Here is a 72,089-nt window from a genome sequence, read left to right as displayed (position 1 = left end):
TTAATTGACACGCATTTAGGAATTACTTAGCTAATTTCATGAATAATTTCAGCGAATGAATTATTGCCGGGGTGTTGTGCCAAAAAGTGTTTGCCTGCCAAAAACTGATTTCCAATGTTTCTGTGTGTATTTTTATGTGTGATATCTTTATCTATGTTGGTAAATAGACTTCAGTGAACAGGGTTTACAAAGGGGTTATATATATAATTTAAAAATGACCTGTTTTTAATTGCAGACTGGGATTTCTAATCAATTTAAAGGTTTTTAAGCATACCTGAGACCAGAAGTTTTGGTCTAGGCTGACTGATAAATCTGCTTCCCACTTTGCAATAAGAAGGGATATTGATTCATCTATTTTAGAAAGTGTTCTGTATATTTTAGACAATAATTTGGGGGATTTAAGAGTAAGAAAATGTACCGCACTTGGTGGTGTTTGTAATTCAACTTGACCGAGGTTAAATTTCTTTTTTACTATGGATTTAATTTGTTGATATTCTAAAAATCTTTTCTTGTTGATCCAAAATTGTATAACTAGTCTGTCAAACGGAATAAAGTCTTTTCCTTCTAATATTTAATTCCTTTATAACTCCAATCTGGAAAATTAATCATATTATTGTTTTGTAATATGTCAGGGTTATTCCAGATAGGTGTACGTTGGCATGGGATTAATGAAGACTCCGTTATTTTTTAGAAACTCCCACCATGCTGTCAGAGAAGAGCTGATGTTGATGCTTTTAAAGCATTCATGTCTTTTGATGTTTGAGCTGATAAATGGTAGGTCTGAAATCTCTAGATTATTGCATAGTGCCTGTTCAACATCTAGTCAGGGCTCATCTAAGAAGGTATGTTTTAACCATCCTGAGATGAACTGAAGCCTGTTGGCTAAGAAGTATTGTTGAACGTTAGGCAGATCTAGTCCTCCTTTATCCTTGGTTCTTTGTAGTGGTTTTAAGCTGATACGCGGGGGGTTTATCTTTCCAAAGGAATTTAGAAATATACAAATCAAGAGATCTGAACCAATCTTGTGATGGTTTGTTTGGGATCATTGAAAATAAATAATTTATTTTTGGCAAGATCATCATTTTTATAGTGGCGACCCTTCCCATGAGTGATATGGGTAGAGATTTCCATCTAGTCAGATCGCCTTGTACTTTCTTTAGAAGTGGGATGTGGTTTAATTTAGTTAAGTCTGAAAGCTTAGGAGAGAAATGAATACCTAAATATTTAATATTTCCAGATTGTAGTGGGGCAGAAGAAGAATTATGGAAGGAGCAGTTAATGGGAAGAACTCTAGATTTTGACCAATGAATTGAATAATCTGAAACTCTTGAAAACCTGTTTATTAGTGTAATTACCTCAGAAAGGTTGGTTTGTGAGTTTTGGAGAAAAAGCAATACATCATCCGCATAGAGACTGATTTTATGTTCTACGTTCTTACATTTTATGCCCTTAATTGTTGTAGCCTGTCTAAATGCTGCTGCTAGTGGTTTGATAAAAATTGCAAACAGTGAAGGGGAGAGTGGGCATCCCTGTCTGGTGCCCCTCAGGAGACAGAAGCTGGAGGATGTCTGGTCATTTTTTCTGACACAAGCTGTTGGGGAATTATAAAATATTCTTATCCAGTTTATGAAAGAGTTTCCAAAACCAAATTTGTGTAAAGTTGCAATTAAAAATTTCCAGTTAACTCTGTCAAATGCTTTTTCTGCATCTACAGATAATATTGTGGTTTTAGTGTTTTTACTGCATGAGTAGTCTATTAAATTAAGTAATCTACGTGTATTTGTTGATGAGTGCCTGCCTTTTATGAAACCAGTTTGGTCAGGATGAATTAAAAGGGGGGTTATCTTCTCTAATCTTTTTGAGAGAGCTTTGCAGATTATTTTGAGGTCTACATTTATAAGGGATATTGGACGATAGCTTGAGGGAAATAAAGTGTCATGATCCTGGGTCCTTTTGACCCAGCATTTTGTGTTTTCTCTTCGATTTTGGTTCTGTTCTTCCTTTGTTTAGTGTTTACTCTGTTCTGCCCGTGTGTTCCTGTTTTATTGTGAAGGTCTGCGTCTTATGTGAGTGTTTTCAGTTTGCCTCCCTAGTCTCGTTATGTTAATCACTCCCAGCTGTGTTTCCCACCTGTGTGTAATCTCCCTGTGTTCTCTGAGTGTATTTAAGTTGTATTTTCTGTCTTAGTAATTGCTGGTTCGTCTGTGTTGTTTCCCCTTGGTCTCCCTGCGTCTTCCCATATGTATTTCTCCGGACCTCCCTGCATCCTCGTTCTGGTTTGTCTTATTAGTTTACCCAGTTTAGGTTTCCAGTTTCATGTTTTGTCGCCACCGCTGTTTGTACTTACCCACCCCTGTTAATAAACACTCACCTGCACCAGAGCTGCTGCCTTTTGGGTCCTTCCTACATTCCACACGGCTTGCCCCGGCAATCCGTGACATAAAGGGTCTTTGTCTGGTTTTAGCAGGAGACTAATGTTGGCAGAATACATATTTGGTGGTAGTCTGCCATTTTTCTTGATTTCCTGCAACATTCTGTGGAATACTGGTGCCAAAATTGTCCAGAATTCTTTGTAGAATTCTGCAGGATAGCCATCTGGACCTGGAGCCTTATTATTGGGCATACTTAGCGCTTCCTGGAGTTCACCTGGTGTCAGTGGCGAATCCAGTGCCATTGCTTGACTGTCTAGTAATTTTGGAAGAGTAGACAAAGAGTAGACAGTAGCGAAATAAAAACAACAAAACAACTCTTTGTAATTGCACATTTATTAAAGTGTGTTCTTAAGAATTATCTTCTTGATAACACAAGTTATCCCATGTCTTCTGGCCTGCAAGGCGGTGACTTTCCCCTGCAGGCCCATCTTCTCCAGAATTGTCCTGATCACACACAACAAATAGGAGAAGAGAGGAAACCATGGCAACTATGTTAATCCCTAAATCCAAAAGTTTGCACAGGATAACATAAGACAAATACCGTCTGGACATCACAGGTTCTGTACAGCAAATAAAGTTGTACCCAGTAGCCACCTTACAATTTCTGGGCCGATACCAAGTCGTTTGGTATCGGGCCGTGAGAGTTGAGGCTCGGTTGTGAAATTGATGGTTTTCAGGGTTTTTATCGTTAATTCGGTTTCCCTGGGTCTTTTCCCGTGTTGTAGTTGTGTCTCTTATTTCGAAAGAAATATTTACATGTTACCATAGCGACCAGAGAGCGTTAAAGGGCAGAGAGGAAGATGTTACTCTCAATGTTGTTCGTGCATTTTCAGGAGGATGCTGCTAATAAAGTTGCGCAATTACACAGTGAATTCACATTTATTGTTATATTTACAAAATACCACAGTTTTTGTCTTGGTCCTATCATTTTATTTTGTTGTTTTTTTCCACGACACCTTAAAGGCCGCTCCGTGTCTGACATTAAACCGGTCCATGGCACAAAAATGGTTGGGGACCGCTGCTATATAGCATGAGGGTTAATAAAACTGTACTCATATGAATATGATGTGTAAATTGATTTATTCTTGTACCTCCATGCCACAGTGGCTGAATTCTTCACCCCAGTGAAGAGGTGATCATTTTCTCCTTGTTTTAATAAAATGAGCCCTTTGGTCTTTGTTCCCTACAACATATCACAAAAAGGTTAATTTGCAAAAATCAAAATTGGCTGTATGGAAGCGGTAATATAGGATAAACTGTGGGACCCACCTTACAAGCTAGTTTACGATTATTTTAATTTAAAAAAAAAAAAAAAAAACACGTCTATGCAGATGCCCACTGCTTAACAATACAACCACTATAACAATTTAACTTTTGTACCACCAGATGCTTCATTTTAAATCATGCTTTTTATTGGTTTTTGTTATTTATTGTCTCTGTAAAGCACTTTGAATCACCTTGTTGTTGAATTGTGCTATTTAAATAAACTTGCCTTGCCTTGAATTTGGACACAGCCTGTGGCTGTATCTCAATTCAGGGTCTGCAGCCTTAAAGTACGCAGCCTCAATGATCCTCAAGGGCCGCGTACGTCCTTAAAATTCAGGGAAATTAAGGACGCATTTGAGGGCCGCATTTCGAGCAGCCTTCAAATTGGGACAGCCTTCGTTGCGTCGCGGTGACATAATCGGCCTTAAAATGCAGCCTTTAAGGCTGCAGACCCTGAATTGGGATACAGCCAACGTCTCTAGCCTTGTCTCCCCTTAGTCTCGTCAAGTGTGATAAGTCCCAGCTGTGCTCTCCTCCTGTGTCTCATTCCCTTGTTATCCCTCAGTGTATTTTAGCCCTGTGTTTCTCTCTGTCAGTGTTGTGTCGCCCCCTCATGCTGTGTGTGTGTTTCCCTCTGTGCTCCTAGTCTCTTGTCTCCAGGTTTCTTAGAGTTTAGTTTTAGTTTCTAGTTTTAGCTTGTTTTTTGCAAGTTTATTGTTTTCGGAGTTTTGTCCTATAACTGCAATAAAGCAGCCTCTTAGAGTTTACTCCTCTGTCTGAGTGTCCTGCATTTTGGGTCTTACATCTTGCCTGCCCCAGCTGTTTCATGACAATTACCCTATGCTTGTAATTATCAGTAATAGCTGCTCTCCGGAACAGATGTGAATCATGTTTGGCTATGCTTATGTTATGTACGGCCCAAAATGGCTTAAGTACCAGAACGTGGTAAGCTCTAATATCGACCAGTAAGGGACCACCACACTCACACTGCAATGGGGTACACAAGATTTATTTTTTCCCTCAGAGTCAAACTACTGGCTGAAGACACAACTCTGGCCGCAACTGTTGCAACTCCGCAACACTTAAATCACAATCTGAGTCCCTGTATCTTTCTAACACAACTGATGAATCACTCAGATGATGAAAACCTATCCTAGCTTCATGTCGATATCTACTCAGATGACTACATGACAAACTATTCTGTATTTTTATTGTTAGTGTTTTCTTTAGGGAAAATACTGTACACCACAAATTTATGTTGAGTTTTTGAGTTTGTATCTATCATAGTTGGAGAGTTCACTTACATGTATCTATAAAGTGAAGTTTTAACTTTAATTAATATTTTACTTTTACTATTTCAACCAAAGAGTTTCAAGGTTATTTATCTACACTGTTTGCTCAGTTGTCCTTAGCAAAATTCACAGTAACTTTCCCTCCCTTCTTCTTGTGAAACATCACTCATCATGATGAGGCAAGACAGGATATATAAAGACTCATGGTCGACAATCATTGCACAGGACCTAATCACATGTTTAGGTCCTGTGCAAGTAGCTCATATAAAAATATAAGACATAGGAATGGGAATACTAACAATGAGGATAACTTCTACAGCTTTTGTACTTCTCATCCAAACATTTGTCTGTTTGGCTTCAAATGGTACTGTAATCCAACTATTAATTTTATTTTTTTTCCTAAGCCTTTTACAGAGTATCGTGCATAATTAATGTCCTGCCTATCTGTACTATATGTAAGATTGTTATGTCCTCTATTTCTCTATAATCCTGTATAACCTATTCTTTATTTTTTACATCTCCAACAGTACTGTTTTTCAATATTTTTTTCTCTACAGATTCCCAATTTCAACTAATTAACAGGGCCACTGGTTTTTGTTTGGTAAAATTAAATAACCACTGCAATGACATTCGCTGGACATCTGGGGATCGACTTTTGGTTCAGAATAAGAACAAGTGCCTGGGTGTTCAGGGAAAAACTGTGGGCAGTGAAGTAAACCTGTATGATTGTGATGAAACCAGTGAGCTCCAAAAGTGGGAATGCATGAATGAAACTGTGATCGCTCTCAAAGGCCAAGAACTTTACATTGACCTCACTGCCGATAACACAGCCGTGCTCTCAAATAAAGTTGTGCCCAATAGCCACCTTACAATTTCTGGGACTTCCAGCGGTGCTTGCACAAGAACATATACAGGTAAATGAAATAAATAAAAATACATTGTAAAGTAATTCATGATAACTTTTATGGAAATAATATTAGTGGCATAATAAATTTGTAGATTTTCATATTTAGTTCCAAAATAATTGTAATGCAAAGATAGTGTGTCAAATGATTACAAGATGTTGATAAATGATAAAAGTATCATTTTGCTTAAACTATTCAAGCTATTCTTTGTTCTTTTCTTATATGTTTTCCTTATTTTGGTCCTTCAGAACTTTACACCATTGAAGGAAATGCAGCTGGGAGGCCGTGCATGTTTCCTTTCTTTTACAAAAGCAATTGGTATTCGGAGTGCACTGCATTTGACTCTCCAGGGAACCGTAAATGGTGTGCGGTTGAAACAAAATATGATCATGAACTCTGGGGTTACTGCCCAACTAACTGTAAGTACACAACAAATTCTAATACAGGTTTTCAGAGTAATAAGCAGAACCTGGACATCCAAATTTAAATGTTGAGGAACGCCATCTTGAGGTACAAGTTCAGTGTAACACTATAATACCTTAACTGTGTTTGTGTCACAGCCAAAGAAACCTGGAACAAAGACCCTACAACAGGAGCATCTTATCAGCTGAACACACAGTCAGCGCTGACCTGGGATCAGGCTGATGCCAGCTGCAAACAGCAGAGTGCCTCCCTGCTCAGTATCAGCAATCCTCATGAGCAGGCTTATATTTCAGGTAAGGAGACAAGTCTCCACACTACACTGAATATATTGAAAACAAAACATTTCATTTAAGCTGAGGTTTGACAAATAGCTAAAACTTGAAACATTAAAGTTACTGTGTTAGGGCTATGCGATGTGACCAAAATTTTGTACTCCAATTTAAGACATTTATCATCACAACAACGAAATATATATATATCACAAAAATTTTAATTTTTATGTCAATTCTGTGAATCTTGGGACACTCAACTTGCTTGAAGTGTTTTCAGCTGGGCGTTGTGTACCTGGAGTCAAGTGTTAGGGTTTAGACATAAGTTGTAACGGCCACCATTTTCTTTGTGAGTATTTATTACACGGCGTGCTGCTGGGAAAAGCCTGTTCTAACGTTTGAGTCTAAGGTTTATTTTTTAGCACCTAAAAATACACATATTATGCATATTCTGGCACGCTGGGTTTACCGTCGTTGTTGCTAACCACAACGCGTAAAAACAGTTGCTTGTCCATCCATAGTGTAGTTATTTTAAATATAAGAGAAAGAGAGAACTTTAAGAAACTAATATAGCCACTACAGTGACCATCAAAAGGATTTAAAAAATATTGCCGTAAACAGTTTATTTTGCAAAACCATGAAACAAATGATAACGTAATATGTGGTCTGTAGACTGTAGACACTGCTCCAGCTGATGATTATGTTTTGAGTATTACACTTGGTAACTTTTGTTTTCTCTGTCTCTTTTGTCTGTTAAACTCTACTGACAGCACTATTAGGGGCAAATTGGGGACAGGAGTACAAGCTCTGGGTTGGACTGAGCTTCCAGGATTTAGATTATGTGTGGAAGTGGTCTAATGGGAATCCTTATGCATATCTGAATTGGGATTCAGGTAAGTTTACTTTCAAGTTTCAGGAGCTTGTGTTACCATTCTGATGATAATTTATCTTACTATTGTTAAATTATCTCATCAATTCATCTTGATCATGTTTGCCATCTGTTTTATTTATATAAGAAATCTTGTCTGTTAGCAATTAAATAATTTTTTCCCTATTTCTTATAAATTTCTTCCACATGGGTGTGCTAGCCACACTGTAACCTTTTACTGGTCAGCAATTTCAACCACTGCTAAATTATTGTGGTGGCGTTGTGTGTCACATAACCTTGTCACTCTTGGGTAGAAATCATAGGCCTTTACTTCTTTTCCACTAAAACTAAAATGCTCATACACAATACACACCATGCTTCTAAATATCTTGAGAATCCTGTGAATGGAAAGTTGCCGAGTCTCATCTCATAAGTGACAAGTTTCATTTACCATCACTGCTCCGTAGGACATCCAGTTTCTAATCCAGGATATAAGTGTGGAATTATTGATGGCGCTGTTCAGTTTTCTTGGCAAAGTTCAAAATGTAACAAGAAACTGGGATACATCTGCTACAGTGAAGGACCTTTGGATGCACCTACTGAAGGTATAGAAAAAAATCCCTTCTCTACCCTTCTCTTAAAAAACTTGATTGACTCTATTTCTTTGATCTTCTTCTTTTGTTCTTTTGGTTCATAGCTCCCGAGAGTGGATTTTGTACAGCACCCTGGATCCCCTACAATGGCCACTGCTTTTACCTTTATCGTAATGAAACAAAAAAATGGTCTGATGCTCAGAAAGCTTGCGGTAAAGAAGGAGGAGACCTAGTAAGCATTCGTAATGTGGAGGACCAAAGCTTCATCATCTCTCAACTTGGATATGGTATGGCAATAAAAACTTCTGAGCACCATTTGCATTCCTTCAACATAATCTTCACACAAGACTTCATATCCATCTTGTTGGTAATTTCCCCACACGTCTGCCCTTTTAAAATGAAATATTTTTGAGGCACGATCTAATATGATTATGTTGGTATGTTTCTGGATCAACCAAAGTAATGTTTGTCCAGGTTTAACGTTGCTTGTTATCAATCACATTGCAGTGATGTCATAGTGTTGCGATGTGGAAACACCATCACATCGCACACCAAACTCTAATCCTAACCCCATTACCCAAACCACGATCACATACTGATGCCCAACTCTAATCCTAACCACTCCCTTTTCTTTTCCAAGTTGAAAAGCTATGACATCATAACAATGTGATTGGTCAGTTGCAATTTCAGTCCTGGACCAATATTATTATGTTGATCCAGAAACAACACCAACATAAGTTATTGCTAAAGTTCCAGGAAGTTTTCAGCTTGTGTTTAAGTCATAAGAAGTTGCCTCTCCTTTATTTTCCAAATGTCTAAGTTGGGTTGAACATCACACTCAAAAGTTAAAGACACACCAAACCCAGATATTAATGAACATCTTATAGCTACACACTTCATAAGAATGTGAGCAATCTTTTCCTAGGAAAGAGGTCTACTGCTGTAGTTTCAATGTACAACTCTCCTCCAACTTAAGAAAATGCAGTTCTCTGACAACAGGTAATAGTCATTTCCAACTGTTTGCCAACAGGTAGACTTCCTCTTTATAATAATGACCATTTGTCAGTTGTTAGTTTTTGGAATCGACTAATAATTTGGCAGGTCTTTATGCCTATCTCTTCATAAGCATTTAATCACTTCCTGTTGTTTTCTGATCCCTGTATCACTGCACATCTCACATATGATAAAGTTTCCAGCAATTCTGGCAGACAACAATTAGCAACAGTCTAAAATTTAGATGTAAAAGTAACAACTAAAAAGTAGCAAATGAGCAGAATGTATCAAGAAAATTATACAACAATTAATGTTATTTTCTGTCTGCAGCATCCACTGATGAACTCTGGATTGGACTAAATGACAGGAAGAGAGAGAGGCTGTTTGTCTGGAGTGATCATTCTCCTGTGAGTTACACTAGCTGGGACTCTCAGGAACCAACTGTCACCTCTGAACAAGAAGACTGTGTTCTGATCAGAGGGGAGGTAAGGTGCACAGTGTGGGAGTGATTATTGATGATTATGACACACCAGTGTTTTTCTGTAAAACTATGCAGTTCTGTTAAAGAACACTCTCTCTAAACCTATGCAGCTATGTATCACACCTTACTTCACAACATACAGTATACACATATTGGCCAAAGTAAATTTCAAAACCTTTGCCACATGTTTAGTCTGGGACCTGTCTTTAAATCTCTTCTATGCACATATGTATATAAGCACATATTTCCACTATATTCTAACAGTGTGAGAAATGTATTGTTTCAACATCATAAACATAAAAAAGGAAATGTTATGCAGGAACTTCTTGTAGGATTGTTAGGAAGGCAATTTAAATCAGTTTCACAGCAAAAAGATGATTTAGCACTCTCTGGAAGCTGCCCTGCTACTGCTCAGCCTGCTAGTAGATGAACCTATGGTATGAATTTGAAAGTCCTATGTTACTTCCTCTTTGAGTTATCGCATTCACATGATTTTTGAAACAAACAAAAGAAATACAATAAAAAAATAAAAATAAAAACCCAGTCATATCAAAGAGTATGAGGCTTTTGTTTTATGATATGCACCGCAGCCTGTCTATCTCTTGTTAATTTCAGTTTCCACATATATTTTGTTCTTTTCATTCTTGCAGAATGGAAACTGGGCTGACCGTGTGTGTGATGAGAAACATGGCTTTATCTGCATGAAGACAAGTGACTCTGAACCCTCTGGAGATGAAGTGAAGCTGAACGCAGGCTGCAAAACTGTATGTGAACCTTTCATATATTTTCCAAAGAATGTCTGCATCTGGTTGGTCTGAATGCACACATTCTGTTATCTGTTTCTGTTTTGTAAAGGCTGTTGTATATTTCAAATGGCACAATGTCTAAAGCTACTTTTGTGCCTGTGGTCCAAGAAATAGCTGGGAAACCAGCATACACGTGGGATATGATACCTAATCAAATAAATTGTATTTGGATGTTGTTTATAGGAAAAACAATTAAGAAAAAAAAGCAGGCAGATTCTCTTGATTAAATTAGCACGTGGAGTGAGTGGAGTAAGCTATCTCAGGATAATACAAAGTATTATCAAACTTTAAATTGTACATTTAAAATTTTACCCTAGTCTTAAAGTGTATATTTATTTTTTACTCTTCTTATATTTATTTTTGTGTTTTGCACTGAATGTAACTGGAGTCGTCTCGTCTCGCTATATACTGTTCTGTATATAGCAGAGATGAAAATAAAGTTTACTTTGACTTTGAAGTAGTCACACTGATGCAGAGTGATTCTGCATGTGGGGTCTTTCTTCTTGCTATCACAAAAAGATATGTACACAAAGACAGCATTTAACGACAGGCTTGAATAGTTCCTCAACTGTTGTTTCTCTGCGATGCAGGGTTGGAAAAGACATGGATCCTACTGCTACTTTGTAGGGATTGAGACAAAGACGTTTCATGAAGCCAACGATGACTGCAAGAGCTCAAACTCTTATTTAGCTGATGTTTCAACTGGGTAAAAAAAAGTTTTTATGATTCCTAAAATTTTTACCATAAAAAAAGGTAATATACAGTGGTGTAAAAAGTGTTTTCCCCCTTCTGATTTCTCTTGTTAAATCACGAATTAACTGTGATTAACCACATTTTTTGTAAAGTTGTGTTCAGTTTCACTAAATACACTCATGCCTGATTACCGGCAGATCTGTTGAATCAAGAAATCACTTAAATAGAACCTGTCTGAGAAAGTGAAGCAGGCTAAAATATCTGAAAAAGCAACACACCATACCACAATCTAAAGAAACACCTGAGAAATAAGTTCACTAACATCTGTCAGTCTGGTAAAGGAAAAGGTTTCAAAGCCATTTCTAATCTAATCCATTTCTGATCTAAAACACACCAAAAGTCCACCTTTTAATGGTTTAAGAAAAACAAATTAAAACATTTGAGTCATGACCTAAATCCAATTCAGATGCTGTGGGATGATGTTAAAAAGATGGTTCATGCTTGAAAACCCTCCAATGTGGCTGAATTACACCAATTCTGCAAAGGCAAGTGGGTGAAAATTCCTCTACAGAACTGTGAAACACTCATTGCCAGTTATCGCAAAAGCTTGATTGCAGTTGTGTCACGGTCCTGGGTCGGTGACCCAGTGTTTTTGGTTTTGTACTTTTACTTTTGAATTTACGAAGTATGACTGTTTGTTTTGGTTTCTGTCCTAGTATTTCAGGTTTCTAGTTTGGTAGTACTTCCTGAGTTCTTGTTTTTAGGTTTTGTTATTTGGTTTCCCAGTGTTTATTCTGTGCTCCCTCTTCTCTGTGTTCCTTCTGTCTGTCCATGGTGTTATTTTGTCTGCTCATGAGTCTGCGTCTGTTAAATTCTGTGTCTCGTCTGGATCTCTCTGTCTGTCGTGTACTTCCTGTTTACTTTGTAGGTCTGTGCCTTATGTCTGTGGGTTCAGCTTTGTGCTCTCCCTGTCTCATCAGTGTAATCAGCGTCAGCTGTGTCTCCCAGCTGTTTCCTCTTAGCGCTGTTCACCTCTTGTATTTAGTGTCTGCGTCTTCCCTGCTAGTTGTCGTGTTCTACCCTCACTTTCACTCTGTGTTCTGTTTGCCAGCCTGCCCACCTGTTTAGTTTGTTCCGTATTCACAGTTTAGTTAGTTTTTTGTTCAGTTTCTTCCCAGCAATAAAGCTGAGTATTTTGAGTTACTTCTGTCTCTGTGAGTGCTGCATTTTGGGTCCTCTCTTCCTGCCTGCCTGCACAAAGCCATGACAAGTTGTTTCTGCTAAGGGTGGCCCAACTGCTTAATAGGGAGCAATCACTTTTTCACACAGTAGGTTTGGATTTTTTCTCCTTAATAATAAACGCCTTCATGTTAAACTGTATTTTATGTTCACTTGTGTTGTCTTTGCCAAATATTAAAATTTGTTTGATGATTTGAAACATTTAAGTGTGGGAAAAATATTAAGCAAATCATCAAGGGGATAATCACTTTTTCACACCAATGTATCAAGTTGCAGGCAGTCTGTAATCTAACGTGTGTAAATATTTCCAGGGTGGATAATACTTTCCTTGTAAGTTTGGTGGGGCTGAGGCCAGAGAAACACTTCTGGATAGGTCTCTCAAACCTGAAAAACAGAGAATATTTTATGTGGACCAACAATGCCTACGCGAGATATACTCACTGGAACACTCATATGCCAGGTAATGAAACAATCTCATGATCTATATGTAAACTATAGTTGGCAGGTGTCTTCACAAATGACAGCTAACATTTTCTTTTATAACACAAGGTCACGTGCAGGGTTGTGTTGCTATGGCAACTGGGCATTCTGCTGGCCTTTGGGATGTGTTGCCCTGTACCAATAAGGAAAAATACATCTGCAAACACCTGGCAGAGGGGGCAGCTTTAACCCCTGCTCCACCAACCACTGCCACACCTAACTGCACAGATGGATGGATTAAGATGCAATCCAGAGGCATCTGTTATAAGGTGCAGCATGTCTCTCTCTCTCTCTCCCTATGTGTGTGTATATAATTCTATTGAACTTATTCATAATAGGGATGACATAAAAACAGAGATGGCTGCCCAAGTTTAGTATATAGTTTTAAATGTACAAATATTACCAAAGCTTCAAATCACAATTCAGTTTCTTATATTTTGTTTAAGATCTTTCCAGAGGCTTCAGAAAAGAGAAAGACCTGGTACGAGGCTAGAGATTACTGCAGAGCCATTGGAGGAGACCTAGTCAGCATTCACAGCGGTGCTGATTTACTACGGACATACAATAACATCTACAATCATTGGTATAGTGTTTTCTGGTCTACAGTTAGAGCTACATAAGATGAAAATGTTTTGTATAGATTTTTATCATTACAAAAGATTAAAAATACAGTATTTTTTATATATACAATGTAATTAATTACTGATGTAGAAGCCACCCCCATTTTATCCTCAATGATTGTTCAATGATGGTCATATTTTTGCAGACTAGTGCACCATTCCTCCAGAGAGTGCTAAATCAAGTATTAAACTTTGGAACATACATTTGTCCATTATAGGCCTAATCAATACTGGATTGGACTTAGTGCTCCTGACCCAGACACAGGTTATGTATGGAGTGATAGATCCCCGGTGAGTTTACAGTTTTTAACTCTCTACAATGGTTTATGTAGCCTAAATGATGATAACGATCAAGATGATGATTATTAACATTAATAATGTTACAGCTACTATTACAACTGATACAAATACTACTACTATTAATAATTATCTTGTTTTTGTATAAAGGTAAACTTCCAAGACTGGAAAGATGGAGAACCAAACAATAAAAATAACGCTGAATTGTGTGTTGAAGTAGAACGCGTGTATTGGGATAACATTTTGCTTTGGAGTGATGTGCCCTGTGAGAAGTACAATAACTGGATTTGTCAGATCCACGCAGGTAAAGCATGGTCACAGTTCTAAAATTCCTTTGCAACATATTTTTGAACTAGACATTTATTGTTGTCGGCCTCATGTATTCTCACAATGTCAAGCTGGAGGTGGTCACTAGTAATTCAACACTATTTTGTTTTTATACCTTTACAGGAGTCACCCCAAAGCCGGCTCCAGACCCTGTCACCCCTGGTATGTTGAGGAATTTGACCACATTGGCGGTCAGCATCTTTACATGACTTTTGACTTTCTATTATGATTACCAGGCCATGAGGCATACTATGCTGACACGAAACTAATGGATGCTGATTTACTGCATGGCGAATATCTGTGGCCAAACAGTATTATTAATTTTGTTTTTCTTGTAGAATGCCATGTAGAATTATATATGATAACTCATATAATACATTGTTTAATGTAACCCAACAACAAATCCAAAATATAAATAGGAACCTAAAGTTGCTCTTCTGAAGTCTCGTAAGATAATGAGATATTGGTTAAAAAAACAAAAAAACAAAACATCTGTTTACCTGATTGATACAGTATGAGTATAAAACTTACAGTGAAGAAAGTGAACTATGTAGTGTGAGCATAAGATCAAAAACATGCAGATTTTTTTTACTTAAAAATTGTTCACTTTAAAATCTGCTCATCAGCTATATTTACAGTGGGTTTTTTTTTTCCTAACATAGTACTAGTTTCCTAAATTCAACCAGAGAACCACACACATGCACATTTCTTATCTATTCTCAGAGTATAACACGACCTCTGATGGGTGGCTAGAATGGAATGGGGCTCAGTATTACATTAATGAAAAGGCGATGGCCATGGAGGACGCTCGTACGTTCTGCAGACAGAGGCATGGTGACCTGGTATCTATCAACAGTGAAGCAGAAAGGATATTTTTATGGAAACAGGTAGGCAATGGCATTTGTAAAAGATTTACCAAGGCAATGGGTAAGGTGTAACTGAACAAACTGAAACTTCCACACAGACAGTTTTACTATGCATCCATGCTTTTGTGCAGATTTCAACAGGTTATGAGAATTCTTGGATTGGCCTATCTGTAGATCTTGATGGAACATTTCAGTGAGTATGAATTGATTTATAAAATTTAAATGCAACAAAATAAACTTAAATTTATGTGACACCATGTTAAAAATAGAGAGTACTTAGTGCAAGGCAGCATGCCAGATGTACGAGTATACCAGTTTTAATTTCATTTAATCATATCTTGATTGTTTGATATAAAATCTGATGGCTAGTATACAGAGACAAAATTACCTATTAACTACCTAAATACATATTAACTGTAAATTGTGGTTAATTTACATTTCTGTTTGTGATCTTTAACTTTTAATTAATATTTGTAAAATGAATCAGTTACTATTCCAGTTTGCTATCTTTCTTACTAACTTAATTCAGGTACTATAACTAAAACCAAAAAACTGTGACTAAAAGGAAGAAGGCAAAGAGTACTTTTACTTAAACCAGTATGTGACTGTGTTGGTAATATAAGTTTTTACAGACATATTTAAACCATGTGTCTTTTTACATTAAGGTGGATGGATGGTTCTCAAGTGGTGTTTCAAAGGTGGGATGAAAATCAACCTGAATTCAAGAACTTTGATGAAAACTGTGCTGTCATGACACATCATAATGGTGAGTGTACCGAAATAATAGGTATAGCCATAACAAGAAGAGCCCATAGAGAGTTTTTAGAGCACCTCTACAACCATGTATTCTGATCATGATTCTGCTTATTACATAAACTACAAGAACTGATAGCTGGCTTGTGTGATATCAAAACTGATTAAAGATAGAGTTGATTTGATTTTTTAAAATCTATCATTCGAGTTGATTATATGATTAATTTACTATACTCAAATGGCCTGCAGGATTCTGGCATGACTCCAACTGTGGGCTAGAGTATAAGTCCTTTTGTAAGCGCAGCAGCTCAACTCCCACAAACACCACTGCTGCAGTGCCTACAGTGTCCCCAAAAGGTGGATGTCCACCCCCTTGGAAAAAATTTAACTCTAAGGTCAGATATCTTTCATGTCTTTTAATTTTTCTGTTATTTACTGTTGAAGGGATATGTTCTCAGTGCTTGGAACACTATATTGATCTTTTTCATGTTTCAATTTTAGTGTTACAGCACAATTTTTAAGAATCAGAATTTAACGTGGCAAGATGCAAGGGAAAAATGCAAACAAAAAGGTGGACAATTGGCATCTATTACTTCAAGACAGGTGGAAGGTTTGTTTCATTTTCATTTTACTCAAATATGTATTTAGATCTTGTGAACTTCTCCTCTTATGTGGTCCATTTACTGTCATTGCAGATATCTGTTCTTAGTAGCTAAAATTACCACTGAATTTCTGTTGTAGTGCAGTTCTGGCATACCTACAAGTTAGAACTGATACCACGGTGCACTTTAGCAAGAAAATACAAACATGAATCAATTTTATTGAAAAGTTCCATTTTGGTCTCATCTGACCAGAGCACCTTCTTCCACATGTTTGCTGTGTCCCCCACATAGCTTGTGGCAAACTGCAAACGGGACTTCTTATGGTTTTCTTTAAATAATGGCTTTCTTCTTGCCACTCTTCCATAAAGGCCAACTTTGTGCAGTGCACGACTAATAGTTGTCCTATGGACAGATTCCCCCACCTGAGCTGTAGATCTCTGCGGCTCGTCCAGAGTCACCATGGGCCTCTTGGCTGCATTTCTGATCAGGGCTCGCCTTGTTCGGCCTGTGAGTTTAGGTGGACGGCCTTGTCTTGGTAGGTTTACAGTTGTGCCATACTCCTTCCATTTCTGAATGATCGCTTGAACAGGGCTCTGTGGGATGTTCAAGGCTTGGGAAATATTTTTGTAGCCTAAGCCTGCTTTAAATTTCTCAATAACTTTATCCCTGACCTGTCTGGTGTGTCCTTTGGATTTCATGGTGTTGTTGCTCCCAATATTCTCTTAGACAACCTCTGAGGCCGTCACAGAGCAGCTGTATTTGTACTGACATTAGATTACACACAGGTGCACTCTATTTAGTCATTAACACTCATCAGGCAATGTCTATGGGCAACTGACTGCACTCAGACCAAAGGGGGCTGAATAATTACACACACCCCACTTTGCAGTTATTTATTTGTAAAAAATGTTTGGAATCATGTATGATTTTCATTCCACTTCTCACGTGTACACCACTCTGTATTGGTCTTTCACATGGAATTCCCATAAAATTGATTCATGTTTGTGGCTGTAATGTGACAAAATGTGGAAAAGTTCAAGGGGGCCGAATACTTTTGCAAGCCACTGTATCTCAACCATAAATCTTTGTCTACATTTTCAGTGTTTCTACTGTCTCAAATGGTTGATGCACCTACTACAGACTTGTGGATTGGTTTATTTCGGTCACAGTGGAAAACTTACTGGACTGATGGACAACCAAAGTCATATACCAATTTGGGTAATAATGTACGTGGGATAATCTAAATATATACATTAACTAATGAATAATTAAATGAATGAATTATAATAATAAATTATTGTGTTTCTCTTTCTGAGAAAACATTATACTCATTAAAAGTGAACAACCATAACTATATGTGCAACCTCTGTAGGGTCCAGGTATGGCCTCATGCTACCAGTAGTGACACTAACTCTAGTCAATGACAAAACTAGTGAAAAAACAAAGAGAAAGATGAGCAGGGAAAAAAATGTGAGGGTAAACCATTCCCGTTTTGGAGGGTGTCTCACTGTTGCCTCACCAGTGCACCTGTTGATAATGTTATTAACAGCAAATCAGCTGAAACCAATTAACAGCCTTCTCTGCTTATTAAATGATCAGTATCCCAGAACTTACACTGACTCGATGCTATACTTTGTTTAAAAAGTGTTTCTTTAACTTTGAGCAGTGTACTTGCACCATGTAGATACAGAATATAATTACCTATTGTGAAGGGTCAGATACTTAGAAATAATCTATAACTGTATATTCTTGTATAAATATTTAAAATCTCTGTGTTTACATTGCAGTATTGGTATTGGTACGATCAAATGGTAAGTAGTTTTTAAAACTTATTTGTAAAGTACAGTGACACTTTATGGCATGACAGTTTACAGTTCTTGTTGTATTTTACAAGTTCTACAGTGACAGAACTACTATTTAATTATTTATCTGTTATTTATATAGCTATATATTATGCAAGGGCACTCAAATGTTTGCATGTTTAAATAAAATAAGAAAGAAAACTTTCCTAATATAATCTGCTCTGATGATTAGACAGTAACCAATAATACAGTATATTGTATGTAGAAGTATATGTAAATTCCCTTTGTCACCACATAGCATCATTCTGTTGACCCAACTCTGTTTCCACAGGAAAACTGTTTTGTGATCAATACCAAGCCTTTGGTTGGTATTGGGAAATGGATTCAAAAGTCATGCAATGACACCAATGGATTTATCTGTCATCGAAATCTTGGTGAGTCCATTTCTAACCCCAGGCCTGTTGCCACCCAACTTCAGCTGCAGCTTCATCAGACTCTCTAAAACAACTAAAAATATGTTTTGACTTTTTTAGTCCTATAATTAATATCTATATCTATAAGTGATATATAAAATCTATGATCAAGAGTATGATTCCACATTGACAAAAGCTGTAATAGTTTTAAGAGTACCGTAGAGAGGTTTGTTATGTAAAAAAAAGTCAATAAATAAAATTGTTTCTATTCTAATCCTCAACAGACACATCTCACCCAGATTCTCCAGAACCAACAATTTCTACTAACTACATCAAAATACTCAATGATTCCATTAAGGTTATTCCTCAACAAATGAATTGGGATAAAGCTGCAGAGTACTGTAAAAATGACGATGCCCTCCTAGCTAGCCTGAGGAATGAGTGGATGCAAGCTTATGTTGAGCTCATGGCGCTGAATCTCAAGGCTCCTCTTTGGTTTGGATTACACAAAGTGCAGGTAAACTTATAAAAACCTAGTACATAGCTCAATAATAGGTCAACCAGTTTGAAACTGACTCTGGTAAAAATTCTAAAACTTACCTATGGGTACAATAAATTGTTCCAACAAAGATTTTATCTAACTAAATAATCTGTGATTATGAGAATGAAATTGTCATTGATGGATAAATATACTGGTCCAGTTATTTATCCACTCATTCAGTTATTTATCCAGCACAATTTTTGCATGATAAATTTGAACTGAGATTGTGATCCATCCTCTTCTTATTATCCAATATAAGGATGTTGGAGGATGGAGCCAGCCTCAGCTGACATTTCTTATTAAAAGTCTAGAGCTAGCTGATGTTGTGATTCCGTTCTAGCTAGAAATGCACCACACCAATGGGATGGTTTTCAGTTTTTTGGCCGCAATAATAGTCCGTTAATGTAATAGTGACCAGTATTAACCTGTTACCTAATGTCAGCTAAATCTAGCCATCCCTTTTGACAATAAATCTTCCAGCATTAGGCAAACACATTTGAAGTTACTGTGTGTTTACATTCTGTACTCTCAATCATGGTTGGAAATGGCTGACTGTTATAAAGCACTGGCTAACTTGACTACATTTAAGGAAGGTACCAATAAATGTGATGTAAAGAAGCAGTTGCACGTAACACCAACAAACTCAAGAACACTCTTAAATTCGGCATTCATTAAATAAGCAGTGTGGCAGTGCAGCATCCCTGCTCCAGCAGGGAGATTCTCTGTGAGAGGAAGGCATGTTGAGCAACAGCACCTCTTAGAGTAACTGCATGTCTCTTTGGATTCTCCTCCGTGTTCTTGAGACTGAGCTGGGAGACACAGCAAACCTTCTGGAAATGGCACATATTGATGTGCCATCCTGAAGGAGCTGGACTACCTATGCAACCTCTGTAGGATTTTTTTAAGCAGTATAGATCACCATGCTAGTTTAATTCAACTGTTTTAACAGAAAGAAATCTCTTTTTATTGACTGTTTTACCCTCCATGCAGTTAAGCTTACTAAGGCAGATATTCCTGAAAACCAGAAAATATCGGTAACTGCTGTCTCATTAATCTTTGCTTTCAGATCAATGGTTCTTTCAGATATGTTGATGGATGGCATTTAATATTCAGTCGATGGGGTACAAATGAACCAAGAAAGGACAGAAGCTGTGTATACATGGATGTGGATGGAAAATGGAAAACCGCTCACTGTAATGAGACACTAATGAGTGTTTGCATGAAGTCTACAGGTACGACCAAACACACACACAGTTTGAAAGATACTGTTTTGACAACACAGTTTTAAAAGAATGTAATTAATTGATCCCATTGACATTACCTCATTCACAGATGTGCTGCCAACAGAGTCAACCATTTTTCCAGGAGTTTGCCCTCAAGACCCAGAGGCAACAATAGAAAACAAGAACTATATCTGGGTACCATTCAGGGGTTATTGTTATATTTTTATTACAGAGCAAACAGACTGGAGAGAAGCATCCACCACCTGTGTGGCACATGGTAGGCAACCTATGTGAAAGACACGTTTATGCAATAAATTGCTGTAGTTTTCATTAACAACTGATTTGTTTTGTTAAGGTGGAATGCTTGCCAGCATTGAAGATTCCTCTGAGCAAAAATTTCTAGAAATTAACCTGAGAACTTTTCAAGATGGCTTCACATCTTTCTGGATTGGCCTGTTTAAAAAACAATACAAAGGTGATTTATTATTTTTGCTATGTTCTTTAAAAATATTATTTTGGGAAAAAAAATTACATTTTTACATCTCTTTTTTTTGTCTATTTGCCTGCAGAGGAATGGCTCTGGGTGGACAGAACAGCCATGGGTTACACTAACTGGGCTGAAGGTCAACCTTTTAATATGAGCTTTGGATCGCGCACAGGAGAGATTAGTACATCAGATGGGACATGGAAGGATATCGAAATATGGGATTATAGACCTTACATCTGCAAGACACCAAAAGGTAAAGTAATCTTTATTTATTGCAGTGTTTTTCTTTTTTTCCTTTTTATAATGCTGATTCAAATCAGTTGTAAGACTTTGACTGCATACATAACACAGTCATATGAATCCAAAAGCTGAAAGAAATACCTCTTGTGGGTCAGAATCTTGAGTGCACAGTCAAAATTAGATCCATTTTTAAATGCCTGTTTACTCCACAAGAATCTTGAACAATTTATTTTTACTTTGAAATGAAGTAGAGCTACTTTTTTTTTTTATAAAGTATCTTATTTGTTCTTTTTCTTTTGCAGTATTACTACCAACGCCATCACCACCAGCCCGTAAGTAACACCTCTTTTATCTATTTATTTTATGTAAAATTGTTACAAATGTTTTTTTTAGCTGATTACCATCTACTTTTTCACTCTGTACAGAAACTGGATTACCTCATCATCAGCGTGTCTATATAACCACTGCAGTTGTGTTAGTCATTACTGGGATTGCAGTGGTGGCAATCACTGCTGTCTTCATCTTTAAGAAATTTGGTCATCAGTTACCCGCCCCTAACACCTTCGATAACCCGCTCTTCTTCAGTAGTAGGGTGTCACAGCCTGAGCAAGCTGACACCAGTATACTAGTAGAGAATGCAGCAGAAGAGAACACTGGAGATTTAATCAGTATGTAATTTAAATATTTTGGGCTCATTTGCATGGCCCATATGATTTCCTAGTATGTTATAAAAATTTGAGCTGAGGTGGCAGCAAGTAGCACATAATGGCTTACTGGAAAATAAAAGGTGAGAATCATCTCATATTATCATATTCTGTGAATGTAGGTTACATAAATGCTGGCTTTTGTTATTTCAGTTATGGTTAGGATAAAAGGTAGGGTAAATGGAGTTTAATGCATGTCCTAGTCAACAATCATATATGCATGCAGCAACCTGAAATATCAAGACAAATCAGGAAGGATCCATGGTTTCATGTTGCTGAAATTAGATTCTAACCATACCATCCAAATTTCACAACAAGAGCTCAGACTCACCAGACCAGGCAACATTTTTCTTCTATTGTGCAAGCTGACAGGCTGCTGTAGTCCATCTGCTTCAAGGCTTTACATGTTATACATTCAGAAATTATTTGAGTTACTCTTGCCTTCCTGTCAAGTTGTAGTAGCATCATCATTCTCCACTGACCTCTTACATCAATGAGGCATTATCATCCACAGAACTGCAGCTCACTGGATATTTTCTCTTTTTCAGACCATTCTCTATAAATCCTAGAGATGGTTGTGTGGAAAATTCCAGTAGATCACCAGTTCTTAAATATTCAGACTATATACACTACCGGCCAAAAGTTTTAGAATACCCCAATTTTTCAAGTTCTTTATTGCAATTAAATTTGTTCAAGTCCAATATATAGCTTGAAATGGTACAAAGGCAAGTAATGAACTGCCAGAGGTTAGAAAAAATGTAAGGTTAACCAAAACTGAAAAATAATAAACATTTCAGAATTATACAAACAGGCTTTTTTCAACGAAGACAAAATGAGTCAACAATTTAAAGCTGTTCTGCAGCAATGGAGGTTGACCCAGCCTTGAAAGCTACTACTAATTCCTACAGGTGTTCCAACTTTTCTGCATTACTTACAACCCTTTCTGTCTCAGTGTTGCAATACACTGTGGTACCTACCAACTGAGCATCGGTTGAACAGTATTGTACTGCAGAAAGTAGTGTGTTGCTAAAGAAAATGGCAAGAAAAAGGCAATTAACAATGGAAGAGAAACAGACCATCATAACACATAAAAATGTAAATTTTCCTACAGAAAATTGCAAAAAAAAAGTCAAAATGTCAGTTAGTGGCTATCCATTTAACCATTTGCACTTGCTTATCCAGTTTAGGGTTGGGGGTGGTCTAGAGGCAAGGTACAACCTGGGCAGATTAACAGTCTGTCCCACAGTAGTGGCTATAGCTGTCAAAAATGGTATTGAGCATTTTTCTGAGTTTCTGCATCAACTTGTAAATTCTAACATTGTAACATTTGGGATTTTTGTATGCTTTTGTAGCTTTGTTGTTTGCTGTGGACTTGCTCAACCTGCTGAATTAAAGTTTTGTTCTGTTTAACCTGTCTACCTTCTTTGTCTGTGATTCATGACAATAAGTTGACACAAGTTGTATTCATATCATCATGATTCATGCTTAATAAAACAAGCAAGTAAGACCTATTCAGTTTGAAAAAACAGGCAATAATATTCACATGACGGCACAATTAATGTTTTTATGCTGAAACCTGCAAATTTCTCTTACTGTCACTCTTACCCAGCTATTTTGTCTACTAAGCAGTTTATAATTTGACATCTCAGCTGCTAAATTTTTGGATTTCTTCCTCTTCGTTAGGGTTCATTTCTCAGAGTTCCACTACCCACTTCCTCTTAACTAGGGCCTCTAAACAGTGTTTCAATTTTTAATTAGCCACTATGCTGTAGAAGATAAATAACTGTAATTGGCTGTGTCTGTGAAGGTTCTCAGTCATCCAGGTCATCGTAGTCTAAGGAGCTTGGAAAGAAAAGCGTCTGGACTTCTTTGAGTTGCTTGAAGACGTTTCACCTCTCATCCAAGAAGCTTCTTCAGTTCTAAGGTCAAATGGTGGAGAGTCCCAGATTTAAACCCAGTGGGAGTTTCCCCCCCAAAGAGGGACAAAGGACCCCCTGATGATCCTCTACCTAATCACATGAGCCAAGGTGTGAAAGCAGGTGTGGGTCCCAATCAGCGAGGGTTTCGGGTGAGCTCATTGTGAAACCTGGCCCCACCCTATCATGTGATTTCCTGAGGTCAGATGGCCCAGGATTTGAGTGGGCGTTAAGGCGTCTGGGAAGGGATCTCAAAACTGGATTATAGATGGCAGACAGATGGTGTCGTAAACCACCGCCTCTGTTCAAAGATGGTTGCTCACAGTGGACGTGGGACTCTCCACCATTTGACCCTTAGAACTGAAGAAGCTTCTCGGATGAGAGGCGAAACGTCTTCAAGCAACTCAAAGAAGTCCAGACGCTTTTCTTTCCAAGCTCCTTAGACTGTAATTGGCTGTCATCAGATATGTGTGCTTAAATTACCATTTCAAAAGAAACAATAATCTATTACCTTAATAAAAACCACTCTCCAGCCATGCAGACAATTCCTCTACTCTCTTTGCAAGCCAAGGCTTACATTGTGTGTTTTCTCCTCAACGTAACACTGATTCATCAGCTATACTCAATGTTGAGTTTTAATTATAATAAAGCTTTAATTGTATTGCACGTATCAAAACTGTTAATGTAAAGTGTATAAGAAAAGCACATGTACATCCATCATATAGGTAGGGGGCAAAGACTAAACAGGATAAATGATAAAAACCGGTGCATCAGTTTAACAGAACCAGTGCATCCATGGAAAGTCCACTGAGTTCTTTCAAGCATTCACAGAAGGATATCATAACTTCCTCAGTGTGGTTGTTGCAACATAATTGTAACTGTAATTCTAGCACTTCCTGTTTCACACACTGATTTGTTTATTACTCAGTTTCAATCACGTAGTAATTTGTGTAATACTGGAAGTCGACAAGGCCCTCCTTGTTCCTCTGAGACAGAACAAATAATACTCTTAGGACTGGTGGTCAACAGTCATTCACACAAGCCTTAAACACTTTGCAAGAAATGCATGTATAAAGTTTTCTAATACAAATTGCAGGAATACTAACAATGAGGATAACTTGTAAAATCTTTGTGATCCTCATCCAAACATTTTATTGTTTGGCTTCAGATGGTACAGTAATCCAACTTTTAATTTTAATCTTTTGTCAGATTTTATTGATTTCCTCTGCTCTGTGTTTTTAAAACGAGCATGTTTATCCTGTAAATTTATGTCAGCATATCATTTGGCTCTTCTTGTCAGCAAGAAGAGTGAAATGATTCAGAGTCAATGAGGCACCAAAAGCAATCCCAGTCATGGAAATGAAGTGAATTTATATCAATTATTTTTCAACAGACTCACCATTTCAGCTAACTAACAGGGGCACTGGTTTTTGTTTGATAAAAACAAATAACCACTGCAATGACATTCGCTGGACAACTGGTGATCGACTACTGGTTCTGCAGAGGAACAAGTGCCTGGGTGTCCAGGGAAAAAGTGTGGGCAGTGAAGTAAACCTCTACGATTGCGATGAAGCCAGTGAGCTCCAAAAGTGGGAATGCAAGAACGAAACAGTGTTCGCTCTCAAAGGCCAGGAGCTTTACATTGAGCTCACTGCAGATAACACAGCCATTCTCTCCAGGACAACAGGACCAAATAACCACCTCACAATTTCTGGAACATCCAGTGGTGCCTGCACAAGAACTTATAGAGGTATTGTGCCATGTGAAAAAGAGTATAATGCAATTTTTCTTAGATAAGAGGGTTGTATTAAATGGATGCACAGGTTTCTACCTAGCTTCATGTCTTAAAGCTGTTTGTGATAAATGTGTTTTACAGTCTTTGTTTTGTTCGTTTGTTTATTTGACCTTTTAGAGCTTTTTACCATCGGTGGAAATGCAGCGGGAAGGCCGTGTATGTTTCCCTTTCTATACAAAACTCAGTGGTATTCAGACTGTACTAAATTTGACTCCTCGGAAAAGCGTCTTTGGTGTGCAGTTGAAACAAACTATCAAAGCGAACGCTGGGGGTACTGCCCAACCATGTGTGAGTAATGAAACCAATTGAAGGAAATAATTCAACCATTAGGACCTACAATTATTTTTCAGAGCTCTTACAAGGATTAACTGATTTATTATATACTTTTAACTTAAGTCAACTCCCATAGCTGAACAGAGGCAAAAAAAATCAACATTAAGTTAGAGAAGTAAAGTATTACCTTTACTATTGCACCAGTGTTGTTGAAGACCGGAGCCAGAATTGGCCTGGGAAAGACTCCAAAACAACCCACTGGAAGACTCTGGAAAATATGAAGAAGTGCATAGACTTTAAACTTTTAACTGTATTTTGATAAGTTCTGCTGCTTTTCTTATATTCCCAGTTTTCCTTGATCATGACTCAATCACTATTTCTATTCATACTACAACAAAGTCGTTAAATTACAGAAAAACAATTAAATGACAGAAAAGCTGCCCCCCCCCCCCCCCCCCCCCAGAAAAAAGATAATTTTTCTATAATATTTGAATTGCATTGAAGGAAAGTTGAGTTTCACTGGTTAGGCCCACTAAAGATTAAAGTTACCCATGATCTAAAATGAGTTTGACTTATAAACATATATGCATTTTGTATATACAGCCAAGGAAGACTGGAATATGCACCCAACAACGGGAGCGTATTACCAGCTTAACATACAGTCAGCTTTGACTTGGCACCAGGCACAAGTCAGCTGCAAACAGCAGGGAGCTTCCCTTCTCAGCATCGATGATCCTCACGAGCAGGCTTATATCACAGGTAATCTGCCTCGGACACACTGAAAAAGTGATCATGTATTTATGTGCATACTTTAACTCCTGTAAAGTATGTGTATCCAAACATAGTATTTTATTCTATTTTATATAGTATATTGTTCTTTTTATCTTATTCTATTCCATTGTTTTTCTTGACTGTTGCTCCCTGTAACTTTGCACTGTCCACTTTCTGTCGTGACTCAACAAATTTCACACGTGTGACTAATCAGAGTTTATCTTATCTTTTCTTATCTCTTATCTTTGTGTTATGAATTACATGATTTTCCCCCCATCATTTAAAAAAAAGAACATTAACACTAGTTTTGATTATTGTTAAGATAAGATAAGATAACCTTTATTAGTCCCACGCGTGGGAAATTTGTTTTGTTACAGCAGTGGACAGTGCAAAGTTGCATAGAAAAATTAGAAGAAAAAAACACTGGAATAATATATCCATAAGATAATGTACACAATATACACTATAATACAACGATGCCAGAAAGAGTATTGCACTTAGTGTTATTGCTATTGCACATGTGTGGATGTGTGTGTTTGATCAGTTGAAGTCTTTGTTGTGGAGTCTGACAGCAGTGTGGAGGAAAGACCTGCGAAATCTCCCCGTCCCACATCGTGGGTGCCGCAGACTGCCACTGAAGGAGCTGCTCAGTGCTGTCAGAGTCTCCTGCGTGGGGTGGGAGATGTTGTCCAACAGGGATGATAGAGGTTACAATTAGAGATTTATTTAACGCAAAGTGAAAGACATTTTTTCTTTTTCATTTCTGTACTCAATGGCTCCAACAGCACTGCTATGGAAAGGGGGCAATACACTTTGGATTGGACTCATCCTAGATCCAGAACATGGCTGGAAATGGATAAATGGCAGGCCTTACCGTTACATGAAATGGGACTCAGGTGATATAATATATTCTAGCAGATTACTGGTAAAACAGCTGTTTAAGTTAGCATAAAGACATGAAAGAGGCAGAACAGCCTGACTCTCTATGACGGCAACAATAAAACATATTAATAGAAAATATACAATTTGTTAACTGAAAAAAACTGAAATGCATCTGCAAAAAGAAAGATAGAAATTGGAGCCCGGGTATAAGACTGTTGTAGAGTTAACATGTAAAGTATATCTATCATCATGTTTAGGACATCCACTTCCTAATCCCGGATACAACTGTGCAGTTGTTGATCCTAGTGTACGGTACCTTTGGCAAAGTTTACCTTGTAGCAATAAACTGGGCTACATCTGCTACAGTAAAGAGGCTGAAGAAGCTCCTACACGAGGTAAATAAAAAAATTTTCTTCAGATTTTGGTTATAGCATAACTGAAATATTCCTCAACACTTATTTTATTACTTTGTTATTTATGATCAGCTGGGACAGGTTTTTGTTCAAACCCCTGGATACACTACAATGGCCACTGCTTCCACAGGAATCAGGCTCAGAAAACATGGTCTGAGGCTCAGGTAGCTTGCCACCAGGATGGAGGAGACTTAGTGAGCATCCACAGTGTGGAGGACCAAAGCTTCATCATCTCTCAGCTTGGATATAGTATGTATGGATATTTATTTTAAAAAGGATCATTGTTAAGGAACAAATAATTAAAACAAAAAATCCCTGTAAATCCTCAGGTGCTGGTCTCTATTCCTTGAATCAATATTTTGACATCAGAAAAATATAAAAACCATTGAGGTTATTCAAAAGATTTACAACCATGAATAAAAACAAGCAAACTGCATGGAACATGTTTTCTAACATGCATGTAATCCATTTGTAGATTTGGAAAAATACAAAAATGTCCTTTTGTTTTTAACCAACGTCTGCAGCATCCACTGATCAGCTTTGGATTGGAATGAATGACAGGAAGACAGAGGGGTTATTTGACTGGTCTGACCACTCGACTGTCACCTTCACCAGCTGGGAGTTTGGGAAACCAGCTGTGTCTTCTGAAATAAAAGACTGTGTTCTCATGCGTGGAGAGGTACGCAGCATCATCGAGTGCATACGGTGCACATATTACTTCAATCTACACTCACTGGCCACTTTATTAGGCAGTTTGGCAGCAACTCAGTGCATTTATAGGGAGCCGTTGAAGTTTAAACAGAGCATCAGAATGGAAAACAAAAATGATGATGAATGCTTTCAGCTTTGTCTACTTTGAGAAGACAACAGTAACTCAAATATTCAATAACCAATACAATACAACCTGAGGCTGTAGAGCATTTCCGAACACTAGGGATGGAAATAGATAATAATTTTGTGATTCAGATTCCATTATCAATATTACTCATTGATTCGATTACTTGTCGATTCTCTTATCAATTCTTTTCGGGTTCTCATTGGCTCTGCTTTGAGAGTCACCACCATTGCTGAGCAGTATATCAAAAACATTATAGTCATGCAAATTAAGTGCACACTGTGTGGTCAGATGTTTGTCCATGTTGGAGTTATTTCCCTTCTTTGTTCTGATCAGTGTAATCATCTTCTCATTACTTTTGTTACCTGTTGAAGCTCAGATTCTGCCTGCCGGATTGGGGTCAATCTGCTTTCTGTGCAGGTGTTTGCTAAGAGCGTGAGTTGTGTCAGGAGCGTTATACATTTTTTTCTGTCCCGGATGCAGTTTGCACTTTATCAGCGCGCTCTCTTTTGTGCAATAAATATAACAGTCCATAAGCACACTGTAGACTGTACCACTGTCTTTGTCTTCCAACATACTATACTGAACACACAATGCACAGCATATACAATAAATATTTACATTAACATATGACATTAAATTTGTAAAGTTTAAAAAATACCAATACCAGTACTTCCAGATCTACTTATGGTACTTTGTTACAGAATGGAAACTGGGCAGATCTTGTATGCGAGGAGCAACATGGCTTTATTTGTAAGAAGATGAGTGCCTTAAGACCATCTGGAGAGGAAGTGGAGCAAAACACAGGCTGCAAAAATGTGGGTATAATTATGAATTTGTTTAAAAAATAAACCATAAGAATTGTGAAGTTATTAGGTTGGGGTTGAGGTTGCATGAAATAATGATTATTTAATTAAATGAATATTGTTTTCTGCAAAATTTAAAGCTAAAGAATAATTTCGTACAATGAGACAATTAGGTGAAAGTTAGTGGACTGGGTTGCTTGAGCGTGTTGACAGTCATTTTTAACATGACCGATGTTTGACAAATACCGTTGAACCTGTTCACTCATTTCAAGCTCCATATTATTACTCGTGGGAGCCCCACACAGCTGCTGGGTCATAATAAGAACTGACCATAACTGAGCTTTAAAAAAAATCTCCTTTTCCTTGTCATTGTTAAAAATCTGAATCATTTACAGTGTTTCTTCATGATCTTCTTTTCCATCAAACCAGGGGTGGAGGAGACACGGCTCATACTGCTACTTTATAGGAATACAGACTAAAACATTTGATGAAGCTAAAGATGACTGTAAAGGTTCCCTTTCTTACTTAGCTGATGTTTCAAATGGGTAAGATTTGTTTTACATGTCTTTATTCCATATGTTTTGAGCGCACAAAACAAAATGTGAACGAAAAACAAACATAAATAATCACATCAACTTTTGAAGCTTTTTAAACGGCTGTACTCTTGAAATTATTTTCAGGGTGGATAATGCATTTCTTGTAAGCTTGGTGGGGATGCGACCAGAGAAACACTTTTGGCTGGGGCTTTCAAACCAGAAAAATACTGAAGAATTTGTATGGACCAACACAGACTCAGTGAGATTCACACACTGGAATGCTGAAATGCCAGGTATGGTGACACATTTAACTCCGTCAGTAAGACATTGCAGAACATAGCCTCACAACTAAATTTTTTATTATTTCTCTGACAATGAAAGGGAACAGACAGGGTTGTGTTGCGATGAAAACTGGGATTTTTGCTGGCCTCTGGGATGTGGTGCCCTGCACAAATAAGGAGAAATACATCTGTAAGCACCTAGCCGAGGGGGCAGTTTTAACCCCTCCACCACCCACTCTTTTCCCTCCTGAGTGTGCATCTGGCTGGACTCGCCTGGGGTTTAGTAACCGGTGTTTTAAGGTACAATCTCAAGGAAAAACTTAATTTGATCAGGTTGTCCTAACTCATACTAAAGACAAGATCATATACTTATATATGAAGGGTCATCAAAAAGTTCCCAGTATAGATCAATAAAAGTGATTTAAATGTGCTAAATCTCCCTTTTAAACCAGCTTCTATTTTCACATCACTTCATTGCAGTCCTGTGATCTTCCTTTGTGCTTGTAACTCTGCAGTGCATGCTGGGTCTCCTCCAGTTGTGATACTCAACTTAATTTTACATTTTGCGAAGTGGACAATGTTCCAGCGAGGTAAAATTGGGAATGTTTCAAGTTGGCAAGCAAAGATTATGCTGGTACGGCCAAAGTGCCGCTGTGTTTTTCAGGGCTCGCTATAGTAGTGTACGCTAGCATGCTAGCATACACCATGTTTCAGGCTACAGTTCAGGTAATTCTGGTCTCGCTCTTCACACGGCAGTCTGTCATTGTGGTTGGAAACTGTTCAGCTAAAACCTGCAGAAAACTGCTCAGTCATAGCAGCAGACCCAGCTCCCATCAGCTGTGTTGATCCTTTTTGTAAGACATTTGCACCAATTTAAAACAGAAGTTGTTTTTTGCTGTTTGTGCAAGTTTAAGGTCTAAGTTGAAACTGCAGAGAGCACAGTGTGTATGATCAGAACAGCACTTCCAGAAAACAATTTAAAAACAGCAGCCTGACAAAAATTTAATTGGGTAATATTTTTTAATGTTTAAGTCCAGTAACCTTTTGATCACCCCACGTGAATACAACATCTTAGCCTTTGCACAGTATATAAAAGTTGTGTGACCTTGACATTACCAAATCACACTGAGCATCTTTATGTCGGTTGGTGTTAAGTTGTTTGATAGGTATTCTATACAAAAGAAGACCTGGTTTGAAGCCAAAGATTACTGCAGGGCTATCGGAGGAGACCTGCTCAGCATCCACAGTTCTGTTGAGCTTCAGTCCGTACCTAGGTACAGTATAAAAGAAAATAGAACTAGTTGTTATAATAATAATAATAATAATAATAATAATAATAATAATAATAATAATAATAATAATAATAATAATAATAATTGCTAGCAAGTTCTTCCACAGATAACTAATGAGTTGGAAAATGTCTAACAATTATTTTTTAAGTTTATATCAATAATGTAAATTTCTATTACAGATTACAAGCAGCTTGGATTGGACTTAGTGCCCCAGATCCTGACACAGGTTATGTATGGAGCGACGGAACTCCAGTAAGTTGTTCATTTTTATGCATTATTCAGAAGATGCAATTAAATAACTTTTTTTCATTGTTTCCTTCTTTTTAAAGCTAAATTTCCAACAATGGAAGATTGGAGAGCCAAACAATAAAAATAATGTTGAGTCTTGTGTGGAAATGAAACCAGAGCGCATATTCAGAAGACAATCTTGGAGTGACATACACTGTGAGAAATACAGCGAATGGCTGTGCCAGATCCGTGCAGGTGAAATTGCTAACCAAACACATTTATGCATTTGTTGAAGGTGAACTCAGTGAGAGTAACTTTCACACAATGTCTTCCTAAGATTTATTGTCCTCAGATTTTGGAGTAAACATCAAACTATTGATAAAATCTTTATTTGGGAGCTGATTTTGTGTACAGATTGGTTTGTTCCTATATGCACAATTTCTTGGTTTAGTACCCATGTTCTTGAACACTAGGATGCACAGTCATATTTCTTAACATATTCTCTGCTTAGAGCTGTGTTGCAGAACCTCGAATTCTCTGTCCAGTGCACTGTTTTTAAATGATTTTATAACAATACAGGAATGACCCCAAATCCGCCTCCAGACCCCGTCACTCCAAGTAAGTCTGGCATTTTTTTCATCAAACCTGAAGAAAATCACCTTTATCTCCATTTTTTTTGTTCTTCTAAGCACAATAAAGCTTACAATTGTGGGTTAACTTTTTAAAACCTATAGCTGATCTGTTGTTCAGTCCACTAAATTTTCAACCACACAACCACTATGTCTTCCTAAAAAAACAACAAATCAAAAAAACAACAGTTATAGTGAATATAATCCATATTGCAAGTTTTGATCTATTTCCAGGCTATAATAAAACATCAGATGGGTGGTTTGAATGGAACAGGAATCAGTATTATATTAACAGAAATCAGATGGGCATGGAAGATGCTCGTCGGTACTGTCAGCAGAGGCATAGTGACTTGGTAACTATCAGCAGTGAAGCTGAAAGGGTCTTTCTATGGAAACTGGTGAGCAGCAACATACTGTACTACACTACTAGCATCCATTTCCACAGAATTTAAGTTCAGGTCATGCTACAAGTTAAATATTTCTGATTCAGCCTCCTTTCTACATATCTGGGCTAGATACAAGACACAGGTCATCACCCTTACTGGATTGGCCTCATTGTAGATCTTGATGGAACATTTGCGTGAGTATAAAACAAATAATGTTTCTAAGTAAATTCCAAAAAGTTGATTCTGTTCATCTGTACAGAGCGTTTTCAGTGGGAGAAATGTCCAAGTGGCTTCTTCAGTCTCAGCTGACTGCAGGTTTCACCAACCTCATAAACAGTACATTTGCATAATGACTGAAAGCAGCACTACTTAATGAACAATGGGCTAGCCCCACCCAATCATGTAGGGTGAGGCTAGGTTTCACAATGAACTCACCCGAAACCCTGGCTGATTGTGACCTACACCCGTTTTCACACCTCGGCTCATGTGATTAGAGGATCATCAGAGGATCCTTTTGTCCCTCTTTGGTGGGTTACTCCCACAGAGTTTAAATCTGGGACTCTCCACAAAAAGCTTCTCGGCTGAGAGGTGAAATGTCTTCAAGAAACTTAAAGAAGTCCAGACGCTTTTCTTTCCAAGCTCCTTAGACTGCCTTGAACATTAATATGCAAATTCTCATTCTAAGTAAATTACATAAAAATGTAAAAAGAGAAAGAAACTTAACAAAAATAGTTGACATATAGCCGATATTACCTGTTGAACACTGTGTTGTGTTATTTGCAATTTGAAAATTAGGCATCAGAATCTGTGAGATGTCGGTCAGGGTTTTGTCACTATCCAACCAAAATTTACTGAACCAGCAGCAAAAAAAGTTCGAAACTACGCTTCACATTTGATAAACATCATCGTTAATTCTCTCTTACTTTTGCTGTTTTTCTTTCCCCATGATAAAATCACACAACCACATCCCAAAGTGTTCTATTGGACTGAGAGCTGGTGACAGCGGAGGCCATTTGAGTACAGTGAACTCACTTTCAAGTTCGAGAAACCAGCTTGAGATGATTTGAGCTTTGTGACATGGCTCATTATCCTGATGGAGGCAGCCATTACATGATGGGAATACTGATTCATGATGTGGAAACTCTTTTTTACTTTTAGGAGTACACTTAAAACTAAACTAGAAGTTTCCTTTTTTGATAAATCCTATAGTTTAGACTGGTCATCCTAATGAGAAGTGATTTGGCACTATTTAAAGATTTTTGAATTGAATTGAATTGTTCCTAACACACAGTGAGTGTAGAAGGTATGCACATTTATGTTTTTGAAAATTTGTGTTTCAAAAAGCTGGATGGATGATTCTCCAGTCGTCTTTCAAGCGTGGAGTGAAAATCAACCCAACTTCCAGAACAATGACGAGAACTGTGTGGCTATTACTCCCTCTAGGGGTGAGTAAGCTGATACATTTTCACTAGCTTTCATCCAAATATTAACATGAGTATAAAACACCAATGAAGTCCATTATCTACATATTTATTCTTTCAATTACAAAAAAATATTTTATATTTGGAATCGGCTCACAGGGTTCTGGCATGATTATAACTGTGGATTTCAGCTTTCCTTCATTTGTAAACGCAATAGCTCAATGCCCGAGCACATTTCAGTGGTACCAACTGTTCTTCCAAAGGGTGGCTGCCCACAGGACTGGAAAAAATTTAATTCAAAGGTCAGAGTCGCTCCTAAATATTGTCTCCTAAAGAAATGTGATGTAACTCATGAGTGCGTTATAACACTGCATTTTAAAAACTACAGTTATGCATAAGAATGAGCAAATCTGAAGTATCACAAGCTGATCATTTTTCAACTACAGTGTTACAGCATCATTAGCAGGGAATTAGAGACGTGGGAAGGAGCAAGAACACAATGCAAAAACAAAGGAGGAAATCTGGCCTCTATTCTCTCAAAGCATGTACAAGGTTTGTCCTTTTTATATTATACATTCTCTTTTATAACAAAGGAGTCAAAAAGTCTGAACCCATTCATTATTTGTGTTTTTATGCTCTGTCATACTAATAGAAAGATGTATTTTATGTTACCAGGAAAAATATGTAGTGGACACATGAAAGTGTGTCCATAAAGTCTGGCATCTTTTCCTCTGATCCCCTCAGTTTTTTGGTTGCTTTTCTTTATCGCATACATTTTCCCTGCAGACATGCTGATGGGTTTCCCAATCATGCTTCATTAAGAAACATAGTTATGCTTTTGTGTGATGTGCATGTAGTAACCTGTGATGTAAACTGTCTAGATGTGTGTAGGACAAGAGACTATTTTATTGCATAAAATAGTGCTGATCACGTCAGCTTATTGCGCTGCTGGATACACTTGGCCAGACAAGGAAAAATAATTTACTGACTCCAGTTTGTTGGTCTGGTGAGCCACCTGTCACCTGACTCACAGAGACTTTCCTCCACCCTGTCCTCATTCACAAAGTGCTTTCTAAGCCTGAACATTACAGCTAACAGGTGGATTTTCCTGCTTCAGTCCAGCTAGCCAAACAGCATACAGCCTTTCACTGCTAACAAAATGGAGAGTAAAAGTGGACAGTATATCCTCAGTCTCTTAACATAAAACTCCTTGTTGCAGTTGCAGCCAGGGACAGCACAAAAGTGATCCCCTTAAACTGATTTTTAGTTTTATTTTCTCTTGAATTACTGGTTCTGTTACTAGTTAGCTAACATAAACTAATTTAAGTCTATTGACCACAACCAACCAACCAACCAAACTGGTCATGTAACATTCCATACTGTCAGAAGATGGCAGTAAACGTGTTTTTAAAGTTTAATTTTAAGCACTTATTTCTTAAATCCAGCTACACAGGCAGTGTTACATCTATGTAAGTTTTTGAGAGCAGGGCTCCATAATGTAAAACCATAAATGTAAATGATGACACACAGTGCTCAACAGTGCCCTGTCCTACCATTTTCTTAATTTAAACTGCTAACATGAAATTCAAAATAAGTATATATTTGTGACAAACACAAAACAATGTCTGTTTTTTATATTATTTCTAGTGTTTTTGACTTCTAAAATGTTGGACGCGCCTACAACAGACCTCTGGATCGGTTTACATTATTTGCTTGGTTATTCATTTTACTGGACCAATGGACAACCAGTGCGGTACACCAACTGGCGTTCTGTGAGTGGTCATCAGTGTACTTGAAGTTTAACCTTGTCAGTTTTGTTATTCCCCCTACTTTACCACAACAAAAAAATATTAGCATTATAGTCATTTGTATGCATCTGAATTGTATACACTGTATTTCTGTGCATTGTTAAGCATGTTTAACGTACCAGTCTTCAGTTGCAGATGACTGGGCACTGGATGTTTTTTACGGATGATGAGGATGAGGTACTTGATTATTTAACTGGAAGGTGCAATAACACTTAATTTGTTACAACTCACAGAAAGGTCTGGTGTAGTTAATGATTCTAGCACATGATACATTGAGCTTTTTATTTAATTGTCATTATATGTAATATACTTTCTCCTTATATTCAAATATCACTCTAGTTCATATCCTAATTTTCATTGCAGAGAGATCATCGTGGTTATTTCTCAAGAGATGCCAAGGTAACTACTCTCCTTATGCCACATTGAAAAAAAAAACAGTTAATATTATTTACCCTTGCATACTATTTGTATTCTATATCTTGATCCAGACCAAGAATTCCATCATAGTATTGATACAATAATAATTTTGAATAAAGCTCAATTTAGCACGATAAATAGTCTATCTGGAATGGATGAGCAATCCATTACATAACTGGAAGTCTGGGACTTCCAGATACAGACAGGCAAACTGGTGATGGCTAACCAACCAGCCATAGTATTGTGGACAAGCAGTGGAGGACACCCGTAGTGAAGGCAACAGTGGTCCTAGTGGTAACAAGGGCACCCGGGGCAGTGACCCCCAAACTTGGCGAGTATGTGCGTCAGATCCCAGGAACAACATACGAGATCTCAGGTTAGAACAACGCAGTCCTAGGAACAGCAGAGATACTGTGCAGCCTAATCCTTTATTGACCAGAAGGTCCCTTTCTCTCATGAGAAGGGGGTTTGAAAACGATGTGCCGGGAGTTCGCTGTTCTCGCCCTGGCTAGCTATCGAGCTGGTGGGTAACAGACGTCTCCAAAAAACGTCGGAGCACTTTTGCAAATATGTGATATCTTGATAAACCGAGCAGATATTTGAAGTTTACACAGCTACATTCAAGCCTGGAAATATGTAAAAAAAAAATATTTTGTGACCCAGAAAGAGTAAAAAGAGTAATATTAAAACTAGTAGCTGCCACCATTGTTGGAAACTGGAATTGGCTGGGCTGCGCTATGAATTCTGGGATATGGTAGGCCACGAAGGATACACCCAACCCATCCTTCAAATCTGGGGAAAAGGAGGACGCATTTGGCGGCTGCATTTGGAGGATTCTACGAATTTGGACAGCCTTTGTGACGTCGCTGTGATGTAATCGGCCTACAAATGCGGCCTCAGGAGGATGCAGCCTATGAATTTGACACCCCCATTGACCTGGAACAGCTTCAATGTTCAAAAATTCGTAGCACCTGTACAACATTCAAAACATAATAAATAACCACACCCCACCCCCCCCAAAAGGAAAAAAAATTAAAGTAGTATTATTTTTGTTTAGTCATCAAATGTCATAATAAAATAATGACATTTAGGACATTTCTCCGGTCAAATGTCAAAACACATCAAATTTGACCTGAAAAGTATATAAGGGTTAATAATGAATTAAAGAAATTGTTCACAGTAGTGTATTGGCAATAAACACAAACCATAAATATGGAAAGTAAGGCCAGCAAAACAGATCCAGATATAACCTTAGTTTCTTTATTTCTATTCTGTCTGTCTCACCAGAGAGGATGTGCTGTGATGACAACTGATCGTACCACTGGTATTGGGAAATGGGACCAAAGGTCCTGCAGTGACAAAAATGGATATATTTGTCTTCGTAATCTTGGTGAGCCAAGATTTTCAAATGCTTGTTATATATATTTATTTAATTGTATTTTTATACTGTAGTGCATCAGAAAAATGCTGTAGCTCTATGTATGTAGCTCCTCCTGTTCCATCATATCCCTAAGGTGCTCTATTGGGTTGAAATCTGGTGACTGTGGAGGCCAACTGAGTACAATGAGCTAATTACACATGTTCAAGAATGTGTTGTATTGCTGCCACATTAGAACACAGAAGTTAGTATATTGTTTGGAAAAAAATGTTTGACTAACTATCAGTGCATTTTGTGTCATGGTCCTGGGTCTTCAAATCAACGTTTTGAGTTTTTATTTTGAATTTAAGAGATGATTTAAGTTCATGCTCTGTATTATTTGTCTTGAATGTAGTATTTCATAGTGCTCCTCAGGTTTTGTTTTTTTGTTTTTTTTAATTTAGCGTTATTCCAACAGAATAGTGTCACAATTGGGCAAATAAGTAATTTCTTCTCGGAAGCAGAACAATATTCTAGCCTTCAGACATAGATGAAGCAAATTAAAATTGAAGTTTTTTAACCATTTTATTTATTTTTACTGTGCACAGATCCATCTCTCCCAGACTCCCCTGAACCAACAGCTAACAATGGCTATGTGAAAATACTTAATGATTCAATCAAAGTTGTTACTCAGAAAATGAACTGGGATTCAGCCAAAAAGTACTGTGAGCTTGATGGCGCTAACCTGGCTAGCTTGCGAAATGAGTGGTCACAGGTCTATGTTGAGCTGATGGCTTTGGAAATGGAAGGTCCTTTGTGGATTGGACTGAACAAAAAGCAGGTACAGCACACAAATGGTTTCACCTAATCTACTTGTAACTTTACTAATGTAAATGTTTGCGTAATTATTTAGTTTTGCTAATGTACCTGATTTTAATAAATCCCCTGTAGGGAATTTACACTCTGCATTTAACCCATTCACCCAGTGAAGCAGTGAAGCATGGAGCATGTTATATATCATCTTCATCTTTTTCCTTCAGACTGGATATTTCAGACCTATTGACGGCTGGGAAATGACCTTTTCCAACTGGGATCGATTTGAACCAGAAATGCAACAATCTTGTGTGTATGTGAATAATGAAAATGGAAAATGGAAGACTGCTGATTGTGCTCACAACATGGCCAGTGTTTGTATGAAGTCTACAGGTAGGGCTCATGTAAAATCTGATAAAGCGATCCTACATTTCTGGTGCTATGAACTTTTTTTTTTTATTTCCCTATTTTAGATCTGACATAGTTTGTTTATTGTATATCAGTACCAATTAAAGATGCTTGAATGCTCATTGGATTTAAACTATATATCTGGTTACTTTTTAATTCACAGATGTTCCACCAACAGAGTCAACAGAATCAGTCAGTTTTCCAGGAAATTGCCCTGAAGACCCAGCATCAAGAACTGGTTATACCTGGATACCCTTCAAGGGTTATTGTTACCTCTTTGTCAAAGGAAGTTTTGACTGGGGAGATGCATCTGCACTATGTATAAGATATGGTAAGGATATGGGAATGGTGTAATGCAAATTCCCAGTCCATCAGCTGTGTTTGGATTTAACAGTTTGTTTATCTTTTGTTGGTCAAGGTGGAACTCTAACCAGCATTGAAAATCCTGCTGAGCAAAGATTCATTTTTAACAACGTGCTAGTCTTTAAAGACAGCCAACCCCTTTTCTGGATTGGCATGTATCAGACTCACAAAGGTACAGTCATTTTTTCCACTCTTTCATAGAAAAATATTAATGTATACTTGAAGATAAATAAAAACAGAACACATAAACTGAAAATTGTAATTGTAACCGTGACATAAAATATCTGGTTAGTCTGTCTGGTGCTAGTGTATTTATTATCTCATTCTTATTGGCTGTTTATGCCCTGTCCTTATCTTCAATGTCATGCTGCTCTGTTGTATCTTAATTGCCCCTTGGCAATAAATAAAGTTTCTCTGATTCTGATTCGGTCCCATGCTGAAGATTCAAGCTGAGTGTTAATTAACACAATCTTAGTGTTTTAATATAACATGTGATTAGTGACAGGTTGCTGTGATTGAGAAAGTGATTTTCCTGGACTCTCTGCAGTGACTTGTTACTTACAAGGTAGACCAGCCTTTGGACAGATCCCCAGAGATCAAATTTCCCCAAATGATTAATGTTTCATGTTGCATTCAGAAAGACATGAAACAAACAATTGAGACAAACTCAGTGATTACTTCAGACTTCTAGACATCCACACTTCTTTTGGCTACCGATGACTCGTCACCTATTGACCATTAAGAAGGAGGGGAAAAAAGCAAACTGCCAAACACAACTATGAACATTTGGTAGTGGAGCATTAAGGTGCTAGTGTTGTGTTTTCAGTCACTTCTACTGCTCTGAAGTGGCGAATTAATGTAACTTTTCAAGTTATTCCCCTTCATACATATTTCCTATTGCAAGAGTAAAAATAAAGTACCAGTTTTCTTGCAACTGAACTAGAGCAAAAGAGAAATTCTGTTTGTTTCTAGGCTTGTGGAAATGGTTGGATAAAACAGCCATTGACTTCATTAACTGGGGTCCAAATGAGCCTGGCGGTTTTGGAACCTATGGAGCAATTGCATCTCTAGATGGGAGTTGGACAACAGGCAGGGTGTATAGTAGCAAGGGATTTATTTGTAAAGCACCTAAAGGTAAGTCCAGAAATTTAAAAAATGGTTTTGTAATAGCACAAATGTGCAACACATACACCTAACAACATGTTTCAATTAGTGCTGTCAGCGTTAATCTTGTTAAAATGATGTTAACACCATAACCGCATTAACGCGGCGGTTCTCCGTTAGCAAGTTAACGCGGATCGCCATGTGGGAGGAGCTGCATGGCGCTAATGCGTTAACAACCTAACCACGCTAACGCGTTGACACCGTGCAGCCCTCACACGGGGCAATCCGCGTTAACTCGCTAACGGAGATTTGCCGCGTTAATGCAGTTATGCAACATTTAACAACATTTTAACAAGATTAACACTGACAGCACTAGTTTCAATTGATTTAGCATTACAGTACCAGTCCCTGCAGTGACACAGAAATTTTTATCTTTTTTAAATCTTCTTTTTAGTATTACAAGCACCAACAACAATTGGTAAGTTGTGTCTTTTTTTATATTTGTCTTACATTTATAATTTAGTTGGACTAATCTATGTGCTCAATCTATACAGCAAGTTCTTCTATAGAGGATCCTAAAGCCAATGGCCACATGGTTTTGGAGGTTTTGCTTGGCATTACTGTGACTGCCATAGGGATAGTCATCATCATCTTCCTGTTGAAAAAGTCTGGTATCTGCCAGTCCATCTCTGAAAACTTAACTACCTTTGATAACCCGATGTTCTTTAACAATGAACAGGTCCAGGCTGGTGTGGTGGGTGAAAATTAATTGGTATCAAATGCATATGATGGGAACTCACAACTAACTGTTTAATGTGTATACCTGCATAATCTAATAGAGCTCTGATTTAGAAAATTTAGTTTTATTTAGTCAGTTAGCAGTAAGTGGCATATTTTTAGATAATCTTATTTGATATTTAATTTTGTGTTTTTTTTAAATAATAAAAACTCCCAATTAAAAGATAACTGATCAGTAATTTTAATCCATACATTTTTTAATTTTTAATTTTTATTTTTTACAAATATAAATGTTAGAATAGCTCTACATGGATAGATGTAGATTGATTTTTGTGTGTTAACCAAAGTTGGGATGTGTAGTTGATTGTAAATAATGCAAATACTGTCGCATGTCCTACTGATCCATTTTGTCTTTGAAATCTTGATCACAAGACCTCTATCACAGGAAATGAAACAATTTGATTAAAGTTTATTTACAAGAATAAAATATCGGTTTCACTTTTGCCAAAAGATTCATCGGATTTATTCTAGTACTTCCTTTGCTTAGTTTACAATGTCTGAGCATAATGTCTGGTTACACTAGTTAGTGCAGTGCAGCGAGGAATGCCCAGACCTCTACATTGGAGAGACCAAGCAGCCACTTCACAAACGTATGGCACAACACAGAAGAGCCACCTCCACAGGACAAGACTCAGCAGTCCATCTGCATCTAAAGGCTAAAGGACACTCTTTCGAGGATGCCAATGTTCACATTTTGGACAGAGATGGCTTGAAAGAGGAGTGAAAGAAGCCATCTATGTCCACTGTGAGTGACCATCTTTGAACAGAGGCGGTGGTTTACGACACCAACTGTCTGCCATCTATAATTCAGTTTTGAGTTCCCTCCCCAGACGCCTGAACGCCCACTCACATCCTGGGCCATCTGACCTCAGGAATTCACATGATAAGGTGGGGCCAGGTTTCACAATGAACTCACCCGAAACCCTGGCTGATTGGGACCCACACCCAGTTTCACACCTTTGCTCACACGATTAGAGGATCATCGGGGGGTCCTTTTGTCCCTCTGTGGGGGGTTTCTCCCACTAGGTTTAAATCTGAGACTCTCCACCATTTGACCTTAGAACTGAAGAAGCTTCTCGGATGAGAGGTGAAATGTCTTCAAGCAACTTAAAGAAGTCCAGACGCTTTTCTTTGCAAGCTCCTTTGACTACTTAACTAGCGAAAATGCTTTATTTTATACACCCATTACATTTATCTACTGGTTAGGTTAGTATTTCTTCATTGGATATAAATGGAAAATAACGTTCATGGAGGCATGTGACACACGACACAGGAGCTCTAGTTTTACACTCCAACTTTATTCACCTCCAAACATGAACTGAGCATATTGCGCCAAAACACAGCAGAATCTTTCCTCCCAGCTTGGGTGTGAGTGGAGCCCTCTAGTGGGTCACCACACATTTTATCTTGAATGTGTGATCATTCTTTTCCAAAAACAAAGCAATAACTTGTAAAAGTGGTTTGGTTTATTCACCGCTAACAGTAATTGAATTCTTTTGATGAAAGGTTTTGTTTCAGAGACCATGATGCTTTAAAATTATACGCTGTTGCATTCATAGGAGCGACCGAAAAACATGTTTTAGACCAAAACTAGCAATAATTTATTCAAGTGTTTCTGTTTCTGAAGCAGTGAAAATACTTAATAAAAAGAAAACTCACTTTCTCACAATGAGGAAAATGTACCGAACATGCATTGTAGGGCAATGTAACTGTTCTATTGTTTACTTTATATTAGGTGAACTTTAGCTTGAAACATTAAAGATACCCAAAAAAGAAACAAGACAAATAAAATCAATTGCACCGTAGATCAAGGAACTCTGAAACTATAGATGGGTACAAGAAATCTAATTCACAGAAGATTCACAGTTTGTCCTCTATGATTTTCTTCACATTTACTCTTATTACTTATGAAACATAATTCTATGCAGCTTTCAGTTCTCAGATCTGTCAACAAATCCAATAAAAAATTAGAAATTAGAGCTATGCATGTTGCTATGCTTTGTATTTGATTAAATATTTGATTTTAGGGCTTAGTGGTTTTGATTTTCTTCTTTGTTTATTAACAAACTAGACTGTACTGCATTGTTTTTGTGGTTTATGATTGTGTTCTGTTTACTTACCCCTCATGTGTGATAGTGGTCTGATCAGCCATTATATATACCCTTGTGTCATTTCCTGTTGAGGTCAGTTATGTTTGTTTGGGCAGTCATTTGGTTTGTTAAGTTTGCAGTTGTTTGCCTGAGTTTAGTTTTGTTTCTTTGACCTCTTTTATGAGCTCAACATTTATTACTTTTGCCTCTACTCCACTGTACTTTGGATGTAAGTATTATTCTTTGTACTTCATATTTATTTTAAAACTTTACTCATTATTTTGCAATTTTCAATATTATAGGTTATGCTACACAACAATAGTAAAACAAGCAACAGCTACATTGAACTCTCTTGCAGCACCACCGTTATCATATTAAATCTATAATGGAACACGTGAACCTGAAAATTGTGCCCACTGTTTTCTGTGTCATTTTCTACATTGACTTTGTTTCTCTTTAAATACTGTGCATTAAACCATTCGACTATCTTGAGAGAAAATTCTCCAAATACTGTAATGGAAAAATAATTTGCTGACAATATTGCTCAGGATTTTATCAGCAAAACACAAATTATAAGTCATGCTTTTCTCTTTCTTGGCACCTAGTCTAGTGGTTGTACCATAAGACCCAGGAAAAGTGTAGCGATAGGAATTTATGCTTTCTGTTGGTTTATTTGATGTTTTAAATGAAATGAAAAATATATATGAGCTTGCTTAAATGTTTGTCCATCTTGGTTCCCGTGACCTTAAGTGTTCGGGCAAGTTACCTTGTTTCTCTCTTGCAATACTGCTGGATGATCTTGAGTTCATCTTGAAAAAAACTTTCGCTGATAGATTCAGTGGACAGTAATTATTGAGTGTGGTGTCATTTAACACATTTTACAGTTTAATGATTTTCAATAATAGAATGCATATTTGTCGAAATTAACTTCTGAATGCTGTACAAAACCAACCAACAAACAAACAAAGATAGCCAAAAAAAAAGTCTTAAAAGGAACAGAGTCAATCCCGTCTTGTTAAAGTCTGTGGTTCTACCAAAGTCTTACCAAACAGTGCAAGAGGCTCTCTGGTTCTCCTTACATTTACTTAACAAGGCAATTATGAAGTATGTACAAATGCATAGAGATTGTATTCAAGCAATATATTTTATCACAAGAAGATGCATAGAGTATCCAGCATATAGCACAGGTCAGTGTCACCAAAAGATTATTCATGCTTCCAGACACAGCAAACACAAGTCAGTAAATATGCTTGTACACCAGTGTAAAAAGTAGGAAGTAAAGTAGTGACTTCACTCTCAAATCATGTAGAAAAATAGTTTGACTTTTCATAACAGTGTTTAAAATAACTTGTCTTTGGACACACCAATTTAAATGAAGATGTGACACCGAAATGCACAAGTCAGTTGTTCGCCACAGTTGTATGAACATTTGATCAGACAAAAAAATCTCACTGTGCAGATATGTAGAAGAAAATATCCTAAAATACAACATTCATTGTTGTAACTTTTCTTTCACATTTTGTGCATTTAATGAGTTAGTTAATTGTCTGATAAGGGAGATAAACATTAATGGGCTGCAACTAATGATTTCGTTTAATTGATTAACCTGCCACTTTATACATTAGTAAATTTACTCTTTAGTCAATAAAATGTTAAAGATTCAAATTGCAGTTCCCCATAGCTTAAAGTGACATTTCCAAACTGATTGTTTTGTTTGGTTCAAGAACCAAGTTGACACAAAATAATGTTTCACAATATCAAAACAAAGTCACAGTAAAACATTTTAGTCTGATGTCACAGCTAATGTATACTGAATCAAAACATAATACATGTTTTTTGTTGTTGCTGCTATTCTGAATTACTGTAAACTGAGCATCTTTTGATATTGGACTGATGGTCAGACAAATCTATTGGCTGCTGTGATCATGACAAATTAAAAAAGTAACCTTAGTGGATACTGAAATTATATATGAAATTATTATCGTGAACACTAGACTAGAGCGAGTCATGAGTGTTCTGATGCAGTTTAACCTTGACCACTGTTTGTGCCAAAACACGTATGGAGCCGTAAGACTTAGGATAAAACATTCAAAAAATTTTATCTTACAAGAGCTAAAATAAGAAAGAACCAGATGTTGCATGTGGGACAGGGTAAATCTTTAAAAAATGAAATATGAGGAGAAACATTGACTACAAAGAAGACATAACCTGCCCTGCCCATTAGTGCATTATAAGGTGAGAAGCATAATTCCATGCATCAACCTGGAGTAGAAACAACAGTCACTAGTGTATATAGGAATCTCTGTGCCACTGTCGAGCATCTCTGTCTCTATCTCTATCTCTACCTCGATCCCTATCCCTGTCCCTTTCCCTGTCCTTATGTCTTTCTCTATCCCTATCCCTGTCTCTATCTCTGTCTCTTTCTCTTTCCCTGTCTCTGTCCCTGTCTCTCTCCCGGTCTCTGCCTGGGTAGTGGTGGTAGCTGTGATGGTTGTGTGCAGTATAGTGATCCGTTGTGTGGTGTGTCCGTGGTGGAATATGCTGGTGATGTCTGTGCTGCCGGTTGCGCTCATTGTGCTCCTGTTCGTAGTCCTCCCCAACATATGGCTGGATGTTTCCACGATGATGTTGGTGGTGGTGGTGGTGATGGTGTTGGTGGTTACTGTTGTGATGATGGTGGTTATGAACCCGGAAGTTACAGTAAATCTCCTCCTCGTCCTCCTTTAGGACATCGTCCACCTCGCCATCCCTCTCCTCGGGCATGTACCTTCGAGGAGGCCTTGAGGCGTAATCCCTGCTCGACTGTATTTCCATGCCACCTGAAGTCTGGCTGTGCTGGACGTGGCTGTGGTGCTCCGTCCGCCGGTGGTGGTGGTGATGGTGATGGTGGTGGGTGTGCTGGGGTCTTTTTGGCTCAGTCTTCAGGAGCCGCTCTTCCTCCTCTCTCTGGCCCTCCTCAGCGGTCTGCTCCTGAGCCGGGACTGAAGGGGGCTCATGGTCTAGATGGTTCTCCCGTGAGCCTTTCCTCTTAGGGGCACCTGACTTCTTGCTTTTCTGCTCATCCTAGGAAAAAAAGAAAGAAAAAACATAGTGTTTTCTGACTAAATATAACCATTATATCACAGATTATACATCTTACAAATTTAGGCCAGGAAAAGCTTATGGACAGATCTTTATGAAAGTTCTTTTTGTATTATAAATTATAGAACTTGAAATGGTAATTGGGGCAAAAAAGTTAAAAATATGACTTTTAGACGAAATATTCTCATGAATTAAAAGATAATTGTGATTACATTAGTATAACTGGATCACTGGTTTAAAATGGTCATTCATGATGGAAACCATCATTTTATCTTAGAATAATATTTATCTTCTTATATCTAATGATCTGGTCAAAACTGTCGCTGTAATTGACAGATATCTTATTTTTGCATGTAGTGGAGGGTGGAGAGCTTAAATCCTCCATTACATTACAGGTCACGACTGTTTAATAAGTATTGCAAATATCTGTGAGACATTTATTTTGATGTTTGACTTTTATTTTCTTTGTCAGTATTTTGTCCTCAAAAAACTATTTTCAGTTTGGTGAATAAAGACAAAGTTTCCACATTTACTGTAAAAACTACAACTTAGTATATGCACAAAGGTAGAAATGGTGCTGTTTTATTTAAAGCTCAATCGTTGAAACTGTATAGATGTGCGCAAGCATGAGCCTGATTTCCATAGTCAACACTCCTTTTTTAAATCATTTACATATTAAACTGTTTGCACCACAAATATTTATTTTAATCAGTTAGGACAATGGTAAAAAAGAAATGCAACTTCACCAAATGTTAAGAGATTCATCAAAGAAGAGAAGAAAAGTACATGTGTTTTAATTGATAGCCTTAGCTTGGGATAATTAACTTAATTAAATAAAAGTAGGTCAGCCTATCAATCCAACTATTGCCTTTTGTTTGTATCTACTACAGTATTAGTCTATCTTCATATAGTCTGTGTTATTTCTGTTTTCTGTCATTTTCCCAGGAAGTTTCACAGCACTATTAAGTTGTTTTTACATAGATTACACTATAGTCATGATAAACATGGTACTAACTACTCATCTCCACTGCTACACGGGAGTGACAATAGAGTCTGAAAATATCTCACTCACCAGAGGTAAGCCTATCTCATTTCTTCAACTTTCCAGTGAAGTACGATGAGAGGAAATGAAATGAAAGTGTTAGATGAATTCTGATGAGATTATTCACAGTTCAAACATTTATTTTCCACACTCAGCTGTCTTTCTAATACATGAGATGAATGGGATGAGATTAGATGAAAGGAAGACTTTACATCTGTTTTTTCTTTGTAGTTTTTCTCTGTACTTGTTTGTGTTTTAAGTACCGGTATTACTGTAGGACTGACAGGCAGTGTATTCTCAGCCAGCTGGGCCACCACTGCGTTGGCAGGCTCCATCTCTGGCGGATGAGTGGCTCTCCAATAGGACTCCAGGTAATCAGCAATGTGCTCACAGGCATCCGATAGCTGGTTTTCATCTAAGATGACATCAAACATTTCCTACAGGAAATGGAAAAATTCAATTGAAAAGTGTGTAACAGTCAGGAGACAAGGGCAAATCTGTGGTTATTTTTGAGAATCACAAATAAGGTCTAAATGATGTTTCAACGGCACACCAAAATCGTCAGATATGTTGTTGTTGGGCCCTCAGCAGTGCCACTGGAAATAACACATGTAGTATATATTCATGCACTAAAGTAGTCACAATTCTGCCAACTTTTCTCATCTGCCACTAGATGGCACTCACTGGTGGACATTGAGCAAGCTTGTCTGCTGCCACAAGCTGAACATTGAGATGTTTGGTCTGAGACTTCCCCCTGGTCTTGATCAGTCTTGTCAACACCTGTTTGTCAGGAATCAAGAGAAGGAGGAGAATAAAAGAGGAAGTGAAAAAAGGGACTTGCATTTTAAAGTTTCTCTTTATTATTAGTTCAAAATATTAAACGAACTGAAATAGTCCAAAGTTCACGTTTAGAAAAATCATGTCTCATCGGATTCCACAGTCTTTTCCGGTGAAGCTTACTTTTGGTGAGGAGATCTTTACATAGACAAGAATTGGAGCTAGGGAGGTCTTGGACACCTGCATAGGGTGGTTGACGGTGTCTGCGTCTAAAATGACCAACTGCAGACTGCGGGCGAGCTCAAAGATACGCTCCACCTCCCCTTGGATCTGAGCTGCAACACCAGAAAGCAAAAGCAAGACTTTAACATCTAAAATCCAGGAAAGTTACTCTGTGCATGATTAAACATTTTAACATGTACAACAATAACGCATCTTAAATATAACTTGTTTTTAGGTTCCGGATGTGTATCAAGACATACCAGTGACTTATCAAGACTGTATCAAGACAATACTTTTATATATTTTATGGGGAGTCATTCAGGCTTGATAATGTACAAAAAATAAATGTCAATATTAGTTTTAAGCACATCTCACTGTCACGTGCAAAACCACAGACACTCTAGGATATGTGCTTATTTGTAATTATTGTCATCTTTTCTCTGCTATACCATTTCTAATATAGAAAACAAAAGGTACGCACACTCACTTCACAAAACACATCAGCAGATTAAAAACTGTGTTTATGAAAAACATGCCATGCTTAATAAAACTTCTTTTAAAGGTTATTTGTTTTCATTTCTGTGGCAGCACGGTGGTTAGCACTGTTGCCGCACAGCAAGAAGGTCCTGAGTTCAATTCCAACATCAGGCCGGGGTCTTTCTGTGTGGAGTTTGCATGTTCTCCCCGTGTTTGCGTGGGTTCCCTCCGGGTACTCCGGCTTCCTCCCACCGTCCAAAGACATGCAGCTTGTGGGGATAGGTTAATTGGAAAATCCAAATTGCCACTAGGCGTGAATGTGCGAGTGAATGTGAGTGTGAATGGTTGTCTGTCCCTGTGTGTTGGCCCTGCGACAGACTGGCGACCTGTCCAGGGTGTACCCTGCCTCTCGCCCTATGACAGCTGGGATAGGCTCCAGCGCCCCCCACGACCCTGAAAAGGATAAGCGGAAGCGAATGGATGGATGGATGGATGTTTTCATTTTCTTGGTGAGCTAATCCACGCGGTGAGTAAGACTTGTTACACTCATGGGAGTGTATTTAAAGACTGGCCACGAGAGGGAGCGTGAAGCAGGGCATACAGAAAATGTGGCTGCTTCTGTCCTTAATGAGTTATAGTGTTCACAAATAACAGTGAAGCACATGCATATCTCTCAACCCAGCAAACTGAGAAACTTAATAACAGTCGATTTCAATTTTAATGACAGTGAAGTCCACAAGTCAATGGCTGTATACATACAGAGTGTTAAAAAAGTGGCAGCTGAGACAGATGTGATGAGGTAATGATAGGAGAAGGAAAGTGGAGCATTCAAAAACACAAGGACTACCAGTGCTTTCAGTCAATACATACCGGCAGCATCTGGGATGAGACAGCAATGGGAAAGACAAGAGTAGAGAAAACCAAACAAATTTTTATCACGCTTCTGTCTGATACCAAATATTTACTCTTCTAGGAAAAGGCGAGATTTGCACTATCCTAGTGCACAGTGTCACTGGGACAAAGACATCAAATCCACAGTAAGTTTCCAGTCAATATATAACCATAACTGACAGACAACAGACTGCTTTACGCAGATCTGATGTCAGTGTTCTCATCTGAGTTTCTGTCATATTTAACTATTCATTTCAAACTCTTTGTCTTCATGGCAATGGATAAATTATTCTCTCACATTATGAATTTGGAATAATCTTTGGACCATATATAAAAGCAAACTCTGTGAGCATGAGCCACACTGTGTTAATGGGGTAAAGCAAGCATCATATCAAACCTGGGTCAGACAGTATTGGTTTCCTATTTTATCCTAATTAGGTTTCCAAAAGTTTTTTGCCACCAGAGACCAAAAAAGTGAGTCCCAGAACGCTTAAACAATTAAAGAAGTGTAGTCAGACCACTGTCGTTTGAAATGATTGATTCATTACAGCAGCAGACAGTTAAAGGTTGATGTCCATGCTCTGAGCTCATAGGGATGCTTCTTTATCACTATGTGTTTCACATTAGAGTGATAAGTTAACATGCCCTGGAGCCAGAAGGTGGATGCTGGGGTGGTGGAGGGGTTGAACTTGCGTGCAGGGAAGCCATAACACTGACATGTCAGAGGAAGAGATGCTAAATTGGGACATTGTGTTTTCATATATGATGCATTTTGAGTGGCTGTCATGATTTTCTCCATCTGTTTTTGTAATTGATTTATTTTCTTATTGCTACTACTGCTTCAGTTGTCTTTATGCTGTGAATGTCAACCAGGGAAGCTGTTCTGGAGATGACAGACGGCATACCTAAATTGGAGCGGGTGTTGGAGCGATCCATTAAGGCCTTTTTGCTAGGGTTGTTGAGGATGGATCGTTTTGCCAGTGAGATATCTGCTGTTACCCGCGTAATAGTAATTCTGGAGCAGAGACAAAATAACAATCATGATTACACAGTTATGATTTTTGTTGTTTTATTTTATTTTGGGGTTGTTGTTTTTTTTTCAAATAAATTATGTGATAGATTATGTGAAGAATTAAATCAGAACTTACCTGCCTTCAAATCGATGTTTTAAAAAGTCAAATAGTGCTTTTTGCATCATATCTGTTACCTACAAGAGGGAAACAAATAAAGTTACTCCAAATTCAACAAATAATACTAGAGTTTTATATTTCTTCAAAAGTCAAATTAAGCTCACCTCTAAGCCCTTCAGTGATGGTCCCATTAGAACCACAGGGCGCATTGTAGGCACTACATCATACATAGCCACCTGCTCCCCCTGTAGCAAAAAATAATAATTAACAAAAATCCCCCAAAGTTAGATTTTTGCTTATGAAACAAGAGCTACATGAGGAACCACTATACCCATCATCTAAAGGCTAAAATGATCTTATTTTTATGAACAACCTCAAAGTTTGATGATGCATGATGATCACAAGCTCAATTTTGGCTGTACTCAAATGCTTAAACATATAAAGAAGAATAACTTATTAACATGTTATTAATACCACTTTGAGCATTAGATTTTGTTCTCACTTTTTAGCTGGTCATATGAGATAGCAACTTAGAAATTCATGAACTATTTTTTTGGCCCGTAATATACCAAGGTGATCTAAATGCAAGTCAAAAGTTCAGTTGGCCAGTGTCACGGTCCTGGATCGGTGACCCAGTGTTTTGAGTTTTGTACTTTTACTTTTGATTTTATCATGGATAATGACTGTTTGTGTTTTGGTTTCTGTCCTAGTATTTCTAGCTCCCTGGTTCTGTAGTACTTCCTGAGTTCTAATTCTTAGTTTTTGTTGTTTGGTTTCCTGGTGTTAACTCTGTGCCCTTCTGTCCTACATTTCAGGTCTCGATGTTCTGCCTCCCCAGTCTCTGTTAAGTTTACGTGTCTAGAGTTCAGTTTTACTTTGAAGGTCTGTGTCTCATGTCAGTGTTTCTAGTTTTGCTTCCCTTTGGTCTCGTCATGTCTCATTTCTCCCAGCTGTGCTCTCCTCCTGTGTCTCATTCCCCTCATTATTCCCCAGTGTATTTAAGCCCTGTGTTTCTCTGTGTCAGTGTCGTGTTGTCCCTCATGCTGTGTGTTTCCTTGTGTGCCGCTTGATGAAGTTTATATTTTCCAGCTTAGTTTAGTCCTGTATTATTTCCGTGTGTCAGCAATAAAGCTGAATTTTGAGTTATTCCCACGTGTTGGGAGTTCTGCATTTTGGGTCCTCTTCCTGCCTGTACACAGCTGAATCATGACAGCCAGTTTTACTGACACTGTCAGTCCAATGGACAACACACATATCCTTGCTTTAGTCTGAAAGTTAGAGCAACATTTGTAAAATGGTACACAAGACAAAACCAAAGCTTCTGCATTCAAGAATTCACTGTATGCAGTGAAAATATGAATAAGATAAAATCAGTTGTTGTGTTTCTAGAAAGCAGTGTTCTTTATAATGAGGATCGATGGGCTGAAACAGATGTAAACAGAGTGTAAACACTTTCGTCACTTACCGGCTTCTTTTTCACCTGCTGATTGGCTGCTTGTGCAGAATGACAAAATCGCACACGTTCCACAGTTATTATGAATAAAAAAGCAAACATATTTATTGTTACTCCCTTGTATGCACATACTGACCTTGTGATGGAGGCGTATATTTCTTCGAGTTCATATCTTGAGCTACCTGAGATGCAGCTTTGCTAAAATGAGAGGAAATCTCTGATTTAGTTTAAGTCTGCAACAACCAAACGCTGATTTTACCACACTCTGAATTTCAGTGCTTTAGTAATGATAAAAATAGACCACCATGTTTCTACGCAATGAAGGATTTTGGTGCTTAGAGACTGTGTGTCTATTTATAGCATAAGACACAAATATATGAAGCTTAGAGGGCAAATCCCTCAGTGGTTCAGCGCAGTTTCCACCAAAGCAACATTTTTAAGATTCTTTAGATGTGTTACAGTCTAACTGTGTCAATCAATGAGCTTTTGCCTTCTGGTGAGGGGGGTGGGGGTGCAACCTTTTGAAGTAACAAAAGGAAAATATAGTCATCTCCGTTATAATTTACTACCACACATGATGACATGAAACAAACTTAAGTTAAACAACATAAAATACATAAAATAACTAATGTCATTCATACATGAACACACTAAATTACTAAAAAGTAAGCTGGGAAAGTGTATGATACAAGTTTTAAGTCAAAATGTTATTTGCATATCACTACAGCAAACTTGTTTACCAGTCTGGTTGATAATTTTTTTAAATTGAAAACTTATTATTCCACACCAGTAAAAAGACTTTAGAATTGTCTTTTTGTTTTTAAAAAAAGGTCCGCTACCGAGCCACCACCCGCAGACAGGCTGATATCACAACCTTTCCTGTTTTTTTTTCGTCTTTGTGCCAAAAGTATCAGTGTATACACATTCGAACCAACACTGTTTCCTCAAAGTCTCTCTGCTCCAGCAATTTTATTTATTTGTGGTCAATTTAAAACACAACTTTTGCATTGAAATTCCTGCATAAAAACCCTCATGAAGGAAATGAAAGAGCATCACGATGTACATACTTGGCTAATGCCTTGGCAGCTTTCCTCGCTTGGACTTCTCTTCGGATAAGAATGGTTTCCAGATTGACTGGACTGGGGACGAAGCCCACCACACCATCCTCCTTCACCGGCCGTCCGATCCACCAGTCATTGTTAAACTTCTGCTCATTCAGAAGAAAAAAAGAAGAGCGGACATTTAAAGATTGATGTTCTCATGTGACATTATTTTTATCTGATGATGTTAATGGTCCAATTTAGCAACTGTAGCTTTGCATTTTATGTTATCTGTCTCTAAAGATTAACCCAAATCTTAATTAACAGGTGTCAAGCTTTGGTAAATGGCCTGTATTTGTATAGCGCTTTTCTAGTCCCTAAGGACCCCAAAGCGCTTTACACAACCTGTCATCCACCCATTCACACACACTGGTGATGGCAAGCTACAATGTAGCCACAGCCACCCTGGGGCGCACTGACAGAGGCGAGGCTGCCGGACACTGGCGCCACCGGGCCCTCTGACCACCACCAGTAGGCAACGGGTGAAGTGTCTTGCCCAAGGACACAACGACCGAGACTGTCCAAGCCGGGGCTCGAACCGGCAACCTTCCGATTACAAGGCGAACTCCCAACTCTTGAGCCACGATCGCCCCATAGCTTTATCAGCTAAACCACAGCACATTTCAAAATGTGCGAAAAGAAGAAGAATGCACCAAAAGTACGCCACTATCTGGACAATTTGGGATGTTGTGTTGCTTCTCCTCTTTGGATTTCTTTTCCGTCTCTTGGGTTACATTCCATCAGTTTGCTGTCATTTTGCTTCTCATTTTAAAATCCGTCTGGTTCTGCCCTGTCAGTTAGGTCCTTTTAACAACCCCCATTTGTACTGTTTGTAATTTTGCATGATATGTGTATTTGTGTTTGTTTCAAACCTCTTTGATATGTAGGAAGTCCCTGGCCTCAAAAGTGACAGCCTGGCCTGGTACAGGGACGTTGTCATCGTCTGCTGGCGTGTAAGAGAAGTTGCATCGTACAGCAAATGCCACAGGCTTGTACTGGGAATACAAGGCAGGAGTTATGATTACTAATAAATCATATTATATACAATACAATCTACATCAGGGTAAGAGAGTAACCTTGTGTATTCCATTTTACAAAAGCTAAAAGCTAAACTTTTATAAATATGACATTTAATGAATTAGGTCAGTAATAATAGGTAAGTAAAAAAATAGTAGGTTAAAGTTAAAAATACAACCATTAGTCAAGAAAAGAGAGTTACTGTGATAATACCACAAGCTGTAACGTACGACCAAACAAGTCACTGATCTTTTATCCTTGTATTAATATTCAATCCTATTTTACTGTATGTGAAGTTGCACATAATTGTGATTCCTCAGTTCAGTAAGGAATAACTAACTATTAGAGAATTTCAGAATGTTGACTTCATTCCAGTGTTTTAACATCATTAGATCATAACATTTATCAATTTTTTCTCCCTTTTCTACATTTTTTTTAATTAAGGGGTGTGGCTAAACTGCATAACTGTGTCAAGTACAATTGGCTGTGTTGCCAGCATTTTGTGTACATACACAAATATGTGGCCTGATGCACATATAAATCAACCTTTTGACAGATGTTAGGAAAACAAGTATAAGTTTAATGTGAAGTGCTATATTTTAGAAATATAGCTTAGACACAAATTCTGGAAGATTCTGCATTTCAGCTGTATAAGACGAAGCTACTGATGATTAAATTCCTGTTGTCTGACTGTCATAGGACACGATAATGTTTTGTTTGATTTTTCTTCCACCAAAGGGATATGTTTAATTTATGCTTAGGAAAAATGACCTGTTGCTGTTTCTTCTTTGTTGCACTGTAACTACTGTATGGTTCCTCCTGACCGAAGGTTGGTGTTGTAATCCAATCAGAATCAAATGTCAGTGGCTTGTCATTCAAGCTGCTAATTACTCCACTTTGGAAAGATTAGAGACTGTGGGAGAGGCTGCAGGGTCAGCAGGTGACAGGTCGGGTGTCTTTGCCGCCTTAATTACAAAGCAACAGTGGGAGCACATTAAATCTGTGGGGGAGGATTTAATTTAATATACAACACATCAGCAGGGTCTGCTTAAAGGGCAAAAGAGAGGAAGTCTGCTATCAACTGGGGCTTTAAAAAAATCACATCTCTAATGACCTTAATTGTGATTATGCCCCAAAAGGAAAACCTCGCAGATTGTATGTATGTAAGCCAGACTTAAAAATGATAACCATATGATATTACATTCATAGTATAATACCAGCAGGTTCAATCGTTTTACCTCATCTTGACTATCTAGATATTGTGTTTATTATATACACACTGCAGAAAAATGTTGTTCCACTTATGGAACGCCAGGACTGCCATAATGAATTAATTAAATACACCATTAAATAATTAATTAAATGTGGCAATAATTAATTAAAATTGGAATTAATTAATTAAATAAATAGTTATGACACATGTAATTAATTAATTATTGACACATTTAATAAATTATTTATGTATTTCACATTTTAATTAATTATTGCCACATTTAATTAATTATTTAATGGTGTATTTAATTAATTCATTATGGCAGTCCTGGCGTTCCATATCCACTGTTGTTCTGATGGCAAAGTAATTAATCACATATCAAATTTAAATGTTGTTGCATTACAATATAGTTTGTGTCAGTTAAATTGGTTATTTTGCTATCTTGCTAGAAAGCATATGGCTGAAGATGAAAGTATTGTAATTTATGTGAAGCAATAATCAATATCCTTGGTCATCATCCTTCTCCTGGCAGTGAGCACATAAAGGAACGACAAGGATGAAGACTGTGATGACTCATTTCAGTAGAAGAATATTGCTTCGCTAATCCAATGTCCTGATGTGTGTGTTTCATGTCTGTGATGTAATCATGTCCTTGAGAGCAGCCTCTCTCAAAAATGAGTCTGTAAGAGCCACAGTGGGTCAGATCAGGTGATACATGATGCAACAGAGCAAAAGTACCTTTGCTTTCTCCAGCTGCACCTGGGCGTTTCTTTCCTCAACGACATCTGTGTCCTTATGCTCTCCCTGCAGGAGATACAAAGGAGGAGCAATTAGTTTGATCAATTCACTGTAAATAAGACAAGAGAGGAATGCTGCAGAAGGAGGACAAGAAATTACACATTTTCTGCTGCAGTCATTTCAAGGGTGGTTACATAGTGGAGGACATATGAGACATTTAAAATGTATTTAAATCAATGCAGCAGCAGCAGCAGCAGCAGGGTTACAGTCCAAGCATGGTTCAAATTCCAAAAACACTGGATTCAAAATAAAGACCTTAGAATAATAGAGAGGAAAGCCCACCAATCAGATATGAGCAAACATGTTGCAGCAGTGGAAAGGAAAACATTCATATTTTAAAATTCAATCCAGTAATGCAACTCAGCAGCGTCATTAGTTAGCCATACTCTTTCTGACGAACAAACAGCATAATTGACATGTCGCACTTTATTTTTTAAAGTTTCTCTGTCCTAGTCAAAGTCGAATCTATTCAAGTCATGTAGGGTGTTCCAAAAAAACGAGAGCTGCAGTTGTTCAGCAAACGAGAGCCAAAAAGGAATCGTTAAACAGCAGAGTTTTAGCAAGAGAAAAAACTAATGTCATAATGAAAGTAACAGGAAAACCCTTATGGAATTTAACCAAACAAAAGAAAACTACAGTAAATAAAATATTGCCTCACAATAAACTGTCCCTTCCTATACTTTTGCCTTCTCAACTGCATGGACTCTATCAGTTACACGGGTAAACAACATAACATAAACGACATAATATGTTATATATTATTTTTACAGAATTTCAGCAACAGAAAAACATTCTCTTATTCTACCTTACTTGTCTTGTGTCCCAGTTGCTCTTGGGTCAGTCCTATCAATGCAAATATGGATTTATTACTAACGACTAACAGCTGATTCCCAGGAAACACAGATGCAAAAGAGAAACTGATCATGTGATCAATAATTGCAATAATTAAACAACTTATCAATTAGTTTTCAAGAAACTTTTGCATGTAATTCTGCAAAAATGTAGCAGCAAACTCCCCCAGGGACACCCAGGTTTATGCACCATGTGTCCCTAAGATTAGATTGTCCTCTCAAAGACATGGTAATTAACGCTCTCAGTGTCATAGCCAGGAGGTGGCAAAGCCCATCGCGTCAATCTGGCACTCATGATACGCACTCGCATCCCAGAGTCGCAAATCAGGTCTGTTGTTGAAGACAGTCTGCTCTGCCTGATGCATTTAGATCATGCGCCCTTGGTGGGTCAAAGTCAATATTCTCAAATCTAATCTGAAATTGGTGGTGCACAAAGTGATTTTTGTATTAGGTCCCTACCAATGATATAAAACATTAAAATTAGTTTGCAAATGTTTGCTCTGCTTCATTTAGATGCTCTTTGACTTGTTAACACATTGAAAATCATACACAGCTAAATGGTGAAGTAATAAATAAGCTCAATTATGGCAAGCCCAATTTTTACTCTTTAAGTGTGCGTGTGTGTGTGTGTGTGTGTGGGGGGGGGGGAGAGATATGTGTGTATTCACATCATTTATGTTAATGAGAGTCTGGGGAGTGAGTTGGAGGGTGGGGTGGGCTGCTTTTAACTATGTAAAGCACTTTGTGCTACATTTTTTGTATGAAAAGTGCTTTATAGATAAAGATTGATTGATTGATTGATTGAATCCACACCCCACTCCTAGCTAAAGTGTTTTTTCTGCAAAAAACTGGAATTGCAACTCCTCGTCTTCCAAAGTGAAATGGAGAGTTGCTTTTGCTTGCCCGCTGCCCACCCTGAGCAATGCACCCCACAGTGTTTCCACTTGATCACAGTAAAGGGAACAATTACATTCTCCAGCAAACATTGCAGTCAGCTGCAATACCTGCCTCCTCGAAAATCTAAGAAAATGTCGACATATTTTAAACATTTAACATGAAGACTTCTACAATCCACTAGTTTATGGCTGTTCATATGATTAAGACTTTTTTTTTAAGTAATTGAGAATATAGGCGGCTCACTGTGCAAACCCAAAGAACCTTTTTTTTCTGGCACACCTTTACTCTACCACCTGCTCCCCCTCTCCATGTTATTCTAAATGAGTGCACACTGACACTACTGAAACACTTATGATGATGGATTATGCACCATGTCATTACCATAGGCCAATTTTTACTTCTGACCTATCTTCAACTCCAAAATGGCTTAGCTTTAAAATGAAATTGAAAGAGAATAGCAGGGACTGCAACGAGGAAGGAAAGCATGAGGCGTGAGGGAAGCGACTGAGAGCGCTACAGTGCTACAAGAAGAAAACAAAGTAAAAGAAAAATATCTTCAGAGAGAAAACAAAAGCACATTCAGTGGTGGCACAAATGTGCACATATTTGCTCATTGGAAGGGGGGGACACACACACGACTAATACTCGAGAAACAACAAAAGTATTGATCAAAGAATCACAAGGACATAACGTATCAACGTACTAGATTGCTGGTAATTACACATTACAGTTATGAAAAGCTGGTGGATGCAGTAGAGACAATGTCAAAACAGAAAATTGAAAATCAGAGAGAAGGAGGAAGTAAATCTCCCTGGGGCACAATTATGCCCAGGCAAGGATTTTTGTTTACCCATGCCTGGCAAAGACATCTGGTCGCACAGCACCCAGCTCTCCTGTGAGCCAGTGTCACCCAGCCAATAGTACAAAACGCCCCCGCTGAATTATTAAGCAACACTGAACTACTGCTGATGACTTTACGAGAATGAGTTGAGCTCTCCAAGAGAAAGGAAGCAAAAATCAATTATATATATATATATATATATATATATATATATATATATATATATATATATATATATATATATATATATATATATAATTTTGAAAGAGATTGTAATTAATATCGCAAGTTAAGTAACCTTTTACTTTACAGTTCTGATTCACATATTTATTTAAGAGTTTTACATATGTGGGGAAGATCTTAATGGACATGTCTGTGGTCTGGCATAACAGTTACAGTGTGTGATTCTAGACTCTATTGCAGATGAAGACTGTGCCTGGTTTACTTTATTCACTGTGTTGCTGCATTGAAGCCATGTAGATAACTGTACCTGCTTGAACTGAAACATTTTCTCATTGTGTCTCATAATTATTGGATTATTCTCTCAGATTTCCCAACCTGTGCATAATCTGGCCCCGGCCTCTGAAATGTGAAGATCTGATCTTTTTCTTTGAGATAAATTACATTTAACTAAATGTTTAAAAAAAAGGCTTTTGTTTCATTGTGTTATTGTGATTTTAAAGATGTGATCAATTCAGAAAATAAATCTTCACATTAATAGATAATCATTAGTTCATTAGTTGTTACAGTCCTTTCTCTTTTGATATTAAATTGAATCAGCTGAGTTAAAAGAAACTGCATCTTTGTTGACCAATAATACCCAGACTTCCCTGCACAGTATTTTCTCTCTATCACTAAACTTTTCTCTTATATAGGTACTCCAAGTTGATTTTTCATTCCACTCTTTCAAAGTCTTTACCCTTAACTGATCCCCTCATCATTTCATTAAACCCCCTTCTTTCTTCTCTTTTGTCCTTCTCTCTCTCCCTGTTGGAGAATCTTTTTAGACCATTACTGTGATTACGTGGCTTAGAAGGTGGGCAAAGGAAGGTAGAGGGCAAGGATGACGTGAAAAAAAGGAATAAAGGCACGCTCTCTCATGTGCTACCTGAAGGTGACTCCTATTCTGCTGAAAAGTGTTTACACAGCTCTTTCAGCACACGCCAGGAGAGTGCATTAGGAAAGGAGCATCTGATTGGGGAGATGGACTCCATCCCCAAACCTAAATAATCAGAACCATCGAGTCACCAGGAGCCAGCTGGCTGCCCTGGAGTTCAGATGCTAATCCAACATCAGTGTAAAACATCAGCATGAAAGACAGGAAGCAGAAGTTAGTTAAACTAAAGATGCTTTTTGGATGAAGATAACTTTTTTATAGTTATTTTAACTGCTGAAAGGATGAAAGAAGTATCACCCTTTTAATATATTTAAAGAGCAGCAAAAGATTTGAATTCTACCATTTAGAGCTCAGTTTTTAGGGTATCTTTTGGCTTCTTTTAGCATAAATATATAGTGTTTGGGCTAGACATTAATATGTTAATTGGACAAACATGAGTGCACTAACACTAGTAAAATTCTAGCCCCCTAAACAGCAGAAAAGGACACATCTTAAATGGATTTATGTGATGGAGTACCCATTGTCAGCTCTAATACCACTTCAGAAGACAAGCAATTTACAGGACAAAACCCAGAGAAGTAAAACATAGTTATTTAGGAAGGTAAGGATATAGTTAATCCTATAGTGATTTGTTCAAAGCATTCATATTCATATGGGGAAACTTTTTTTTGGTTGATCTCTGGTTGTGTGAGTATGGAGATTTGCTACTACCTCCTGTACCCTCCCATGCATTCTTGGATACTCCTCGGGTACTGCTGTGATCTCACTCGTCACAAAAAAGACATCTAAGGCTAGGAGTTTCCACTTCAATGAACAAGACCAAGGTGAACAAATCTGTGGTGCCTTCATCCCTGTGGCAGTTAACTACTATAATAAGAGCCTTAAGTTTGAGAAAAGAGCTCAAACACTTGGCAGTTTATTATAGGACTGTGACTCCAGCATCATTCACTGACATACCACACAATGCAAATGAAAATTATGACAGCAGGGCTGAAAAAATGACAGTATGGTAATGATAACAGAGTTTTAAAACCACCCTGTGTATCTCATGTGTGATGGTGAATTGGTTGTTGCTCTGTCCACAGCTGAATAATCACAGGAGAAAGGCATCAGTGCAAACTCTGCATAAAAGCCCCCAAGGACAATACTGAGAAGAGATTCAGCATGCCCACAACTCCCAGTTCCCTGAAACTGCATACAGCAAAAACCATCAGGACTTTTACATTCTCAGGCAGCGCCACAGTAATTCTTTTCACTCACAGCTCACTTAGACAGCAGGCTTTGATATATTACTTTAATCCAGCTTTTAAGAAAGTAATGATACAATTCTACTGTTGACATGAATCCAAATTTGAATTTAAGTCAGAACCACAAAAGACCATCTTGAGCTGGGCAAAAATCAGTGGTGATAGCAATGAGTCTTCAGACCACATTTTGGGTACTTGTAAAGCTTCAAGCATGTTTTTTGAAAAATTGTGATGCTGCTGTGTCGGTAAAATCATACAGAAAACAAAATATAGATGAGTCACAAATAAAAACAAAAACTAAAAACTAAACAAAAAGCAATGTGTTGGACCTTTTAACCCGCCTCTGAGCCATTGCTTTTAGTTAAAGGATGGCTTTGCCCATCTTTCAGCTTTCACGAGATACTGAGCAAAGTGTAACTATTCATAGGAACCACAGACAGTTTTTATTTCATGCTACACTATAGTGTGGGCTTACATTAAGAAGTAAGCTGTTGCTCCTATATGCAGCCACAAGAGCTTCAGTGCGATTTGGCATTGGCTCTTCAAGTCTCTGGAATTCTGCTGGAGGGAGAAACACAATTCTCCATCCATCCATTCACTTCCGCTTATCCTTTTCAGGGTCGCGGGGGGCACTGGAGCCTATCCCAGCTGTCATAGGGCGAGAGGCGGGGTACACCCTGGACAGGTCGCCAGGCTAACACACAGGGACAAACAACCATTCGCACTCACATTCATACCTAGTGACAATTTGGGTTATCCAGTTAACCTATCCCCACAAGCTGCATGTCTTTGGACGGTGGGAGGAAGCCGGAGTACCCGGAGGGAACCCACGCAGACACGGGGAGAACATGCAAACTCCACACAGAAAGACCCCGGCCGGATGTTGGAATTGAACTCAGGACCTTCTTGCTGTGCGGCAACAGTGCTAACCACCGTGCCACCGTGCTGCCCGAAACACAATTCTTCCTAAAGCTATTTCCTTTTTAATGTTTGTGGTGCAGACATGTCAGTCCAAACTCTTGCACGGGTTTTTAACTAGGTTGAGATTTGATGACTGTGATGGCATTAATACAATTTATTGTATTCCTACTCAATAAACTGTTCCACAGCTCCGCAGTGCAGTGGCTTACACATTTTCACACGAGGGAAGATCCCCAGGAAGAGATTGAATCCCTTGCGAGTTGCTTTAGGAAAGTAAAAATCTGCCCAATCATAAATGGTGGACCCCTGCCTGGTCGCTTGGATCTCCGACTACCTCACCGACAGACCACAGTACGTCAGGCTGAAGGACATCACGTCTGACACAGTGGTCAGCAGCACAGGAGCACCACAGGGAACTGTGCTGTCCCCTCTTCTCTTCACCCTGTACACCTCTGACTTCTGCTACAACTCTGAATTATGCCATATTCAGAAGTTTGCAGATGACACGGCCATCATGGGGTGTATCTGGGATGATCAGGAAGAGGAGTACAGAAGTCTGGTGAGGAACTTTGTCGCATGGAGTCACACAAACCACCTGCAACTCAACACCTCAAAGACTAAGGAACTGGTTGTGGACTTCGGGAGGTCCAGAGAAGGTCCACTGCCGGTTCAGATAGAGGGGGAGGAGGTGGAGGTGGTCAACAAGTACAAGTACCTCGGGCTGTGGGTGGACAATAAACTGGACTGGTCATGCAACACAGAGCACCTGTATAAAAAAGCCCAAAGCCGACTGTACTTCCTCAGGAGGCTGAGGTCTTTTAACATCTGCAGGAAGCTCCTGAGGATGTTTTACCAGTCGGTGGTTGCTGGAGTACTTTTCTATGCTGTGGTGTGCTGGGGGAGCAGCACAGCAAAGAAGGACTCATCCAGGCTGGAGAAACTGATCAGGAGGGCTAGCTCTGTGGTCGGCATGAAGCTGGACACTCTGGTGACAGTGGCAGAGAAAAGGACACTAAAGAAACTGCTGGACATTATGAACAATGCTGGGCATCCTCTGCACACGGCCATAAACAATCAGAAGAGTCTGTTCAGTGACAGGTTGCTTCTCCCCAAGACAAGAACTAACAGACTTAAAAACTCCTTTGTCCCACACGCCATCAAACTGTTTAACTCCTCTCTGGAGGGGAGAGGGAGGGGAAACAGGAGGACAAAGGAGGGGGGAACAACTAAGCTGTAGTGCCTCTTCACCTCACTGTACAATACCTTGTGCAATACTTTTTGTAAATAGTCAACAGTGCAATAGACTCAATACTTGAAATGTGCAATTCACTTGTATTTTTATTTTTTATTCCTATTTATTCTATTTATCCCCTTTGTATATTTTATTTATATTTGTCTCTGTATTTATATATGTGTGTGTGTGTGTGTGTGTGTGTGTGTGTGTGTGTGTGTGTGTGTGTATATATATATATATAACAATTCTGTAACTGTAACTTCGGTCGTTGCTGTGCTTTTTTTGGAAATCGAATTTCCCAGAGGAACCCACCCGAGGGATTAATAAAGTTCTATCTTATCTTATCTTATCTTATCTTAAATGTGGGAGCTTCCTGCTATAGGTGACGCCTTGTAAATAAGAGAGAGGCTTAAAGTCACTTTATGCAAACCACTCAGTGTGCTATGGATGACATCATCCAGGAAGAGACTATTCGACGTTCCAAATTATTATGCAAATTGTGTTTAAGTGTCATAAAGATTAAATAAGTTGTTTTTCAATTAAACTCATGGATGGAATTGTGTCTCAGGACTCTTTTTATCACTGAAATCAATCTCGGACACCTATGATCATTTGTTTGCCAGGTGAGCCCAATTAAAGGAAAAACTACTAAAGAAGGATGTTCCACATTGTTAAGCAGACCACCATTTTCAAGCAAAATAGGAAGGAAAAATGATCTTTCTGCTGCTGAAAAGCGTGAAATAGTTGAATACCTTGGACACCTAATGAAAACCTTAGATATTTCACCAAAATTTAGGCGTGATCACCATAATGTAAGAGATTTGTGGCCCATAAAGGCACAATGAGGACGGTTTCTGCCAGACAAATACATCAGATTAAGCAGCAAACACATATTTGAAGCTGCTGGTGCCTCTGGAGACCTGCGAACATCAAAGTGTAGGATCCTCCAGAGACTTGCAGTTGTGCATAAACCTTCTATTCGGCCACCCCTAACCAATGCTCACAAGCAGAAATGGCTACAGTGGGCCCAGAACTACATGAAGACTAAGTTCCAAACAGTCTTGGTCACTGATGAGTGCAGTGCAACCCTGGATGGTCCAGATGGATGCAGTGGTGGATGGTTGGTGGACGGCCACCATGTTACAACAAGGCTGCGTCGTCAGCAAGGAGGTGGTGGAGTCATGTTTTGGGTTGGAATCAGAGGGAGAGAGCTGGTCGGCCCCTTTAGGGTCCCTGAAGGTGTGAAAATGACCTCTGCAAAGTATGTGGAGTTTCTGACTGATCACTTTCTTCAATCCTGTTGAGAACCTTTGGAGCATCCTCAAGCAAAAAAATTTGAGGATGGGAGGCAGTTCACATCCAAACAGCAGCTCTGGGAGGCTATTCTGACATCCTGCAAGACATTCAAGTAGAAACTTTCCAAAAACTTACAAGTTCCATGGATGCAAGAATTGTAAAACTGCTATCAAATAAGGGGTCCTATGTTAATATGTAACTTGACCTGTTAAGATGTTTTTGATTGAAATAGCTTTTGGTGTCAGTGAAATTGATCTACTAATGCTGCAAATTCAACAAAGGATCATTTTCAATTCTCTACAGCCTATAAAGTCTTTTGAAACTCTGTGTGCGTAACAATTTGGAACAGTGCATTTTAAGTTTTTTATTTTTGAAAAACATACTGTTTTCATTGGGAGTTTTGTTTAGTAACATTTGAATTATACCCTATTGGTCGATGACTCGAAAATTATGCCGACTGTCATTTGAATCGACTATTTAGGAAAAACAGAGAAAAATATCATTTGCATAATAATTTGGAACGCCGTGTATTGCAGATCAGACAGGATGAGGCTGATCTTACTTCAGTTCAGGATTTCAGGATTTATATAGTACGAATTCACAATAACAGTCATCTCAAGGTATTTGCAGCAATCCTTACATCTACAGAGACAAATGGATTAGAAGAAGGTATTGCTTCTACAGACAGCACCATCAGATACCCCAAAGAGGTCAATGGTTCTGTTTTTGATTTTGATTTGTCACCTGCCTAAAGCACCTGCCAAAATACATTAAAACATAGCGAAAGTAGAGTGAAAGTTGCCACCACAAACGATGTTGCACACACCCAACTGCTGACACACACAGATAAACATATTGCCATCCCACTTCTAGTACCCTTTACTCATTACTCAATGGAGGGACCTGCACTCATCTTCACATTTGGCCTTCATTTTGGCCTCAGCTATAAAAGTGCCATGGCTCTACGGGTGCAGTGTGGTTAGTTTGACAAAATCTGTCAGAGAGGCATATAAATACCTGACTGACATGCTCTAAACTGCCTATGTAGACACTGTTGCTGCAGAAGGTATCTCAAGGACCATATTTTTCCATGACAATAGCGGCCTTACTGTTGCAGCACTTGGAAATATCTTTCTACTGCAGCTGTTTAAAGTAGATGTGCTGGTTTTGGCTCAGAAAGCATGAGTGTAGAGTCTGTTGGTGAGTTTGACGTTTTTATCTTGTATGAGTCAATGATTTTTTTTTTCATGAACAAGATCAAAGATGTAATATCTTTACTCATATCACACTTTTGATCTGTGCATACATGCTGGGATGGTTATTAAAAGCTTGCTGCTGAATAGAGAGCCATGCATCAAAAAGGACCCAAACATAGGCCTCTTCCCCTTCATTACAGTTTATTGTTATCTGCAGAGCAGGTCAGTGATCTAATTGTGACTAATTTCCTGTCGGACCACCAATGAGGCGCTGGCAACAAGCCCAGGTGTGGTGAAACATTTGTCAATTTTTGCCAATAAATATTTCCTCATATTTTTTTCTGTAGGTGAGGAATAATGGAACTCAGCTCTCTTACACCCATCTTCTTCTGCTGTTCATTTTTTACTTTGACATCCTATTCTGTATATTGTGATGATTTCTTTGCTACTGTATCTCTTGGTCATTAACAGCCAGTTCATTTGCATGCAGTGAGTGTTCTGATCCTGTTTTCTCCAAGCCCTGTCTAATCAGCTGCTTTGCATCATCTGTCTGAAGGAGACTGGCTCCATGCCCTCTCCCTGATGCTACCATAGAGCAGATACGGCCGGGCTGGCACAGCTATCTTTACTTTGGCACGGATCTCCGTCTGTGGAGTTTAAGGCTGCATCACATCTCTTTAGATCTCAAATTATAGATCAAAAGAGGCAGTAAATCAGTACCACGGTAAATGTATTTTAATTCATATATAGTTTGTTAATGTGGGCTTTATCATTATTATGGCTGCTGATATTGCCAGTAAAAATAAAGGGTAAAAAAAGGTTGCTGTTGCTGCAGTGAAAAATGTAGAAACTGTAGAAATTAGATTATTAGTAACTTAATGGCTCCTCCAATTCAGACAGATGTAGACAAAATCTGATGGCTGATACATGATCACATATTTAAGGGCCCATACTGAGCAAAGAGGAATAACAACCAGCAACATTCCAGCTTGTCAGGAGCTGAAATGTCCTAACCACGTGGCCAATGGATCATCCATAGTTTGAATACTAATGCTATATTAGTTGTAAGTGGGTTTTGAGAGAGTAGGCTTAATTTTCATGTTACAAGAGAAATGAGTTTTACATACTGTAGCAGACCAGTCCCCATCCTTAGCACACAAGAGGATACAGCATATTTGTTAGAATGAGAGGGTGGTGCAGTGGTGGGGTGGGCATCCTCTGCCTGTCTCCCACTGTTCAAATGAAATTTTAAACTGGCTGCAGACGTGGATGTGAGAGTGAATTGTTGTTTGTCTCTTTATTTGAGCCCTCTGACGGACTGGCGACCTGCGCCCCGCCTGTTGCCTATGAGAGCTGGGATAGCCTCCAGCCCCTGTGACTCTGAATTGGATAAATGGAGGGAAATGGATGGACATCTGTTAGATAAAGCTCTTCACCACCGTCATCTAAATTTCTGAAACTTTTAAAGGCACACTCAAGTTTCTGGCAACACGTGGTGGCAACAGCTTTTTTAATGCAAGCCCACAACTTAACCATACTTCTAGAAATTCTGTTAGGACATAATTTCTAGAAACCAGAAGAATAGGAGCATGATTTTTTAATTTCCTGGAGAATCTGTTAAAAGAGGGTAAAAAAAAAAAAAAGGATTCACACGCAAAAAATTTATAAATTAGATTCCAACTGACATTGGATTTTTTAAGATATCTGATGTGTGGAGAAAACCCAATATAGAATAGAATAGACATATTCTTTATTTTCCCTCACTGAAGGAAATTCAAGTGTTGCAGCAGCAAAGTGACAGGCAGATTGAGCGGGCGGATTCACACAAAAGTAAAGAATATAATAATAAAAAAATCTGAAATAACAAACAGTACATACAGTAAGTATGGGATATGTCATGCTTCTAATTTTTTGCGTAGTTATTCTTTGGTTCTGCTAAGATCAGCTGGTAGCTGTGAAGAGTCAAACACATTTCATGAACAACAAAGTTGCAGAGCGCCCTCTGGTGGACAATCTATGTAATGCCAACACTCACTGTTGAAGGGTGTTTCAAGATCATTTATCAGTCATTACTAATGATGACACAAATAGATCGATATGACCAATAGTATGAGCCCACTAACAAATTGTTCAGGCTCTAGTATAAAGTGCTGAAAGAGTCTTGAATCACTGGACAACAAATAAACATAGGGAACTTATAGTAGTAGTCAGTGCCATCAACATGTCATGCTGAGAGAAAGAAAAAGGCCAACAAAGAAGAAATATCACTGAACAGTTTAAGATGGGCTTGCAGTTTTGTATGGAAGATTTTGGGATTACCCCTAAACTCCCTGCTTTATTAGCAATGTTCCAAACTACATTTAATGGCAGGATTTCATTTCATTCATGTATTCTTTTTTTTCTGATTTCATCACCCTGCAGTGTCTAATTACAGTTTGTAATTGCAACTAAAGAAATTAACAAACATTATTTGATTAATTTTTTTTTAAAACGTATGAAGAAGAACAGGTCGCTGCTCTGCTATGCCTGGGCATGAAATTAGAAGTCATCCTGCAAGAAACACATTGTAGCTGCTTAAATCTGTGGGAAACATTAAAACATACTGCAGAAAAAATACTCTTGGAGTGATTTAGAAAAGGTGGCATTACAACAGTTCTGATTCCACTGCTTGCAATACTCTTAACTCTATCAGCACTGTGTGCAGCACATGTAGCAGAGCATGCATCACAGCTGGACCACAGTTGTGTCCTAATATTAAGCTGCTAACCGGTTTGTGAAGCTCCTCTACCACCAACACATCAATATCAAATTTCTTTTCCTCAAAAATCTGTGTCTGTATCATCCTCATAAATCCAATATTGGTTAGTCTTTAAAGAGTAACATCTCATCACTCCGTCTCATCACTTTGCAGTTAATGATTACTCATTCATCAAGAAGTACAAAAAGACAAAAAAGATATTTGCTCATATTGAGTGTGTGTGTGTGTGGGGGGGGGGGGGGGGGGTTATAAGCATAAGACGCAATGTGTATTTGGATCCTTTTCTATCTCTGTCTCTCTCTCTCTTTGGGTCATGATTGTCTTTGAGTAAGGAGATTAAGATAGCATGCGTCAATCCAGGATTTAGAGGCAGAGAGACAAATGCAAACTCCTCACAGACAGCCAACACTGCAGCTTCGACTGGATGTGCTCAAGTGCTCCCTGACAGTCATCAGATATACATAAAATAGAAGCATTTGTCGTATCTATATCACTTAAATCCTGGCTTGCCGGGCCCCCGTAATAGATACATTTCATCTATAGTTCACAGAAATCTCTCTGCTCTTCTGTTCTGCACAACGCTGTGATGCAACGTGATTAGAACTGGCGTGCCGAGAGGTGTGCGCATGTGTGGGGATTATAAAATATCATTTTGCCAGCCACTGGTGTTCTGATCATTTCTCACTTAGTTATTGCACAAGTACTGAGCAACCACTATCACTGGAACGTCACTCTATGAGCACAAAAACCTGACATCAAGCTAAACACAAAATAAAATAAATATAGAGTCGTTTTTGTTTTATTTTTAAACTGCAAAAAGTTTGATGCAAACAATAACATTTTAAATTTGGAAACAGCCCCAATTTCACAGGAAACAGGTTTACTGATACTTCTGGAACTTTCCACACAGCTCCACATCTTATTACTCCCCTTCCTGCCTGGAAGGAGAGCAGGTATCAGCATGTAATGCCCCAGTAACAACTACTAAGAGGCTTTTCCTATTCTAAGTAACAAGCAGTGGGCCAGCACTAACTAGCACTGCAATCCAAGAGAGTAGGCCAGCCAAAGTCTTCCTGCGATGTGTTAGTATTACATCTCCAAAAAAGGAGAAAAATATCAGCTTTGTTAAACCAAGAAGCGTATGTCCAAACACTTCCTCCTGTTCTAAAGGTATCCATGAACCTTTGAAGGTATATTTCCAATTATTTTGGCCACTACAGCTAGCGTGTTAAACTATACTTCATTTTACATATTCTGCAGCTACAGAGGAACATTAGTATTTGAAGTAATGTTTCTAGCCACCATGCAAATGGTATTCACTTTCCTATAGCCATTTTTGTTTTCCGGCAACTACTGTCTCTCACACTCCCTGCCCACTCTGTTTCTCTAACTTTGTGTTTTGTTAGGTAGTAGCACAGTTTAAAACAAAAAGGAAAAGCTGTATGTCACAAAAACAATGAACCTAAAGACCAAAATATAGAAGAAATTCTTATAGTTGCTTCTGGAAATGTGACAGACAATACTGGCACTGTATTTTGTAATATGAGATATTAGAAAATAAATAAACAGAGACCAATATGACTAATGATTAAACGTATATTAAACGAATACCCCCTAACATCGTTAATTAATGTTACATCACCCTCAAGCTGTTTAAAAGACTGAGAAGTGGGTGCCTCACTCTGTGAAGTTTACCTGAATACTGCAAACTGGAGCTTGGTTTCATAACTAAAACAAAACAATGCATGGACTGCACAGCATGTGCAAGAAACACAAAACCATGCTGCTGATGGCGTGCTCTACAGCTACAACACGTGAAGTGAAAAGAAAGCCAAACAGGTGCAGCACATAGTTTGGGGTTTAATACCACATGCCACAAAGTTCACCGCGAGTACAAGAGTCATAAATGAGAGGAAAAAGCTCGAGAAGAGATTTAATCCATTCGATTTTCACAGACTATTGGTTATGCAACCCTATCTGAAGTCTGTTTTTCAGCTGGACATATGACATGATACAAGCATGCGGATATGCATCTCTATCTGCCCTGCGCGCTGTTACATAGCGAGTGCAACGATGTGGAAAGGCCTCACACAAGGATTAACGCCCAGTGCAACAGATGGCGTATTCTCCAACCCTTCCTGTTCAGCACACGCGCACGCGCACAGATATGCACGAAAAAGAAATATCTGAAATGTTACCTTCTTTTTGGGCGGCATGGCAGTTAAAGGTGTCCTGTAGCGCTATTCCAAGGCTGTAACGACCACTTCAAATCACCATTCACCTGGCTCCAGTAAACAAATGGGCAAGGATGCCATGAGAGTGGTTCTCCCTCCACTCAGGTGGGTAACTCCAAAGATGCTCTTCAGTGCAACAGATACGCGTGTTCCCTGCGCGCCAGTTTGAGCGTGAGGATGCAATTTCTTCTCAGAACCGCGACGCCGAGGACACCACCGGAGACTGCGAGAGTTGCGTGAAGGGTTTCACTTAAGTCGCTGATGTGAGTTGAGTGTAGTTGCCCCTTCCCGAGTCCTGTGGGTATTAAAGGCTTATTTCTCCGTGCGGCATCTGTTACGCGGCACACCGCTCACTCTGACCTCGGGCACCAAACACACCAGGAAAGTCTCCAACCCACCCGAGCTTTCTATGAGTTCTAAATAACGGAAAGTGAGGAAAGTCTTACTTTCTTTTTCCCCCTTTTATTAAAGAACAGGATCCATCCTGTGTGCGTGCTGTCCCTGATTAGTGTGTGCGTGTGTTCCTAGGGTTTGTGTGCAAAAAAGAAAAAAAAGAAAAAAAAAAACAAGAATTGGAGTGTTATAATGGCATGGCTCCAAAATAGAAAGATGGAAATTTAAAAAAAACACGCAGACCATAATTCCATTGTGCGCCCGATTTACAGCATGGAATTACAGACAAACAGAATTCATCATCCAGAGAGCGCAGAGAGACTCTTTCATCACATTGGTTCGGTGTCATTATGTCACCACTAAAACTCGATGCCAAGTATCAGCCACACACAGACGCTGCTTCTTTTGAAGCTAAATCGACAGAAGGTTTGCAAACCAGTTATTAACTATCTTGTATATTATCCATATTATTTCGTCATTTTAAATAGTGTAATAGCTGTTTATTAAAGATCATTGAACACAATGCCAATTTACTTTTATTGCTTAACTATTTTGCTGATAATACCTCTGATTTGAAAAGGTTTATAATTTAATTTTATCATTCTGTCTTTACGCATTGCATAGGACCTAAAAACAAACAAAAAAAATGTATACTTCCTCTTCCAC

The 72,089-nt window shown here is 38.3% G+C and overlaps 3 protein-coding genes across 3 annotated transcripts; 2 read left to right on the top strand and 1 right to left on the bottom strand.

Moving 5' to 3' along the window:
* Positions 1-5,275: 5,275 nt before the first annotated feature.
* LOC308383478 (macrophage mannose receptor 1-like) lies at positions 5,276-21,587 on the top strand (the record flags this gene model as incomplete). The annotated part of the gene is made up of 31 exons (XM_080861452.1): positions 5,276-5,354; positions 5,548-5,904; positions 6,144-6,314; positions 6,456-6,611; positions 7,358-7,480; positions 7,923-8,060; positions 8,153-8,335; positions 9,372-9,526; positions 10,173-10,286; positions 10,919-11,034; positions 12,572-12,720; positions 12,810-13,009; positions 13,187-13,323; positions 13,579-13,651; positions 13,808-13,961; positions 14,108-14,146; positions 14,708-14,871; positions 14,982-15,043; positions 15,516-15,616; positions 15,853-15,998; positions 16,105-16,213; positions 17,307-17,431; positions 17,993-18,016; positions 18,339-18,441; positions 18,705-18,937; positions 20,028-20,193; positions 20,294-20,461; positions 20,540-20,659; positions 20,754-20,924; positions 21,214-21,243; positions 21,337-21,587. The coding sequence occupies 31 exons, from the start codon at positions 5,276-5,278 to the stop codon at positions 21,585-21,587; spliced, it is 4,317 nt and encodes a 1,438-aa protein (XP_080717578.1).
* A 3,051-nt stretch (positions 21,588-24,638) lies between these two features.
* On the top strand, positions 24,639-41,118 carry LOC308383479 (macrophage mannose receptor 1-like; the record flags this gene model as incomplete). Its single annotated transcript, XM_080861453.1, has 32 exons — positions 24,639-24,702; positions 24,925-25,281; positions 25,444-25,614; positions 26,203-26,358; positions 27,156-27,266; positions 27,510-27,647; positions 27,738-27,914; positions 28,190-28,344; positions 29,205-29,318; positions 29,736-29,851; positions 29,987-30,135; positions 30,224-30,423; positions 31,279-31,397; positions 31,595-31,667; positions 31,745-31,898; positions 32,223-32,261; positions 32,507-32,670; positions 32,788-32,852; positions 34,003-34,103; positions 34,239-34,381; positions 34,526-34,631; positions 35,727-35,851; positions 36,017-36,064; positions 36,251-36,286; positions 37,592-37,694; positions 38,270-38,502; positions 38,702-38,867; positions 39,046-39,213; positions 39,301-39,417; positions 40,218-40,379; positions 40,804-40,827; positions 40,904-41,118. The coding sequence occupies 32 exons, from the start codon at positions 24,639-24,641 to the stop codon at positions 41,116-41,118; spliced, it is 4,269 nt and encodes a 1,422-aa protein (XP_080717579.1).
* A 3,034-nt stretch (positions 41,119-44,152) lies between these two features.
* On the bottom strand, positions 44,153-71,403 carry cacnb2b (calcium channel, voltage-dependent, beta 2b). The gene is made up of 13 exons (XM_080907677.1): positions 70,995-71,403; positions 56,379-56,444; positions 54,283-54,405; positions 53,378-53,517; positions 52,447-52,508; positions 52,323-52,348; positions 51,022-51,102; positions 50,876-50,934; positions 50,633-50,742; positions 48,321-48,472; positions 48,045-48,140; positions 47,624-47,797; positions 44,153-46,300 (listed from the first exon to the last, which is right to left on the bottom strand). Exons 1-13 carry the CDS (start codon positions 71,010-71,012, stop codon positions 45,521-45,523), a joined length of 1,887 nt encoding a protein of 628 aa, XP_080763803.1. The 5' UTR covers positions 71,013-71,403; the 3' UTR covers positions 44,153-45,520.
* Positions 71,404-72,089: the final 686 nt, after the last annotated feature.

This window comes from Rhamphochromis sp. 'chilingali', assembly GCF_963969265.1.
Source record: "Rhamphochromis sp. 'chilingali' genome assembly, chromosome: 16".
NCBI lineage: Eukaryota > Metazoa > Chordata > Actinopteri > Cichliformes > Cichlidae > Rhamphochromis > Rhamphochromis sp. 'chilingali'.
This window is presented reverse-complemented; position numbering and strand designations above follow the sequence as displayed.

Bases quoted from the DNA above. Each gene is read 5' to 3' on its own strand.
- cacnb2b (XM_080907677.1), bottom strand. The intron at 53,518-54,282 runs GTTTGAAACAAA...CTGAATGAGCAG, and splicing joins ACTTCCTACATATCAAAGAG to AAGTTTAACAATGACTGGTG. The intron at 48,473-50,632 runs GTATGCCGTCTG...CTGGTGTTGCAG, and splicing joins CAACACCCGCTCCAATTTAG to CTCAGATCCAAGGGGAGGTG.